Source organism: Humulus lupulus, chromosome 2 (assembly GCF_963169125.1).
Source record: "Humulus lupulus chromosome 2, drHumLupu1.1, whole genome shotgun sequence".
NCBI lineage: Eukaryota > Viridiplantae > Streptophyta > Magnoliopsida > Rosales > Cannabaceae > Humulus > Humulus lupulus.
In genome coordinates, this window is record NC_084794.1 from 16,542,383 (window position 1) to 16,614,471 (window position 72,089).

Below are 72,089 nucleotides of genomic sequence, written 5' to 3' on the forward strand. Positions count from 1 at the left end.
ATATTAAAGTATTTAAATTACTCTATCAATTATGTTTTCAAAACTATAACTGAAAATATTTATGTGTTTAAATTTATTATTTTCTTTCTTTTATTAATTTTTTGTTTAATCATTTAACATATTTTGTTTATCCAAACATCTCTCCTATATAAAAAGTATGTAGATAACGGAAATTCTTGGTTTTAACAATTTTTTATTTTTTCCGTTAACTTTAACAAAATATTATTATATTTAACAGAATATTCTTATATTTAACTGTAGATTGTAAACATGACTTAAACTTAAATAAATAAATAATTAAACAAATTAAAATATGATAATTTGAGATATTTTACAATGATAATTAGTAAAAAAAATCATATATTTAATAACTTAAATAAAATTTAATTAAACTTAAACTTAATATTATATTAAACATATAATATATAATCTTTTATTGTTAATGTCAAATTCAAAAACTAGAACAAACATAAACTTAAACAAAAATTAATTAATTAAAATAAAATATTTTAAAGATATTTTATGATAATTTAAATAATTAAATCATATTTATTTAAAAATAATAAAGACATAAATATCATTTTTTTATCTTATAAATTTGTGTGATAGTTTGTTTTTTATCAAGTGATTGGAGCTATTTTTCCTCACCAAAGGACATTGTGAGATGCATTGGAAACTAAAAATAGTTTATGTATGTATACTACTGTTTACACTATGACTTTTTCTATTTTTATTTTATTTCTATTATTGATTTCTTTTTAAATATTATTATATTTTATATATATATGTCATGTAGCTATGTAAATATATATATATGTCAACGTTGTGTTTAGATGTCATATATGTAGAGATTATTGATATACATATTTTTATATATTATAGAACTATAATTCATTTTATTAAATTTTTTTTTTTTTAAAACAGTGAACCAATTTTTATTAAAATTATAGACAATGTTTACAACTTTAAAACTAAACAAACGTGCAATGCACGTTACTTCTACCTAGTATATATATAGTAGTGAAATAAGATATAAATATACATATTTTCTTATTTTTTACGTTTGTTTTTTTTAATGAGAAATTACCTCTAGCCATTAATTAAATTATATATTTATAAATACCTTTTTGTTGGCTATAAATTTTTTAAAATTAAATAATTAAAATATTTAAATTCATACTTTTAATTTATCATTTTATTAATATTTTATTATATTGAAATTCGTAGGTATTTTTTCTAAAAAAAAATTTTTAAAATTAAAATTAGAATGTACCATATTTTTATATATAAAAAGTATGTATTTAATAGTGTAAAATTATTTATTGGCTAACTTTATTTTAGACAAAATATTTTAAAGTTATTAAGGAAAATCAGTAGCATATCCATATTGATTCTTGATTTAATGATTGAGCTGATTTTCTAGTGTGAAAATATCATTTAAGTGTGAATACATTATTTACCTTATTTATCACATATCAACATTATTTGGTAAAAATATGTATTACAATTATCTTGAGATTATTTTCAGGGATTATGTTTATTCTGAAATAAAGAATGTGTCGAAAATGAACATGGTCAAAAGAAATGACAATGTTCGTTCTGCCAGATAAAACTGATTACGTTGCTGACTCATCAGTTTCCTTTTCTGTCGACATAGAATTCATCTAGATGGCTGATTTCCTAAATCAAAAGAATTTGTAAATTTATTTCAAAGATATTAGAAAATGGTGGCCTTGGACGATTTCCTTGCCTATAAACATCTTGCCAAGGCCTTCGGAATTTTCATCTCTTCCATTTTGAATATTTGTAAACATTATGTTATTTTGAAGAGTGTTTTTATTTGTAGAGATTAAGTTTGTTCACCTTAATCTTTGTGAGAATGCTAAGTGTACTTGTGGATATCTATCTAGTGAATTATAAATAGATAATGTCTATTGTGAACGTGTTCATAAGGATCTTCGGGAGAGGATTCTATCTAAGTCTCACTTCGGGAGGAAGTGTGCACTCGCTATTCTTTGAAGGGAGTTCAAGAGAATCAGCGTTTCATCAAAACCAGATTCGTAGATAAGAGTACAACAAGATTGCGGCAATAGTTTAAGAGGGAGTCTTACATTGTTTAAGTCAATGCTTTTGTACACATTGTTTCTTTACTAATTAGTTTATTCTCTGGGCATGGCCCAATGAATGTAGGTTATCTGAAAAGATTTATGAACCACGTAAAAGTTCTCGTGTGTTGAATTTTTACATGTTTTTCTGTTTCTGTTTAAACAGTTTCATAAGTAATGTGAACAAAACTGAAAATTTTCTAAACAACTTAATCAGTATTCCACATTTAATTAAGTTGCTTATTTTAAATCACTTGGTAATATTAAAATACGGAATTTCAATTGGTATCAGAGCAGGTCACTAAACTCTTAGTGAGATCCTGTATTTTTCCGTTTGTTTTGTGCCTTGTGAAATGTCTTTCTTTGCAGAAGGTGGATCTATAACTCGCCCTCCTTTACTGAATGATTCCAACTATCCTTATTGGAAGGTTAGGATGAGAGCCTTTATTAAATCTCAAGAAGAAAAAGCGTGGAGATCAATCTTAACCGGTCGGACACCTCCATCTGAATCAATTGATGTAACAAAGATAAAATCTGAACTTAACTGGACCGATGCTGAAGATAAATTGTTTAGTTATAACAACAAAGCCTTGCATGCTATCTTTAATGGAGTTGGTGAAGGATACATAAAATTAATATCCTCGTGTGAATCTGCCAAAGAAGCTTGGGAAATCCTTCAAACTCAATTTGAAGGTACTGCTGATGTAAAACGTTCTAGGCTTGTTATGCTAACTACAAGATTTGAAAATCTTAGAATGACAGAAACTGAGTCTCTCACAGATTTCTATGAAAGATTGTTTGATATAGCTAATGAATATTTTTCTTTGGGAGAAAAATTGGAAAATAATGTGTTAGTTCAAAAAATTGTTAGAGTGCTTCCTGACAGGTTTTAAACAAAGCTCATAGCAATTGAGGAGGCAAAAGATCTTGACACCATGAAAGTAGAGGAGTTGATGGGTTCATTGCGAACGTTTGAACTCAATCAGCAAATTCGTCAAAAGGAAAAACCAAGTGCTCCCAAAGAAAAATCAGCTGCTCTCAAATCATCAAAAATGAAAGATTCAGATGAAAATGATGGTGAAGACGAAATGACCTTGTTGACCAAAAAATTTCAAAAATACATGAAAAATATTGGTAACAAAAAATCCACGTTCAAATCTTCCAAAGGTAATCAATTCTCTAAACCTTTTAACAATAACAATAAAAGAGGTGTGCAATGCAGGGAATGTGAAGGATTTGGTCATATTCAATCTGAATGTGCCAATACACTGAAGAAAAATAAAAAGGTAATGGCAACTACTTGGAGTGATCATGACTCTGAAAATAGCGATGAAGAAGATAACTCAAACCTTGCCTTAACCTCTGTTGTTTCTGGATTAACTTTAAATTCGCAGGTTAATAAAAGGGTTGTTTGTCTGAACAACACAGTTCAGGAAGAAAATTCTGAATGTGAATCCAGTGAGTCTGATCTAGATGAGGACTCTTTAAAAGAATCATACAAAGATATGCATGATCAATGGTTAAATGTTTGTTCTGATAATCGCTTAATGGCAAGCAATAACAAATTCTTACAGGAAAAGAATGATGAACTTGAAAACACTGTGAAGAATCTTGAGGATAAAGTTATTGCCAAAGATTGTGAAATTAAGAGATTATCAAATGAAATTAACCACATGGTAAAAGGTGTTAAAATGCTTAATCCAAATTCTAGGTTCTTGGATGATGTTATTGGTGCAAGACAAAAAGCTGGTAATTTTTCTGGATTAGGATCTGATGGTTTTAAAGCGAAAGGCAAAACCATTTTTGTGAAACTTGGCATTCATTCTGGGTCAACCACTAACGTCTCTGCAGGTACATCTCAGACATGTGATGCTATAAAAGTTCAATCTGTTTCCACATCTGTTAAACAGGCCAAGTTTCTCAAAAGAAATAAAACAGATCGGTTCATTCCAATTTGCCATTTTTGTGGAGTGAAATGGCACATCCGGCCTAGATGTTTTACTATGATGTTTTTTTTCAAAAATAATTATTTAAATCATTATAGTAAAACAAAACAGGTTGTGAAAAAACCATCAAAAAGTGTTTGGATTGAAAAAACAAGAACAAATTGTATTGCTGCTTTTACTTGTCATGAATCTCGTGCCTCTAACTCTTGGTATTTTGATAGTGGATGTTCTAGACATATGACAGGTGATGCAAATATACTCACAAATTTCAAATCTTTGAAATGTGGTGCTGTAACTTTTGGTGATGGTATGTCAGGTAATATTGTTGGAAAAGGTACCCTAAGTCTTGATGGATTACCAACATTGAGAAACGTTTTGCTTATTGAAGGCCTTAAGGCTAATTTAATTAGTGCAAGTCAAATTTGTGATCAAGGTTTCAAAGTAAATTTTTCTCGTGATGATTGCAATGTTATTGATCAAAATGGTATGAGTGTATTGAAATGATATAGATCTATTGATAATTGCTATACTTTTTCGCCAACCCTCACATGTCATTCAACTATAAGTAATACCGCTGACTTATGGCATGAAAAACTGGGTCATATAAATTTCAAAAGTTTGAAAAAGATTGCAAGTGCAGAGTTAGTTCATGGGTTACCCAAACTGGGTAAAGAATCTGCAGGTAAATGTGAACCATGTCAGTTGGGGAAACAATTAAAAAAAAACTCCCACACAAGTGTTACAGGAATTAATACTTCAAAAGTTCTTGAACTCTTGCATATGGATCTCATGGGTCCTATTCAAGTTGAAAGTATTAATGGAAAAAGGTATATCTTTGTGTGTGTTGATGATTTTTCTCATTTTACTTGGGTTAACTTTTTAAGGGAAAAATCCGACACGTTTGATGCCTTCAAAAATCTTTGCATTAAATTAAGAGTTGAAAAAGATTGCAATATAGGTAAGATTGTGAGAATCAGAAGTGATCATGGTAAGGAATTTGAGAATACTGTCTATGATGATTTTTGTAAATCTATGGGTATTTCTGTAACGCCCTGGTTACCCTAGAACAAATATGGTGAACCAGAAATTTGACTCGCTGCCCGAGCCCTTTGGTTAAAAATGTGCATCTAAGTGTTATTAACAGGCTAAGGTGGAAAACCAATAAAAAGGAAATGATATATTTTATTTAATACATAAAACTGTTCATGGGCCCATAAAAACTTTTACAAGTTATTTACAACTCAAACTAGTCATTACTGTTTCAAATTTACAAACCCGTCGACCTAAGCGGCAAAATAGGGTAAACCCCCTAGTTCCTCTGAGAACTCCTTGGCCGTGGTGGTCAAGCGGCCGCATATGTACAGATCACCACCTAAGCTCTTCACTCAAGGCTGGGTGAGCTTTTCTTTCCCTTTACCTGCACCACATAGCACCCATGAGCCAAGGCCCATCAAGAAAACACAGTATTGCATATAAACATTATCAATTGATTATCATTATAATCACACAGAGCTTATAGCTCTCAAGCAGATGAGTGAATATCACTTGAGGTTCTGGTAAACCACAATGAGTGACTGACAAGCAAGTCACTAATTTAAACAGATGAGTGATTGCTGGGTAAGTCACTAGCTTAAACAATTGAGTGACTGCTGGGTAAGTCACTAGCTTAACAGATGAGAGACTGATGGGTAAGTCTCTAACTAAACAGATGAGTGACTGATGGGTAAGTCACACAAGCGCTTTTAGTTTTCATCGAACTTAAGGTCGGTCCGGCATTAACGCTCTTCTGAGTCATTTAATGCAGATGTCAATTAGATCTAATCTTTATTGGTTTGCGTTGAATACGCTAAGGCCGCCCTGACTTATAAGTCAGCACTGTGTGACCAGTGCCCAGTACCACTGCCGAACTTGACTAATAAGTCCCAGCTTCACAGTTGATACTGACACATTTGCCAAATCTGACTAATTAGTCAGTACCATGCACAAGTGAGCAAGATTTGCTAAGCATTCAATAATCAATTCATGTCCACATGCCTCAAGAATAACCATGCATGTCACATACACAGGGTGCAATTTTCTTACCTCTGATTCGAGCGAGAATGAACAAAAGAACGACCCTTGAGAAGGATCTGACTTTTAGTTCTTTAGCGGTCACCTAGTCATAACCAAATATGAGACACCATCAATAAAATGAACATCAAAGGTTCCCAAACCAAGATCTAGCTTCCGGGACATCAATCCCCACTAATCCGAGTAGTAGGAACCATCCCGAGGCCTAAAACCAAGTTCTCAGGGCCAAAACACTCAAACGGGCTCAAACCTGTCCAAGGGCTGCGGCCCTAACACCTTGGGTCGTGGCCCCCAGCCACTCCAGGAGCAAGGGCCATGGCGCCCTACACCTAGGGCTGTGGTGCCCAGCAAGGCCAAACTTGCTCCACCTGCTTCTTTGAGCTAGGGTCGTGGCGCCCAAGAACAGGGCCGCGACCCCCAACCTACAGCCATTCCCAAACACGTTCTCCTTCATCCCAAACCATCCAAAAACATACCTAAACACTTCCAAATCATAAAATCAAAGCTTCCAAGCTTCCCAATGATCCAAAACCATCAAATCCCGAGGTTCAATCGAACCAAAAACTCAACGATTCAAAAAAGCCAATTCTAAGCTTAGAAACTCTAAAAGCTCAAAACCTAAAACTTAGATTACCTTTGATTGGGTTGTTTCTCATCAAATCCTTCGGTCAAGAAGCTTCTAATCTTTCCTAGGATCGCTATGTCTCGATCCTCGCTTGATTTCGACTCCTAGAACTCGAGATTCTTCAAAAATGCTTCGAACGGTAAAATGAACTAACGAGAAAGAACGAGAGGTTTTCTAACGTATGGTTCTATCTGACAAGCTACTTCAAGCTTAAGTAACCTCAAATAAAACCTAGTGCTCGGGGTCCCAAAAACACCCCCGGGGACATTATAGTCAAAACTTCCAAAATTTCCTCCTGATCTCAATAACTCTTAATTTATCATCAAATAACATTCTCATAACTCAATATCCCAATAAAAGACCCCCGTTATGACAAAACCGCTAATTCATAATATAAGACCGTCTCATGCCGAATAGCTCGAATATATCTCCATAATAATGGCATCTCATTCATAAATCACAATATGCACCCAAATTCACAAATATGCCCTTAACGGGCCAAATTGTCAAAACATCATAATATTCAAATGTGGACCCACATGCATGCGTATAACATCATATTATAATATAATTCATATAAACATGCATATATTCATTTAATGGCATAATTAAATAGTTATGGCCCTCCCGGCCTACTAATCCACCCATTAAACCACATTAGGGATTTCGGGGCATTACAATTTCCCATGAGTTCTCAGCTCCCAAGACTCCTGAACAAAATGGGGTTGTTGAGAGAAAAAATAGAACCTTGCAGGAGATGGCCAGAGTTATGCTAAACAGTAAGAAACTCTCCAAACGATTATGGGCAGAGGCAATATTCACTGCTTGCTACACAATCAATCGAGTGTTTCTTCGCCCAGGTACCTCGAAAACTCCCTATGAAATCTTGAAAGGTAAAAAACTCAATGTAAGTTATTTTCATGTTTTTGGGTGTATATGCTATATTCTTAGAGATCGTGAGAATATTGGAAAATTTGATTCAAAAAGTGATATAGGAGTATTTCTTGGTTATTCTATGAATAGTAGAGTTTATTGTGTTTACAACATGAGAACTCAAACTGTTATGGAATCATCCAATGTTGTTGTTGATGATTTAAAAGATTTTTCTGAATATTCCAATGAAGAAGAAATTGATAGGTTCATTGTCGAAACCTCTCAGACAGAATCTCCTTCAGTGACAATAGGTGATGTTGTACCTTCTTATACAGAAACAGTTGCAACAGAAGTTGAATCTGTTCCAACATCATCTATATGACCAACAAAGGAAGGGCCAGAAATCATCACTGATTCAATACAGAGAGAACCTTATGCCAGAATTAAAAAGAATCATCCTTCAGATCTTATTCTTAGTGATATTGAAGAAAGTATGGTGACAAGAAAAAGGTATGTGAATTTGGTTCAATTTGTTTGCTTAACATCTAGCTTTGAACCAAAATATGTGAAAGAAGCTTTGAATAATGAGTCTTGGATAAAAGCAATGCAAGAGGAATTAGAACAATTCACAAGAAATAAGGTATGGACTCTTGTTCCTAGACCAAATCATACCAATGTTATTGGTACCAAATGGATCTTCAAAAATAAAACTGATGAATTTGGTACAATAATATGAAATAAAGCTAGGCTAATTGCCCAGGGGTATACTCAAATAGAAGGAGTAGATTTCGATGAAACTTTTTCCCTTGTCGCAAGACTTGAGTCAATAAGATTACTATTGGCTGTTGCTTGTGTTGTTGGTTTCAAATTATTCCAAATGAATGTTAAATCTTCCTTTTTAAATGGAATTTTGAATGAAGAAGCATTTGTTGAACAACCAAAAGGCTTTGAAGATCCACATAATCTTGATCATGTTTTTCAACTTAAAAAGGCTCTATACGGTCTAAAACAGGCTCCTAGAGCTTGGTAAGAAAGATTGACTCAATTTCTTGTTTTCAATGGTTATAAAAGAGGAGGAGTCGATAAAAATCTATTCATAAAAAATGTTGATTCTGATATTGTTATTGTTCAAATATATGTTGATGATATTGTTTTTGGCTCTACTTCTAACATCTTAGTGCAGGAATTTGTCAAACAAATGACAGATGAGTTCGAAATGAGCATGGTAGGTGAGTTAAACTATTTTCTAGGACTGCAAGTCAAACAGTCAGAAGATGGAACCTTCATTTCTCAAAGTAAGTATGCAAAAAATCTGATCAAGAAATTTGGGATGGAGTTTGCTAAACATGCCAAAACACCAATGGGAACCACGGTCAAACTGACCAAGGATGAAAATTGTGTAAAGGTAGATCCAACATTGTATAGAAGCATGATTGGAAGTCTTTTGTATCTCACAGCTAGTCGTCCTGACATTAGCTACAGTGTTGGGGTATGTGCTCGATATCAAGGGGATCCTATGGAATCCCATGTGACAACTATAAAGCGAATCATTCACTATGTGAATGGTACTCATGAATATGGAATTCGGTACTCAAAGGAAACAAACTCTAACCTTGTTTGTTTTAGTGATGCTGATTGGGCAGGCAATGCAGATGACAGAAAAAGTACAAGTGGTGGATGTTTTTATCTGGGAAACAATCTGGTTTCTTGGCATAGCAAGAAACAAAATTCAATTTCCCTGTCAACTGCTGAGGCTAAGTACATAGCTGCAGGAAGTTGTTGTACACAATTATTATGGATGAAACAAATGATGACAGATTATAGGTTTGATCTTAAAACCTTGACTATTTTTTGTGATAACACCAGTGCTATTAATATCTCAAAAAATCCTATTCAACACTCTCGCACTAAACACATTGACATTCGTCATCATTTTATCAGGGAACTCGTTGAAAATAAAACTTTGATCTTAGAATATATTGAGACTGACAAACAGATTGCAGATATTTGTACAAAAGCCCTTGATACAGTCAGGTTTGATTCCCTCAGGAAATCCTTGGGGATATGTCCTAATTAACTTTTTTTTGTGTGTTGTACCATATCCCTGTACTAGAAAGAGTTGTGTAATTTTTTTCTTGTCATTGCTCACCGAAAAAGTCTCAATCATTATGTTAAAATATATTTTTACTTCAGGCTAGAATTTATAATTAATATATATCATGCACATATTTTTAAAAATAAAAAAAATCAAAATAAATAGTCCCTCCAAATAATATTCTTCCAAATCAATCTGTGTTTATAATGTATGAGCATTTGTTCCTTGAAAAGTATTTTCAGGTTCCATCTTAGAATAAAGCTACCTACACTGTTGTGTAAAATGCTATCTTTGAGTAAGTTGGAACTATGTAACTAAAAATTATGTAGAAGATACTCTACCACTGATAAATGCTGCCTGTAGTATAGTGTGAAAGCGTCTAATTTGGGTACTCGTTGAGAAAATGGCTAAAAATTGCCACATAGGGCAATGTCCCTGAAAAAGGCTAAAAATTTTCATACAGGGCAATAATCTCTGCTTTCACAATCACACACAAATGCTTAAAATATACTATTGGAAAATTTTGTAAGTCTCATACACACTCATTGATTTTAATAAAATATTTTTTGGTGACGGGAATAAATATTTTGTGATATTTTATTTAGAAAAATAAAAGCATGATTTATATTAAATATATTTTCTAACCTTATAGTAAAAATTTGTTTTGAATTAATGATTGTTTCTCTCTCCACATACAAGGACACGAAGACTTTGAGCACTAATCAAAAAGGGATATTTTTTGGTACATTTGGTTATATATATAAATGAAAAAATATATATATATTTTCTTTCAAAGGAAAATCGAATCTGAGTGTGTAAAAAAGGGCATGTTGTATCAATTAAGTTTTTGTCTTTATCTCATATTTTTTAAGATCAAAAGTTTCCTATTTTTGCTTGTTTCCCAATTTTGTGTCGTGTACAATTGTTGGCAGTTATTTTTGGGATATTATTGTGTACTTTCCAAAAGTGCATATTCCATTTAATTCTCGAAAATGGAATAAAAGATCAAATCCCTATATATCCTTTTCTTTATATTCAGACATCCTTGGGCCCATTATCTCAACCGTCTCCATCTTTCTTCCTCTTCTTTTTCGGTTTCTCTTTTTTCCTTGTGATAGTTCCCTCTCTTTCTCGTGCAATCATGGTGAAAACTAGACGAAGTGGCTCTCGTTCTATCAAGGATTTGAAGTCTGGCTCGTTGACTGCATCTCCATCTCTCACCAAGAAAAAGGCTTGAAAGAGTACCTTGTCTCTGCCTAGCCTCATTGACGCAACCATCACCATGAGCAAAGCCGTGGTCATTCCGGACCTAGAAGCCCCCAAAGTTCCATCAGGACCTCCTTCATCGGCGGCTCCGCTCGCCTCTATTCCTGGGTCCTCCATAAAGGTCCGAGCATCCCTCTCAGATGATGTCTCTGATCATGACAGTGATTCGGCCAAAACCCATTATGACTCCTCTGAATCCCCTGATGTTCTTGCGCCCAAGAAAAAAAGCAAAGGGTGGTTCCAAGTTTCCTCTTCTTGAAAATCTCCTCGGTCCAAAGGTACTAATTCTTCGGATTCCACTCCAAAGGTATCTTCTCCCGTGGGTTCCACTCCACGTTCCAAGTTTCGGTCGAAGGTGAAGAAGATTCCTCCACCCTGTTCCTCTTTTGAAACTGACCCATCTGAAGCTTTTGTTCCCTCTGATGATGATCCCCTTGAATATGATCCCTCTATTAATGATGATGTTGCATCTGAAGCCGAATCTGACCCATCAGAGGACCCTCCTGTTTCTCCAAAGGGCAAGAAAGTTGTGAAAATTCCTGAGATTCGCACAAAGTCACCAATGGATCATAAGGTCTCTCCAGGTTCAACTTTTAAAGCTCACTCTTTGAATTTTTGTTTCAATGACAATGAGAAAAATATGAAGCATTATGTGCATCGTGATTTTATCTGTGAGAAATTTTTTTCTTTTTCTGCCCATAGAGTGTTTGGAGTCATTAAGAATATTGAGGATCGAGGGTGGTTAGGTTTTTTAACTGGGTTTGATGGTTTTGTTCCTCAGGTTGTTCAAGAATTCTATGCAAATCTTAATGATGATCTGTTTGATAGCAAGTCTTTTATGTTTGGTCAAGTTTATGTTCGGGGACATTGGTATTTGTTTAGTGCTGCTAAAATTGCCAAGTGTAACGCCTCAACTCCAGGGACCGCTACAGTGCACATTGCAAACAGTGCTAAACTCGCTAATCGAGTCGTTTAGCCATAAACGTGTAACTAAGCATGACTAGCGGTTTAGGGGTTAAATACTTTGGTTAAGATATAACGTTTCACTAGAACGTTTAATATATACATTGGGATCCCAAAAATATAATTTCAGAGTTTATTACAAGAAAGTGTTTACAACAGGCCGTTCTCAGCTGCAAAACAGGGTTCAGCCCTAGTTCCACTTTCAAACCTCGCCCAAGTATTGGTCGAGCAGCTGCATATGTACACGTCATCACCTAAGCTCTCCAACTCAAGGATGGTCCAGCTTTCTTTTGCATTTACCTGCACCACAAAGCACCCGTGAGCCGAAGCCCAGCAAGAAAACTCATATGCTCATAAATAGTCATATCATGATATCAAATCATATCTGGCATGCCTAGCAATCATAGCTCTACTCAGCATGCAAATGAATTCAAACAGATGCTGGGGTATCCAGGATAAGAAGTCCTGGCCTTCTGATTGGAGGACTATCAAGTCAATCCTAATCAGATGAGTGTCGCAACACTTGAGGTTCCGATAAACCATGCTGAGTGACCGACAAGCGAGTCACTAATTCAAGTGGAAGGGTGGCTGTTGGGTAAGCCTCTAACCTTCAACAGGTTCTGGTAAACCATACTGAGTGACTGACAAGCAAATCACTAATTCAAATGGAAGGCTGGCTGTTGGGTAAGCCTCTATCCTTCAACAGGTTCTAGTAAACCATGCTGAGTGACCAACAAGCAAGTCACTGGGGCCTCAGTGCCCAAAGCCATGCATATGATGATCAAGATGATCATACAGAGCTCATAGCTCTGATCAGATGAGTGAATATCACTTTGAGGTCCTGGTAAACCATACTGAGTGACTGACAACCAAGTCACTAGGGGCCCAGTGCCCATAGCCATGTAACAACACCGCTACCTAGGCTTTCCTGCAATGGCTCTAAATGACTAGCCCTTGGCTAGATAAATGCTTGTTTATATTCATCGAACTTGAGGTCGGTCCTGCATTAATGCTTTTTGAGTCTTTCAATGCAGAGGGTCGATTAGGTCTAATCGACATAGCTTGCACTAAACACACTAGGGTTGTCATGACTAGTGAGTTAGCACAATGTGACCAGTGCCCAGTACCACTGCCGAACCTGACTAGTGAGTCACAGCTTCGCTGTTGATACTAACACCTTTGCCAATTCTGACTAATGAGTCAGCCCTGTGTGACCAGTGCCCAGTACCACTGCCGAACCTGACTAATGAGTCACAACTTCACAGTTGATACTAGCACCTTTGCCAAACCTGACTAATTAGTCAGTACCATGCACAAGTAAGCAATGCTATCAGTGTGTATCATATGCCAATTATCCAAGAAAAGGGCATTCAGCATGCTTACTAAACAGTTGCTAGCATAATTATGATCATGCACAAACTCAGAGACTCAAGCCCTGACCAATCTCATGTTCATCATTCATGGCATGCCCTAATCACATGTTTCTCGTGCATCACATGCATCACACTTAATCATCCAGCATGCCTCAGTGATAATCATATGCAAATGGGCAAGATTGCCAAGCATTCATTATGCTATCAATGTTTACATTTATACATCCAACATGCATCAATCATAGCCATGCATGTCACACATGGGGTGCAGTTTTCTTACCTTGGGTTCGAGCAAGAATTAGTAAAATAACGACCCTTGAGAACGATCAATCCTTTGGTCCTTTTGCGGTCACCTAGTCATAACCAAATATGGAATCATATCAATAAAATAAATCATAGAAAGGTTTATAATCTAAAACCTCACTCCTGGGATCCATTCCACACTCTCGGGACTCTCAATCCACCCAAACGGGGTAAAGGAACCAACCCCCGAGCCTTAAAAGTCCTCCCGAGCCCTAAAATATGCTTGCTGGAAAGTGCACTAGCGCTGGGGTGCTGCCTAATGGCGCTAGGGCGCTGCCCCAAAGTCAGAGAGCTCCAGAGACAGCTCTGCCTAGCGCTGGGGCGCCATCAGCAGACCAGAAACTTTTCTGGTCTTCTCCCCTGCGATTTCCCTTGAAAAACAAACCTCCAAATCAACCCCAAACATCATTAAAACATCAAACTCAACCCCCAAACCTCATCTACACCACATCCTCATCAAAACCCAAGCAATCTTTCACAAAAACTTCCATGAATTCTCACAACTAACATCTCAAATTCCCAACTGAAAACTAACTTGTAAAACAAGGTAAAGCTTAAGTTCTTGGATGAAACCTTACCTCAAGTTGGATTTGAGTCCTCTTCAATGTTTGAACTAAGTTCCTAAGCTCCCACCTTTGATCTCCTAGCTTGGTTCTTCAAGTTGGCTTCAAAAATTCCAAAGGATGGAAGAGGAGAAATGGTGTACGGGAAGGAGAGAAGGATGAGGATGATGATGCTCTGTTTTTCTTTCTGTTTTCTACAACCATCTAATTGATATATATATATATATATCTTAGGGGTGAAAAGACCATTTTGCCCCTAGGTCAAATTAAAGCTTCTAAACACTCCCAAGGGTAAAACCGTCCTTTCCCGCCTATCTCGTTAATTATAATTAACACCCTCCAATTCCCATTATTATCAAAATTATAAAATACCAATAAATCATATCCCATTACCATTTAATTCCCGGTAATGTTCTAATCATCAAAATGACCCCGAGACTCACCCCGAGCCTCGAACTTAATCCCGTTATGACTAGACCGAAAACTTGCATTCCCATGATCGTCTCATGTCGAATGGCTCGAACCAATCCACATATCATGTGGTATTATTTATAATTCACCCCCATGCATAAAAATACACAACCACGCCCTCAACAGGCCAAATTACCAAAATGCCCTTAAAATTAAACGTGGACCCATATGCATGCATTCACCATCATATAATAATATAATTCACATAAACATGCATATAACCATTAAATACCATAATAAATCAATTATGGCCCTCCCGGCCTCCTAATCAAGGTCCTAAACCTTATTAGGAACTTTGGGGCATTACACCAAGGTTCTCAATTTGCCTCATGCTGTTATCAATGTTGCTGTGAAGTTCAACAAAGACAAGGTTTTATCTGAGTTGGTGGGACAGAATATGGTTTGGGAACAACACTCGGTTCTCAAGGTGACCGATCTTACAAATTACTATGCCGTGCTTCACAAATTTGCCACCAACAACTAGATTCCCACCACTCATACCTCTACCATTACCTTTGACACGACCTTCTTTCTGTTCAAAGTCGGGACTAGTCTTCAAGTTGATCTTGCCACTCTCATTTTTGATCAGATCACTGCCTTAGGAAAAGCCAAAAAAAAGGCCAATATTTGGTGTTTCCTCATTTGATCTACAAGTTGCTTGATTCTTAAAAGTCTCTCCGGTTGGAATATGAAATTGTGACACCTCCCACTGCCAGTGTAGATTACAATCTCAAGAAGGAATCCTCATCAGTCAAGACAACTAAAGGGATTGCTCTCAAAACTGGCGATGCTGATTCTGTCATTACTGAACTCGTTGGTGTCAAGGCCCTCTGGAATCTGTTCAGACAGAAGTTTTCAGTCTCAAGAATTGTCTCTCGACCATGATGTCTCAATTTTCTGCGGGACCTTCCAAATGAGGCCATCTGTTTCTGCTTTGTTTTGATTTTCTCTGTTTTGGTTTAAATAAATTGTAAAAGAACATTGTTTAGTGTCTTTTCATTTTGTTTCTTTTGTTTGTGTTGTTACTCCTTTGGCTTATTGCTAGACAACAAGGGGGAGTAAGAAGGTTTATTTTGAACAGGTTTATTTTGTCTTGGTTTTTTCATATTGGTGATATTTGTTACAATTGAGACGTATTTCTCGCAAGGGGAGTAATTTACTCTTTTTCTCTGACCTGTTTTGTCTTTGCAGGGTCTTTCAAAATAAACTCTTAAAATATTTTTGTCTATCAAGTTGCCAAATGGGGAGATTGTAAAATCATTTATTGGCCAACCTTACTTTAGACAAAATATTTTAAAGTTATTAAGGAAAATCAGTAGCATATCCATATTGATTCTTGATTTAATGATTCAGCTGATTTTCTAGTGTGAAAATATCCTTTAAGTGTGAATACGTTTTTTACCTTATTTATCACATATCAACATTATTTGGTAAAAATATGTATTACAATTATCTTGAGATTATTTTCAGGGATTATGTTTATTCTGGAATAAAGAATGTGTCGAAAATGAACATGGTCAAAAGAAATGACCATGTTCGTTCTGCCAGATAAAACTAATTACGTTGCTGACTCATCAGTTTCCTTTTCTGTCAACACAGAATTCATCTGGATGGCTGATTTCCTAAATCAAAGGAATTTGTAAATTGATTTCAAAGATATTAGAAAATGATGGCCTTGGACGATTTCCTTGCCTATAAACATCTTGCCAAGGCCTTCGGAATTTTCATCTCTTCCATTTTGAATATTTGTAAACATTATGTTATTTTGAAGAGTGTTTTTATTTGTAGAGATTAAATTTGTTCACCTTAATCTTTGTGAGAATGGTGAGTGTACTTGTGGATATCTATCTAGTGAATTATAAACAGATAGTGTCTATTGTGGACGTGTTCATAAGGATCTTCGGGAGAGGATTCTATCTAAGTCTCACTTTGGGAGGAAGTGTGCACTCGCTATTCTTTGAAGGGAGTTCAAGAGAATCAGCGTTTCATCGAAACCAAATTCGTAGAGAATAGTACAACAAGATTGCGGCAATAGTTTAAGAGGGAGTCTTACATTGTTTAAGTCAATGTTTTTGTACACATTGTTTCTTTACTAATTGGTTTATTCTCTGGGCGTGGCTCCGTGGATGTAGGTTATCTGAAAAGATTTCTGAACCACGTAAAAATTATCGTGTATTGAATTTTTACCTGTTTTTCTGTTTCTGTTTAAACAGTTTCAGAAGTAGTGTGAACAAAACTGAAATTTGTCTAAACAACTTAATTAGTATTCCGCATTTAATTAAATTGCTTATTTTAAATCACTTGATAATATTAAAATACGGAATTTCAAATAGATTTTTAGTTTAATATATTTTTTTTAAATATAAAAATTATCTTATTATTTGTTTGTTTATTTATTAAAACTAGAGACAATGTTATGGTTTATTTTTTTAGTATGTTAATGTCATTCCAATCGTGTCTTAAGATGGACCCATTATTTAGGACCGTATTTTGCTCATCTCTATTTTTTATTTTTATTTTTGGAAAGGGAGGGTCGTATTTTGTTCAAATTAAGAAAAAATTTCACAACATTTTCAATATCTCGAATTACAATTAAATATAGTTAAGTTAAATTGATATTGGGAAACTTTGTAATTTATTAGATAGATACGTTATTAAGCAAACAAAGACAATGATATAACACTATCGAAGTATTATACTCTAAATATTCCAAGTTCTAATGTACATTATTAAGTAGCTTAAAAATTACATAAGAGATAAAGAAGAGCATTTCCTTTTCTTTAGGGAAATTTTTTTCTTGGAATCCACCTTTAATTGTTAAGACTCTACAGTGGAATAAAACAAAAATCAAGAGAACATTATTAAATCTTAATATTACAAAATAAAATTGTAATGAATATTAATTTGGTAAATGATTGTCACATTTTTCATTAATCAATTTACAAATATATCCTCATTCTAAGTTAATAAGAAATTTAAACCTAAAGATAATAATATGAAACACAAAAGATAATTAGAAATAAAAATTACATTATTTAATATAATAATATCTCTTGATTTTTTAGATTTTTTTTTTTTATATTGGTAGAGGAGATTTGAATTTGAAACTTCCTATTTGTGAGGAGTAGGAATGTTCGCAGTGTGAGTGATGCGATTTGAGACTATTTTAATGAACTTTATCGAATACATAATTTGTGCAATTTTTTAAACCACACCCTGTAGCGCATATGACATGTACCAGAATATACGGTGTGGTATGGTTTATGCAATTTACAATAAATCATTAAAAATATTTAGTAACATTCCACATCCATGACAATTAAACATAAATAGTTTAACATTAAACTTGAATAATATAACCAAAGTTTCAGATTTTAACCATACAACTAAAATTTAAACAACTTGAGTAAAATTAAATCTCAAATTAAAACTTTGAAATGATAAATTGATATAATTAGAATGATATAATTAGAAAGATGCGGTATGGTATAGGTTAAATTGTAATTACAAAATCTTAAACTACAAACTTTATTATAAGGTTTGGGAAAAATACAACCTATACGCACTACAAATGGTTTGAAACAAGGTGGTTCGTTGATATGGATTCACAGATATTTTAATTTTGTTTATAGTGTTGCTTACGTTGACTTCAACTTTACTAATAATTAAAATAGTTTCGTTGAAGCACATATTGTGATTGGCATTTGCTATTGCGGAATAAACCAATTTTATAATTGGATAACAGACCCCTAAAAAAAACTCAAAATACCGACTCATTCATAATTCTATCAATTATTTGTCTAGGATTATATATTATAATAATGATAATATTTTATTACATTTGAATTTATATTCATATAATCATTAATTATCTAATCTTATATTATATATTACTAGATACAAATAATGTGCAATGGACGTTTGCTTAGTTTTATTTATAGAATTTATTTATTATTTTTATTAAATTTGTATCATTGTCATATAAATTTCAAATAAATAAACAATATTATATATAAAAGAATGACATAAACATATTAAAATAAAAGTTAAACCAAACATTGTTTATAGTTATATATATAATATAATAATCTTTTTAAATATAAATGATAATTTTTTTAATAAAATTTAAGATTATGTATTATATATTATTATAATAATGAAATTTTATAATATTTAAATTTATATTAATATAAGTATTAAATATTATAATAATAATATTTTATAATATTTAAATTTATATTAATATAATTAGTAAAAAATTAGGATTATATATTATTATCATAATAATATTTTATAACATTTGAATTTATATTAATATAATTATTAAATATCTAGTGGTGTATTATATATTATAATAATAATATTTTATAATATTTGAATTTGAATTTATATTAATATAATTATTAAATATCTAGTTTTGTATTAAATATTATAATAATGATATTTTATAATATTTAAATTTACATTAATATAATTAATAAATATATATTTTTAATAATTTTTAAAGGCATATTCCCTTAAAAATTAAAAATATTATGTTAAAATTAAAAAAAAAAAAACTGTTAAAACAAAAAATGTTAGTTATCTACACACTTTTTATATTGAAGAGATTATAATAATGATATTTTATAACATTTGAATTTGAATTTATATTAACATTAATATAATTATTAAATATATGATCTTATATTAAATATTATTATAATAATAATTTTTTTATAATATTTAAATTTAAATTAATATAATTAATAAATATATATTTTTAACTAATTTTAAATAATGATATTTTATAATATTTAAATTTATATTAATATAATTATAATATCTATTTTTAATTAGTTTTAAAATATTTTCAATTAAATATTCAAAATATTTCGTTATAACTGTAAAACCACTTAACTAGCCTATAATATAATATAGCCTATCACTCTTTCCTAGCAAAATTAAATTTATTTTTTGACATACGTGTCATATAAGTTTTTTTTTAGGAAAACGTGTCACATAGGTTGATAGGTTATTGTATCCTCTTATCTAAAGTAAACTTTATTTTAAGTTTCGAATCTGCACATTTATAAAGAATAAATTTTACATATATTATATTTAAAATAACAATTAAAAAATATAACATAATAATCCGTATAAATTTGGAATTTTTTTTATTTTAATATTTTTCTAAAAGGAATATTTACTTTCTTAAATTAAATTGTAGTTTTCTTATTTTTATGGAAAATTAAATTGTAGTTACAGTGGCAGATTCTTCCTTGACAAACGCATATTCTCTGAACTGTTGAAGTTGAGGACCCAAAAAAAAAAGCATTAAAAGGGTAAACTTGGAAAGTCATAAAGGTCCCACATTTATCTTTTTTATTGTTTTTTTATTTTTTGAAGCAGGAGAGAGAGTGAGTGGTCGAAAAATATTAGCCAAAAAAATAAAAATAAAAATAAAAATAAAAATAACTGAAACAAAGTAGTATTCGAGTAGAAGTAGGAGTAGGAGTCGGAGGGTATGTCTATAAATAAAGATCGAAAAACAGAGAGAGAGTCATAAAAATTAAAGCTTTGACAAAATAGTTCTGTTCTGTTCTCTTCTCTTCTCTTCTCTATACTCCGTGATAGAGAGTAATTGCCTCTTCTGTAGTCTTTCTTCTTTCCCGTGCTTTCTCGTGGACCGATCATAAGCAACCCATTACCCCAGAACCTACGCCATTGATTTCTTTGTTTGGTTTTCTCATCTGGGTTTCACAGGAATCTCTTGTCTTCTACTCTTTTTCTTCTTATCAAAAGCCTGGAATCGATTGTTTGAGTTAAGTGAAAAATGAGTAATCGAAACTTGGAGAAGATGGCTTCCATTGATGCCCAACTTAGACTGTTGGCTCCTGGCAAGGTTTCCGAAGATGACAAGCTAATTGAGTATGATGCTCTCTTGTGTGATCGGTTCCTTGATATTCTCCAGGATTTACATGGCGAAGATCTCAGAGAAACGGTAATCTTTTTTTAATTTTTCTTCACAGTTGCTCTTGTGATAAACTAGTAGATCCCCACCACTGCTTTGATTTTTTTTTCCTCTTTTTTTGGGTTAAGTTTTGTAAAACATGTCCTTTACCTTTATCTGAATTTAGTTTGTTGTTATTATTGGTGTTGTGTGTGTCTTCCTAAATTATTAATATTTAGCTTGTGGGAGAGGAGAGACGTTTTTAGAAGGGATATAATGATATATGGCACATGTAATATAATATTTATTATTTTCATTACTTATATATGTTGTATAGTATGGACTGAATCATTGTGTTGATGTGAAATTTCTTTGAAAAGCAGTAGTGCATTGTGAATGTGTAATGGTAATATGAAGTGGGCAGTTATTGCATAAGATTGAAAAATGGCATATGGAAGTTTTTTAAGTTTTTTATTTTTTATGTTGTACATTGACCAGGTTCAAGATTGTTATGAGCTCTCTGCTGAGTATGAAGGGAATCAAGACCCCAAGAAGCTAGAGGAACTTGGGAATGTGTTGACTAGTTTGGACCCTGGGGACTCTATTGTGGTTGCTAAATCATTTTCTCACATGCTTAACTTGGCCAACTTGGCTGAGGAAGTTCAGATAGCTTATAGAAGAAGGATTAAACTTAAGAAGGGAGACTTTGCTGACGAGAATTCGGCTACTACTGAATCTGACATTGAAGAGACCATCAAGAAACTTGTGGGGCAACTGAAGAAGTCCCCACAAGAAGTTTTTGATGCCCTGAAGAACCAGACTGTGGACTTGGTCTTAACTGCTCATCCTACTCAGTCTGTCCGTAGATCTTTGCTTCAGAAGCATGGAAGGTCTACTTTTCACTCTTTATTTATTTCTTTATTTGTTTCTCTTTCTGACTGAACGATATTCAGAAAAATGTATTCCCATAAAGACAAAGAAGAAAAGGAGAACAGAGTATTTTGATTTTAGTCTTAAATGTAAATCATTTAACGTGGTGATTGTAGATTTTTTCTGTTAATGCTGTGCTCTATATTTTGTCTTTCAGGATAAGGAATTGTTTGACTCAATTGTATGCTAAGGATATAACTCCTGATGATAAGCAGGAACTTGATGAAGCTTTACAAAGGGAGGTATGTAGAAACAACCAAATTCGAAAGCTCAATTGTTTTCTGAAAAGTTATAATAACTTGATGACTAATTGTGATGCAATGTAACACTGAATTTGTTATCTTTTAGATTCAAGCTGCCTTTCGTACGGATGAAATTCGAAGGACTGCTCCAACTCCACAAGACGAGATGCGAGCTGGAATGAGCTACTTTCATGAGACAATCTGGAAAGGTGTGCCAAAATTCTTGCGTCGAGTGGACACTGCTCTGAAAAACATAGGAATAGAGGAACGTGTTCCTTACAATGCCCCTCTTATCCAATTTTCTTCCTGGATGGGTGGTGATCGTGATGGTATGTTTCTTTTCTCTAAACTTTTTGACAATCTGATGATGAGTAATGAACTCATATTCCTGCATACATGACTAACTTTCAAGTAATAATGTGAAGAATGAAATTATAACCTGCCAATCCAATCATAAAAAGTGTCTTTTGACTGATTATGATGTTTTTGCTAACTACCTGATGTGGACTCCAGGAAATCCCAGGGTAACTCCAGAAGTTACAAGGGATGTTTGCTTGCTGGCAAGAATGATGGCTGCTAACTTGTACTTTTCCCAGATTGAGGATCTTATGTTTGAGGTATCACTATCAGAATTATAACCTTCTTTCCCCCCCCTTTTTGAGGTGTCATGTGGAGTCTTTTTCATTTTAATTGATGATTTCTTTTTCTTTTCTTTGTTTCCAACAACAGTTATCTATGTGGCGCTGCAATGATGAGCTGCGTGCTCGTGCTGCTGAACTTCACAGGTCCTCAAAGAAAGATGCGAAACATTATATAGGTAAACAATTGTAAAAATGTTTTAATTTATTTATTGGAGATATCTTATTGTTGTTTCAACTTCTTTGTCAAATGTTATACACTAATAATAAAAGAATGCTTTCTGCATTACAGAGTTCTGGAAACAGATTCCTCCAAATGAGCCCTATCGTGTTATCCTTGGTGGTGTAAGGGACAAACTTTATTACACTCGTGAACGTGCTCGCCACCTACTAACCAATGGAGTCTCTGACATTCCTGAGGACACAACCTTTACTAATGTTGAGCAGGTATGTCTTTGCTCTTTAAGTTCATCAATTTATAGCTTTCGAGTCACAAAGTATAGTCCTGGTATGTAGAATGTTATTAAACTTTTTACAAGAATGGTTTTTCTTTTCCCATAAGTTAAATCAAGTTTAATTTAATCCTCTATACTAGTCTGAGAATCACACTAGTTAATAAAAAACTATGATTTCTGATTATATCTTAGAAAAAACTGATCATGGGGTGTGAGTGTGCTTTGTGTAAGAGATATGGGGTTCAAATCCCAGCTGGGCTAATCTAACAAAATTAGTAACTACTAATTGTTTTTTTTTTTTTAAAAAATCATGAATTGTGATCAGTTTCCACCATTATTATTATTATTAATTGTGACAGAACCAATATTATGTTTTAAGTGCACTGATTTTGTTTTTGGAGTATTGTATTTATTAACTTCACTTTTATGTCTCCACTATAGTTCTTGGAGTGTCTTGAACTATGCTACAGATCACTCTGCTCTTGTGGTGATCGTCCTATAGCAGATGGAAGCCTTCTGGATTTCATGCGACAAGTTTCTACATTTGGGCTTTCGCTTGTCAGACTTGACATCAGGCAAGAATCTGACAGGCACACTGATGTCATGGATGCGATCACAAAGCACCTTGATATTGGATCTTACCGTGACTGGCCTGAGGAACGAAGACAAGAATGGCTATTGTCTGAATTAAGTGGAAAGCGCCCACTTTTCGGCCCAGACCTTCCGAAAACTGAAGAAATTGCTGATGTCTTGGACACATTCAATGTCATTGCTGAGCTTCCCTCCGACAGCTTTGGTGCCTACATCATTTCTATGGCAACTTCCCCCTCTGATGTGCTTGCTGTCGAGCTTTTGCAGCGTGAATGCCATGTCAAGGAGCCACTGAGGGTTGTCCCATTGTTTGAAAAGCTTGCTGATCTTGAGGCTGCTCCAGCCGCTGTTGCTCGTCTCTTCTCAATTGATTGGTACAGAAATCGGATCAATGGCAAGCAAGAAGTTATGATTGGCTACTCAGATTCGGGTAAGGATGCAGGACGTCTCTCTGCAGCTTGGCAGCTATACAAGGCTCAAGAAGAGCTCATCAAGGTGGCCAAACAATTCGGGGTTAAGCTTACCATGTTCCATGGGAGAGGTGGGACTGTTGGAAGAGGAGGTGGACCAACTCACCTTGCTATATTGTCTCAACCGCCTGACACCATCCATGGTTCCCTTCGTGTGACTGTTCAAGGTGAAGTCATCGAGCAATCTTTTGGGGAGGAGCACTTGTGCTTTAGAACCCTCCAGCGTTTCACAGCAGCAACACTCGAGCATGGAATGCACCCCCCTATATCACCGAAGCCAGAGTGGCGAGCTCTCATGGATGAGATGGCAGTTATAGCCACAGAAGAGTACCGTTCTGTAGTCTTTCAGGAACCTCGGTTTGTTGAGTACTTCCGCCTCGTAAGTTTGCTGGCCTATCTTTCATAGTTGTTGCTTTTGTGTTCAAAGAAGTTTCATGTTTGATGCTATAAGATATTGTAAATAATGGCATACACTTGATAATGTTTACTTTACAGGCAACTCCAGAGTTGGAGTATGGTCGAATGAACATCGGCAGCCGTCCATCCAAACGAAAGCCGAGTGGAGGCATCGAATCGCTCCGTGCAATCCCATGGATTTTCGCATGGACACAGACGAGGTTTCACTTGCCGGTGTGGCTTGGTTTTGGGGCAGCATTTAGGCACGTGATTGCAAAGGATGTGAAGAACCTTCACATGCTTCAGGAGATGTACAACCAGTGGCCTTTCTTCAGGGTCACCATTGATTTAGTTGAGATGGTGTTCGCCAAAGGAGACCCCAGAATTGCTGCTCTGTATGATAAACTCCTTGTCTCAGACGATCTTTGGTCATTTGGAGAACGATTGAGGGCCATGTATAATGAAACCAAACACCTTCTCCTCCAGGTAACTTAAGCTACTAACTCTTTACATTGTATCAGCAACAATGAGAAACACAGCTGCTGTTTCTTGTGGAAACTGACTGTACATTGTTGTTATTTTTGGTAGGTTGCTGGGCACAAAGAACTTCTAGAAGGAGACCCCTACTTGAGACAAAGACTTCGTCTTCGTGATTCCTACACAACCACTCTGAATGTGTGCCAAGTTTATACTCTCAAGCGAATCCGTGACCCGAATTATAATGTGAAATTGAGGCCACATTTGTCCAAAGAAAGCATGGAGTCGACCAACAAACCAGCAGCGGAGCTTGTGAAGCTCAACCCCACCAGTGAGTATCCGCCTGGTCTTGAAGACACTCTTATTTTGACAATGAAGGGTATTGCCGCCGGTATGCAAAACACCGGTTAGAGAGGGCTTTGTTTTATATCTATATTACTTCTACGTATATTTATATATGTAATCGAACTGAGATATTTTCCTTCTTTTTCCCTTGCGTTTTTCTAAACGCTCTTGAGTTGGTATATGATAATCATAATGTAAGACAATAATTTCCATTCTGTTTTTTTAATCCTTGAAATTTTATATATAAAGCGATTATAATATGGTGAACAGTACTAATGTGTTCAAGAATTATTTCTTGTGTTAGTATCTTAACTAGAATAATATTAATTTGCATTGCATGTGTGAGTGCACAGCCAATAGGGAATAACATGCCAAATTTTGAAATGAAAATTATGTTTTTATTTGAAAAATATATAATAAAAAACCAGCAACTTTTTTGTGTATCGACTATACCTCATTTCAAGATCAAAATTGATGTATTTGTGCATTTTGGATACCATATAAACATTTTGTTCTTCATCATAGTAGTAAATTCAAATTTGTTGTCAAATAAGTATGTTATAACTAATTAAAAATGGTCACTTATATTTAGGAAAAATTACACACAACACTTAAAAATTCTAATAAAAAAATATATTGTTTCAAATTTGTAAACTTTTTTTTTTTAAAAAGCACTCCTTATCTAAGATTATGTCACTGTATTTTTAATTTTTTTTTAAGATTTCATATTTTTAATTTTTTTTAGATCTTAGATTATATTTATTATTATTTACTTATAAAGTGAAAATATTAAAGATAAGCAAAAAAAGCAATTCTAATTCGCTCAATCAGACTCACCAAACCAAATAACAATCAAATTGACTATTGAAATTATGGACCCAAATTGACTCAGAACCTACCAAATAAGTAATTTCTATTTTTTTTTAGTTTATATATGTTTATTTATTTTCAAAAATTAAAATAGTAATACTTGCATTCTTAATTAGTTAAACAAAGATACTTAACGATAAATTTAAAACAAGTGTAAAGCCATAATAATAATAATAATAATAATAATAATAATAATTCTTACAAAAAAATAATAATAAAAATTAGTAGAGCACTATATCGAACTTCTTGTTTGGATGTCCTTATGATAAATTATTGTTAGCCTTCCAATTTTTTGGTTCATTGGGTTGTCCCATACCGATGGCACATTTTTTATATCTATTTTGTGTGACATAAGTTCATGTAATTGGTATATTATTAGGACTTTTTTTCATTATTTATTTACATGTATACAAAAGTTGGGTGGTTCTGTACTGAATGAACATGTACAATTATAATAACAAAAAAAAAATTACAGTATTTTACTTATAACAAATTTTACTAATTAGTTACATATATTAATTAACAAAATCAATTTATTTCATAAATATATTTTATTAATAAAAAAATTAAATAGACAATCCACTCAAATTATTTAAAAACAACATAAAATAGATAAGTTTGGCAATACAAGATAGTTTTTGTGTTTTCCTGTTTACACATATAATTGGTCATATTTGGTTAAGCTTATTTTAAGCTACTTTTAACTTTTAGGATTAAAAAGAGAGAATTTGGATAAAAAATAAAAATATATTTTTCTTTTTAATTTAAAATGTCTTTTTAGAGAAACTAGGATTCCTAGTTTTTTTTTCAAAAACTCTTTTCGAGAAGCTATTATTAGAATAATTTTTTTATTCTTAATTTACCCATAAAATATTATTTGTAATTGATATTAGAACTTTTCATTCAAAAAAGATCTTCTTATAATAGTTACTCGTATAGAAAAAATAAGTAATTTTTTTTACTTATCATGTGCTTTTACACTATGTTGGTAGCAAGAAAAGAATAAAAATATGAGAGGGATAGAAAATTAGAAAGAAAGAAATGAAAATATATTTTCTTCCCAGTTATTTTATTTGGTATGTAAAAAGAAAAAAAATATTGCATATAATAAAATTACTACATTATCCTAAAAAAAATATTAATATTATAAGTTTTTGGAAAAATATTTTAGTTTTTTTACTTTTATTTATTTGTAATATACTTTTATCTCAAGAAAAAAATTTCTGGGTCCCATTTTATTTTTTTTCCCTCACTTTTTTCTCTCCATTTTTTACTTCTTACCAAACAAAATTTTATCTTTTTTTTTTTTTTTTCATTTTTCTCTCTTCTATTTTCTTTCATTCCACGTTTCATCCCTACCAAACATTAGCTATAAGCAAAAGTAAAAATTTTGCCAAACAAACCAATAAACATGTCATTGTCCATCTATCTACTCAACTCTTTTACTATTTAAGTAAATATTTAATTTCATACTTTTTTATTATCATTTTATAGTAAATTAAATTTGAAAGAAAGATTGTTGTTGAACACTTGAACTTTGTATCATGAAAGATTGTTGTTCATATCCATGCTTATATTTACCTTAATCATGTTGGACCATAAATATGTCACGTCTATCCAAATTGACAATTCTTATTTTAATCATGGCAATCCCTTGAATTATATATGGTCCTCAAAACAATAAAACGTATAAATTAAGTCCTTAATCTTGTTTAATAGTAGCAAGCTACACCATAACACTAACGTCTGTCTATTTGTAGACAGAATGGATAATGTGGTGTTGCCATGTGGCAATGAAAAAGGGTAATAATATAACTACATTCTCCCACCAAATTAAGGAGGGAAATTTCTTCTACCCTAACCATCTAATATTCTAATGTGAAGAGGAAAAAGAATACACTAATAAATTTGGGGCTTTTCAGGGTAAAGAAAAAAAAGTAATGGAAGAAGTGAACATAATATTTTAATGTAATCATAGACTAGCTTAATGGTACTAAATCTCTCTTCACAAATAGGAGGTTCCAAGGTAAATATAATAGTAATACCTTGTTTTTTGTCTAATGGTTGCACTACACCATTGGTTTAGGGGAAAAATATAATATTTGTATGACATGGCCTCCTATTTTTGAGTATTCAAGGCAAATTATTCCTAGATTGTTAAGAAAAAATAGAGATGTAAAATAAGTAAAAACATTCTTCTTCAATAAAAAAAAGTAAAAACCAAGTTTTTGGGAAATATTGTTAAGACAACCTAATAGACATTTCAAACAGATTGGCTTTCCAATCTGTAAACCAAATAAGTATACAAAATTATTAGACAACCTCTATAAGCTTAAATGAGAGAACTAACAAATGTCAAAATCATAACACTCTCACTAATATCAACTTACTTAGTACTATTAATGAGATGTTACGTTTATTTCTCATTTCTAATTGGGTTCTTACAGTTTTTGTCATTTTTTTTAAAAACATAAAGTATAATAAAACAACCTCACTGAAATACATATTACATGAGTCTCATGACTTTATTTATCATACATGAGTCTCAAACAAGCATAACCAGTATGTACAAACATAAACTATTATTGATCACCCCCACATGACCTTTATTTATTCATATATACAGCCAAAGTCGACATTAGGATTTAGTTCACTGGTCAATTTACACTTCATTTCCCTGGCCCGCAACACAAGACAACTATGAGCTAAAGCTCAACAAGTAAAGTAATGCATGTTGTGAAAAATGTCTGCTCTACATAATTCTCATATTTTTGTCTGATATTCTCCTTATCTTCTTTGGGCTTTCTTATCTCGTGCACACTATTCGATTAGGTCAAAGCTTGTAGGACTTGCTTATAATTTATAAAATAAAATTTCATGGGTTCTCCGGCTAGCCATCACCACAGAGGGGCTCATTACTAAACATTATTCCATCGTTGCCTCGTCAAGCTCAAGACTATAAGGAGACCACACTCTATGGTGTCATATAACATAATATGAATGAGAAATCTAAAACTTATAATTGGTTCACTCGAATCTAACCCACACTAATGGGTTGCCATATTAAGCCTAACTCTAGGCTTACATATAAACTCACATTCTCAAAACAGTGGTACCTCTTAACATATTATTCTCATCTTGCTAAAAACTTGTATGTATGCATCTACTTAGCTTTACATAATACTTATTAAGGTATATCATAATTTATTCTCATACATGGTCTCATAACATATACTAATCCATCATACAACTCTATATGCCATGCATATGAACTCAATACGATATGTCAATACACTTACTTATCATTCAATAGAAAATAAACATGACAAACTTCACATAATATATAATTCTTGTTTTGCAGTTGAATACTTTATTTACCTCGTCTCCAAGCCCCCTAAGTCTTTGCTAGTGAAATGTTCTTTGCTCACGGTACAAAATTATGCTCCTAATAATTTTACATTAATAACTTGTTTAATTATCAAATAATAAAATACTTAATTATTTGCATTCTAACCTTAAACTTTACATACATATATACAAGCATATGTACTACTACTACTATCTTACTTACAAGTAAGAAAATAATACAGTTTTTGAAACATATATTTATATATTTATGGAAGTGTCTAACCTTTAATAATTCTTATAATATATATAATGATTTTTATAATTTAATATTGAAGTAAATTAAAATCTTTATTATTTTTCATCAAAAGTAGTGAAGTTTCCTATACATATTAAAATCTCAGTATAATACTACAAACTAATAAAACACGAATAAGTAACATATGTTTAATATAAGTATATACATATATCAAGAATCAAGGACCATGGATTAACATACATACATATAAACACACATATATGCCCACAATATTAAATAATAATTATAAGAATATAAAAGCTTACCTCTTTTTCTTTACAAGTGATTTTAAATGTGAGCAGCTTCACGATTTTTTAATAAGAGAATTTTAGAAAGACTAGGAATTGAAAGTTTATATCGATATAATAAAATATATTAGACGATAGTACTAATAACAGTAGCATGCCTATTTTATTGTAGATATATATATATATATATAATTGATTAAGAGTCTCCATTATTGAAGTTTATCTTCACATGTTTCTAGAGAATTTGTTAGATTGATGATAAAAATATATAAATATTTAAATAATATAATATATATATAGATAAAGGTAGTATGATTGTCTTATCTAAAGTTTGACTATTCTTATAATTTAAAACTTACATGTAGGGTTACTAGATAACACATATATAAATATATATATATATATCAATAACTTATTCAAATAACAAGACAAAATGCAATAATAAACTAAAAACAAATTAGCAATAGTGTCAACAATAACATTAGACAAATGATAATATTCACGAAATATTAAATACTTATACAAACACATAGAAAATCTTGTACCAAAGAGCAAACTTTGAGCATTTCACTGCAAAAAGACTTAGAAGATAAAGATTTATAATAATATAATAAAAAAGAAAGTAAGACGGTATTAACCTCAGTAATATAAAATGCATTTCAAAGAACAATGCACAATTTAAATTTACATATAATATCATGCAATCATGTAATTATTGGAACTTGTAACTAGTTAAAAAATTGGATATTACAATTCCCCTAACTTATAAAAATTTCATCATCGAAATTTACTTACCCAAATAAGTCTGGATACTTTGATCTCATTTCTTCTTCTCTTTCCCTTGTTATTTCTTCAATATTTGAACTTCCCCATAACACTTTTACCAAAGAAATCTTCTTATTTCTTAACTCTTTTTCTTTTCTATCTAGAATCTGGATTGACTTTTCTTCATATGTTATGTCTTGCTCAACCTCCAGTGGCTCGTAATTCAACACATGGGAAGGATTTGGAATATACTTTCTTAACAACGAAATATGGAAAACATCGTGCACATTTGACAATGCTGGTGGTAACGCAAGTCTATAGGCTACTTCTCCCACCCTCTCAAGTATTTTAAAGGGTCCAATAACTAACAGACTTAATTTCCCTTTTTTTCCAAACCTCATTGTTCCTTTCATTAAAGCTATTTTCATAAATACCTTGTCTCCAATGGAAAATTCCACATCCCTTTGCTTTTTATCCGCATAACTCTTTTGTCTACTCTAAGAAGCTAACATTCTTTTTCTTATTTTCTCTATTGCTTCTGCAGTCTTTCTAACCAGTTCAGGACCAAGATATTTTCTTTCACCCATTTCATCACAATGGATAGGCGACTTGCATTTTCTACCATACAACATTTCATATGGGGCTACACCAATTGTTGCTTGAAAATTGTTGTTATAAGAAAATTCGATCAGAGGCAAATACTTATCCCATGATCCTTGAAAATCTAAGACACAAGCCTAAAGCATATCCTCAAAAGTTTGAATGGTTCTTTCAGATTGTTCATCAAATTGAGGGTGATATGTCGTAGTAAACTTCAATCTTGTGCCCAAGGCTCTTTGCAAACTTTCCCAAAATAATGACGTGAATCAAGCATCCCGATCTGAGATAATAAATACTGGTACCCCATGCAATCTAACAATCTCTTGAACTTATAGTTCAGCCTATTGATCCATAGTAAAATTCATGCATACTGGAAGAAAGTGTGTTGATTTGGTATATCATTCGACTATAACCCAAATAGCATCCTGCTGTTTAGAAGTCTTTAGCAATCCAACCACAAAATCCATAGTAATTTCTTTCCATTTCTACTTTGGTATCTGTATTGGTTGTAGTAGACTCGCAGGCATCTGATGTTCAGCTTTTACTTGTTGACAAATCATACGCTTGGCTACGAACTTCACCACATCTTTTTTCATGTTAGGCCACCAGTAATATATTTTCAAATCATTATACATCTTCGTCGAACCTGGATGTACTGAATATGGATTATTGTGAGCTTCCGTGAGGATCACTTACTTTATCTCTTCATCATCAGGAACACAAAACCTTTCCTTGAACTTTAACATTCCATCACTTGAAATGTGAAAACCACCGATCTTCCTACTTTCTAATTCACCTTTCTGTTTAACCAAGTAAGAATCTTTGAGTTGACCTTGCTTGATTCTTTCCAACAATGTAGACTGAAGAATCATCACCGATAATTTTCCTGTGACCATCTCACTTCCAACTCTACAAATATCCTCTTGAAGTGGCTTTGATAGTCTCCTCAAAATCGATAAACTACTTGGAGACTTTCTACTAAGCGCATCTGTGACCACATTTGCCTTTCCAAGATGATAGAAAATCTCACAATCATAATCTTTTACTAGTTCCAACTAGCATCTTTGTCTCATGTTTAACTCTTTATGAGTAAAGAAATATTTGAGACTTTTGTGATCTGTATATATTTCACACCTCTCGCTGTACAGATAATGTCTCCAAATCTTTAATGCAAAGACAACTGCTGCTAATTCTAGATCATGAATTGGGTACTTTTGTTCATAATCTTTCAATTGTCGGGAGGCATAAGTTATGACCTTACCATTCTGCATCAACACACACCCCAATCCCTACTTTGAGGCATCACTATAAATCACAAATCTTCTTGATTCAGATGGAATAGTAATTATTGGAGCAGAAATTAATCTTTGTTATAATTCCTGGAAATTCTTCTCACAATCCTGAGTCCATTCGAACTTATGATTCTTCCTTGTCAACTGCGTCAGTGGTGCAGCAATATTTGAAAATCCTTCAACAAATCTCCTGTAATAGCCCGCCAGTCCCAGAAAACTCCATACCTCTGAAACATTCTTTAGTCTATTCCAATTACTAAATGCTTCAATATTTGGTGGATCAACTGAAATACCCTTACTTGAGACTATATGGCCCAAAAATACCACATTCTTTAGCAAAAACTGTAACGCCCTACTACCCTAGAGCTATTACTATGTGGTTTTAAAATGTGTATTTGACTTGCTAATCGAGATGTTAGACCTAAAAGTGTAACTAAATTAAAGCAAAGACTCATTTAATAAAACTTCTTTATAAAATATCTAAACTTTCATTAAGATCATAAAAGAGTTACATTGGGATCCCAAAATATTGTTTAAGACATATTTACAACTCAAAAGTCACTGTACAATCGACCTAGGCAACAAAATCAAACATTTACACTGCGCATCTCAAGAATACCCCAACCGTAGCAGCCAGGAAGGCCAAACATGTATACACCGCTCCATGCCCTCTAACTCATGATTGGTTGGCCTTTTCTTTGCCCTTACCTGCACCATAGAGCATTAGTGAGCCAAGGCCCAGTAAGAAAGCTTCACCAACTTAGCATATAAAATAACTCATTTCAATAAATGCATAATTAATCAAACACAACATACAATCCACATGTTTCCATTAAAATTCACAACAGCAGCCTAAGTCGGTCAAGGTGCGTTACTCGGCACCGAGTTCACGGTCCTAACTGAGCGGGTAAGTACAACACCCTCAGATGGCCCTGTCATGGAGGTCGACATTCAGCATGCCTATTGTCGATCCCAACCCTTGCCACTCAGTCAAAGACACATATATGACACAATAGTTAGAAATATTTACACATAACGCTAAGCACAACACAAGCACAGATAATAGGGCCATACCCTGCTCTACGTGCACAGACAGTTTTCTTACCTCGAGTCCTGAGCAGAAAGTATAAGGCGACCCCGAGCACGATCCCTATCCCTGAGCCTTAGCGGTATAACCTAGTCATAACGCAATAGTGGATAACCATTAAAACCTAAACCAATTAAAAATTTTGAAATAACGTACTAGCCTCCGGGACATCGAATTCTACCAAACCGGGTAGTAGAATTTTTCCCGTGCCTTTAGGTTTGAGTTCCCGAGCTTAAGAACCCTGTTTGGCCAACATTTTCTATTTGAGTCACGGTGCTCCTCACAGGCACTGCAGCCTTCTACAAGTCAGAGAGCATTCCTAGGCATTTCCCTGGACACGTGCCACAATGCAAAATACCCAGAGTTGTAGCGCTAAGGCGGTTCAACGAACCCCCTATGCCTCTGAGTTCATGTGGGCCGTGGCGACCCCACGAACTCAGAATTTCCAGCACTTTCCTGCGTTTTCCCCCGAACCAAAATCATCAAAACTCACCCCAAACATAAACTAAAGCCATAATTGATTCTAAGACTCTTAACAACACAACATGGGCACCATTTATACCCCAAAAACTAACCAAGATCTTACCCCAACTCAAAATTCGCAACAAACTCCAAGACTCAAAGAAAACTAAACTCAAAACTTAAAGCTTAAATTTACCACTGATTAACCCATTCCTAGATGCCTCTTCAAGTTTTGTACTTCCAATTCCCCACTAAGCTTCAATCCCCAACAATCCCTGCTCCCAAATCTCCACAGCTCAAGAACTTCAAATCAAAACTATGAAAGAGAGTGAGAGAGAAAGAGAACTCACGAGAGAGAGAGATAGTAACCGAGCTAAAAGTGTTTTTGGTGTTTCTGGTTACTTCCTGCCAGCTTCCTAAGTTATCCCTTGGCACCAAAATGACCAAAGTGCCCCTAGGTCAATTCTTGCTCTTTAACGCCCCCAAGGGCGTTACTGTCATTTGCCATATTTCCCACTAATTCCTTAAATTGTCTTATAAATTCCCAATTAATCCCGACATACCAAAATAATCACCAAATAACTACCTGTTACCCGGTAACTTCCTGAACAAGCACTAAGTTCCCAAAATACCCCTAGGCTCACTCCGAGCTGGGTATTTGACCCCGTTATGACTAAACCGCTAGCTTGCTCCTGATGATTGCCTCGTGCTGGATAGCCTAAATATATCAACATAATAATGTGGTCTCAATCATAAAACACACATATTCAAATATGCCATCAACTGGCCAAAATCAAGAAAATACCCTTCTAATAAGAAACGGGCCCACATGCATATTTAATACACATAAACATGCATATATAGTCATATTATAGTACAACTCACTTAATAATGAAGTTAAATCAATTATTTCCCTCCTAGCCCCCTAATCAAGGCACTAAGCCTTATTAGGGAAATTGGGATGTTACAAAAACTCACATTTCTTAAATTTGGCATAGAGTTGTTTTTCTTTTAACTTCTGCAACGTTAGTCGCAAATGCTCCTTGTGTTCTTCCTTGGACTTAGAATAAACTAGGATGTCATCAATAAATACTATCATAAACTTATCCAGATAACCCTTAAATACCACGTTCATTAAGCCTATGAATGCAGGTGGAGCATTAGTCAACCCAAATGGCATCACTAAAAACTCATTGTGACCATATCAAGTTCGAAATGCATTATTTGGTACATATTCCTCCCTAATCTTCAGTTGATGGTATCCCGACCTCAAATCAATCTTTGAAAACACTGTCGTTCCTTGTAATTGATCAAAGAGGTCATAAATTCTTAGAATTGGATACTTATTCTTGATTATTAACTTATTCAACTCTCTATAATCAATACACATCCACATCGTTCCATCCTTCTTTTTCATAAATAATATTGGGGCTCCCTATGGCGAGAAACTTGGCCATATAAACTTTTTATCCAGTAGTTCCTGCAATTGTACCTTTAATTCCTTTAACTCAGCCGGTGCCATTCTATAAGGTGCCTTAGATACTGGGGCTATGCCAGGTAGTAATTCAATCACAAACTCAATCTCCCTATCTGGTGGCAATTCTGGTAGGTCTTCTGGAAACACTTCTAAGAAATCTCAAACTATCGGTACATCATCAGGTTTCAACTTTTGTTCCATAGAAATATCTGTCACATTAGCAAGGAACCCAGTACAACCACCTTCTAATAACCTTTTCGTCTTCATTGTCGAGATCAAAGGTATAGTAGTCCTTGATAATGTGCCAACAAACATAAAGGGATCCTCATTATAAGGCTTGAATAGCACAATTTTCCTTCTACAATCAATTGTAGCATTATACTTGGAAAGCCAATCCATACCCAGTATCACATCATAATCATGCATTTCTAACACCACTTGATCAACATATAATTCTCTACCATCAATATAAATTGAAGAGTATAATATCTCCCCGGATGGTAACATTGTGCTAAACCATTCTGACAATTTTTCAGATGATCTCCCTAATCTTTTTGCATATGTCATGGACGCAAATGAATGTGTGGCACCTGAATCTATTAATGCATAAGTGGGAATGCTAACTATAGAAATCTCACTCGATACTACTGGGTTACTAGCCTCCGCATCAGTATGAGAAATTGCAAATATCCTTGCATTGGTCTTCTGTGGTTCCTCATTCTTTGGTTGATTCTTCCACAAAGGGCAATTCTTGATAAAATGATCATCTTTGCCACATTTGTAACAACCTTTAGTTGTTTCCCTACATTCCCCTAGATGATTTTTACCACATTTCTGACATCGTGCCCACTGTTGTTGCCTGAACTGCTTGTTTTGTTGGTCATTCTTAGGCTTTTTATTTTGATATGACTTAGGATGGAAATCTTTACCACTTCGTTTATTACCGTTTGAATCCCTATTAGACTGAGAATCCTTACGATTATTGAATGCTCGAACTCGTGTAATATTTTCTTCTTGTTGTTCAGCTCCCAAAACTCTTTCTACAACCTGGGAGTAAGTCATAGGCCCAATACGCCCCATATCAACATCTCTTGCCAGTTCAGGTTTCAGTCCTTCCATGAAATATACAAATCTGATAGTCTCATTGAAACCATCTCTTGAGCAAATTTGGCTAAACAATCAAATTTTCTAGCATACTCTGACACTGATTTATTACTTTGGTAAAATCTGCTAAACTTATTCATCTTGGAAGTTAGTATAGCACTGTTATAATACTTCTCATTAAAAACTTCCTCGAAATTAGCCCATGTCATCTGTGTTGGGTCTCTAGTCTGTTTGATCGCATCCCACCAAACTCTTGCATCTTTCTTTAACATATGAGTAGCACAAGATACTTTTTCTTGATCATTCAATCGCATGAACTCAAAAACATCTTGTAATGAGCTCTTCCAGTCTTCTACATCTACCTGGTCTGTGTTACCCTCAAACACAGGCGGGTGTTGTATTCGAAAGCACTCATATAATGGTTCCAGAGGTTGTCTTGTTGCTGCAGCTGGTGGAGGAAGAGGTGGTGGCGGATGTTCAACATTTGGTGCTTTCCTTTGTTGTCTTTCTTGTAACAATTTCTCAATCAGATTAGTTTGTCCACATAATGCCTCACGGAGTTCGACTAGCTCTTTTTCAAACTTATCACTACAAGAGCCTTCAGTGGGTCCTCTTACTTGTTCAGGATTCATCAGTATTATAATACATGCTTTGAAATAACAATCTTCATACCTTCTTATTTTAAGTCAGATATTCAATAATATACATGAAACACATGCAATCAACACAACATAAATGCATATATATATATATATAACTTACAAGTGAACTCAACCTTTTTCCTTCCTTAGTGTGTACATATGACCGGTCTACGGTGACGTCTAACCTCGGCTCTGATACCAACTTGTAACACTCTCACTAATATCAACTTTACTTAGTACTATTAATGAGATGTTACATTTATTTTTGATTTCTAATTGGGTTCTTACAGTCTCGGTCATTTTTTTTTAAAACATAAAGTATAATAAAACATCCTTAACTTTATTTATCTTACATATTAGGTGCCTATAATACAGAATACATGAGTCTCATGACTTTATTTATCATACATGAGTCTCAAACAAACATAACCTCACAAGCCAGTATACACAAACATAAACTACTATCGATCACTCCCACGCGACCTTTATTTATTCATATGTACAACCAAAGTCGGCACTAGGCTTTAGTTCATTGGTCCATTTACACATCATTTCCCTAACTTGCAACACAAGACAACTATGAGCTAAAGTTCAGCAAGTAAAGTAATGCATGTTGTGGAAAATGTCTGCTCTACGTATTATGTATAATTCTCATATTTTTCTTTGATATTCTCCTTATCTTCTTTGGGCCCTCTTATCTCGTGCACACTATTCGATTAGGTCAAAGCCAATAGGACTTGCTTATAATTTATAAAATAAAATCTCATGGGTTCTTCTCTGGCTAGCCATCACCACAGAGGAGCTCATTACTAAACTTTATTCCATTGTTGCCCCACTGAGCTCAAGACTATAAGGAGGCCACACTCTATGGTGTCATATGACATATCTAATATGAAGGAGAAATCTAAAACTTATAATTAGTTCACTCAAACCTAATCCACACTAATGGCTTACCATATTGAGCCTAACTCTAGGCTTATATATAAACTCACATTCTCGACACAATGGCACCTCTTAACATATTATTCTCATCTTGCTAAAATCTTTTTTGTATGCATCTGCTTAGCTTTACATAATACTTATTAAGGCATATCATAATTTATTCTCATAATCTGATGCATGGTCTCATATCATATACTAATCCACCATACAACTCTATATGCCATGTATATGAACTGAATACGATATGTCAATGTACACATACTTATCATTCAATAGAAAGTAATCATGACAAACTTCACATAACACATAATTCTTGTGTTACAGTTGAATACTTCCCTTACCTTGTCTCCAAGCTCCTCAAGTCTTTGCTGGTGAAATGCTCTTTGCTTGCAGTACATAATTATGCTCCTAGTAATTTTACATTAATAACTTATTTAATTATCAAGTAATAAAATACTTAATTATTTGCATTCCAACCTTAGACTTTACACACATATATATAGGTATATGTACTACTACTACTATCTTACTTACAAGTAAGAAAATAGTATAGTGGTTGAAATCTATATATATATATATGGAAGTGTCTAACCTTTAATAATACTTATAATATATATAATGATTTCGATAATTTAATATTGAAGTAAATTAAAATCTTAATTCTTTTTCATCAAAAGGGAAGTTTCTTTTTACATATTAAAATCTCAGTATATAATACTACAAACTAATAAAACACACACATTTATATATATGAGGGCACTTTTAATGGTTACTACTCATGGATGATTACTTTAATATTAATCATTGGATTTAGATCAATAATCCATATTTATAATTATTTATTAATATTTCTAAAAATTTTGACTTTTACAAACTTTTGGAAAGGATACCTCATGACACGACGGTCACATATTTATTAATTAAAGAATAAAAAAATATTATTTAATATTCATTCTCCATTCCTTTTTCATTCTTAATTCATTCATTTTATCCATTCCATGAGAAAAAAAAATCATTTTGGAATTAATGGGAATAATTAATGTGATTATTATCTTTCTAACTAATGTTTATTGCCTAACTAATCTGAAAAATTCGAAATTATTGATTTTATATATTTTATTTATTTATTTTCATCATCATTATAATCATTCCTCATCAAAAACTTATTTAGTGATTTATGGTAACCATCCACAGGTAATAACCATTGAAAAGTCCTCCTTATATATATATACATACATATTTTAAGATTATGACAACACATATATATAGATATAAAAATCGAATAAGTAAGATGGGCTTTATATATATATATATATATATATATATATCAAGAATCAAGGACCATGTGTTAACATACATATATGCCCACAATATTAAGGAATAACTATAAGAATATAAAAGCTTATCCTTTTTTCTTTACAAGTGATTTTAAATGTGAGCAGCCTCAAGACTTTATAATAAGAGAAATTTAGAAAAAATAAGAATTGAAAGTTTATATCGATATAATAACATATATCATACAATAGTATTAATAACAGTAGCATGCCTATTTTATTATCGATATATATGTATATATATGAATGATTAAGAGTCTCAATTATTTAAGTATATCTTCTAATAGGAGCTTCATGCCAGAACAGAGGAGAAAAAAAGATTCAATTCAGTTTGTATTGACAATAGCCAGGAATTTAAGAGCCTAACTCCCTAAGGAATATAACTCACACCAAATTCTTCACACCCTACAAATGATCATTCCCTTGGTATTTATTTCCCCATTCAGTAGCACAATAAGTGCCCCAAACCTCTTAGTCAATCCTTACGCAATCCCTGCTCCTAGCCAAGCCTTCTAACTAATTATCCACTATTGGGTATTGCTCTCCTACTGACCTGTCATTCCCATTCCTTTTTCTTGTGTACGCGTAGGTGAGTGGTGGCTAAGCAATACCCTTACCCAAAGTCTCACCTTGTCCTCAAGGTGAAAATGCGAAAATTGGTCCTGAATTGTGTTGAAATCCTCCCATGTTGCTTCAAATGGTGGCAGGTCGTCCACTGAATTAGGGCTTGTGGCTGCACTTTATGTGTCTTTGGTCATATATCTAACTCTCGTTCAGGTTCAGAGACCACTCCATCTTCGTTGTTAACTCAGAAGGCAGATTGGAAGCTTGTTGATGAGGTCCCAAAGAGGCCCGCAGCAATGAAACATGGAATACTGGATGGATGGCTGCATCTTGGGGTAGTTGAAGACAATAAGCTACAGTCCCCACACGAGCTAGAACTAGAAAAGGACCAAAGAACCGATGAGCTAATTTCTCATGTCTGTGTTTAGCCAATGACTTTTGGCAATAGGGTCTAAGCTTCACGTATACGAGATCCCCTACTTCAAAGTGGACATCTCTTATTTTCCTATCTGCCTGGGCCTTCATCTTTTGCTGAGCTCGCTGTAGGTTCATCTTGAACAGCTCTAACACATCATCTCGTGCCTGAAGTTATTGCTCCACTGCTGAAATAGAAGTATTACTATGTTCCAAACGAACTACTGGTGGAGGATCTCTGTAACGCCCTAGTTACCCCATAACAGTTACGGTGAACGATGAACTGGAAATTTGACCCGCTACCCGAGACCTTTGGTTAAAAATGTGTTCTAAGTGTTATTAACAGGCTAAGGTGGAAAATCAATAAAAAGGAAAGGATATATTTTATTAAATACATAAAACTGTTCATGGGCCCATAAAAAAAATTACAAGTTATTTACAACTCAAAGAGGTCATTATAGTTTCAAAATTACAAACTCGCCGACCTAAGCGGCAAAAATAGGGTAAACCCCCTAGTTCCTCTGAGAACTCCTTGGCCGTGGTGGTCAAGCGGCCGCATATGTACACATCACCACTTAAGCTCTCCACTCAAGGCTGGGTGAGCTTTTCTTTTCCTTTACCTGCACCACATAGCACCCATGAGCCAAGGCCCAGGAATAAAACACAATAAAACATGATATAATATCAACAATGATCATAAGAATCATTCAGGACTATCAGTCCAAACAAATAGGTGACAGTCGCAAAAGTCACTAAGTTGGGTACAGCTCCCTTTAGCCTTGTGACGATAGGGCCACCGGGACTTAACAGATAAGTGAACCTTTTATTAGCTTAAACAGGATAGGTGCATGGTGACTAGTCACCAACATAACCCTCCTCATGACCATAGAGTCATAACCATGGAACATCGTTCCCTTGCCATGTGACAAACAATCACCCGGGCCTTAGGCCCTGGCTCTAGTAACTAGTCTTAGACTAGCCAAGCACTTATAAGTTCATCGACCTTAGGGTCGGTCCAGCGTTAATGCCTTAGAGCCATTCAACGCTGATATCGATTAGATCTAATCTTCATTTGGCCCTGCGTTCAGGATGCTTATGCCGTTTCTAACTCTTAGGTCAGTGTCCCTGACTAGTCAGTACCATATACAAGTAAACAACTTTCACTAGCATTTAATATGCAATCTATGTCCACATTTATCAACCAGCATGCCTCAACAACAATCATGCATGTCACATACATAGGGTGCAGTTTTCTTACCTCAGGTTCGAGCGAGAAATATAATAAGAACAACCCCTGAGAACGATCAACCTTTTGGTCCCTTAGCGGTTACCTGGTCATAACCAATTATGGGATTCCATCAATAAAATGAATAACAAAGGGTTCCCAAACCAAAACCTAGCCTCTGAGACATCGAATCCTACTAAACCGGGTAGTAGGATCGATCCCGAGGCCTAAGGCTAGGATCCCCGAGCCAAAAACTCATTTCTGGCCAAAATGCCACTAAGGGCCGCGGCCCTCCCTGGCCATGCCGCGACCCGCCCCTCAAACAGAGGCGGCCTCCTTCAACACCCCTCAAGAGCCGCGGCCCAACCTATAGTTCAGCCAACACTCTGGTTTTTTCCTTCCTTGCGATTTTCCATGGAACCAACCTTTCAAACCAAGCCAAAACACCACCCAAACATCCAATACAACCCCTAAAATTGATCTACATCACACCCTTATCAAAACCCAAGTTAAACCCCAACCAAAACTTCCATTAATTCCAACTATCCACAACAAAATCACAAGCTGAAACTAAAAACCAAAACAGAGCATACCAGGGAACTAGTGGCTAGAAACTTACCTTAAACTCAGGTTGTGATGCTTTTCAATGGTGGATCACTCTCCCAAACTCCCAAGGCTTACTTCCCAAACTTGAATCCTCAACAAGTGCTCAAAAACCACAAAGGAAATGGAGGAGAAGGAAGGTACAGGTAAGCTCCAAAAACTTGCTTTGTTTTCCCTCTTTTTCACAGCCTAACATAGTTTATACTAATCCTAGGGGTGAAAAGACCATTATACCCCTAGGTCAATTAAGGGTTTCTATAGGCTCCCAAGGGCAAAATTGTCATTTCCAACCTATCTCGTTTATCATAATTAACGCTCTCCAATTCCCGCTATTCTCGATAATCCCAAACACCAATAATTTGTATCCCGTTACCCTTTAATTCCCAGTAACGCTCTAATCATTAAAATCACCCCGAGACTCATCCCGATCCCCGAACTTTAACCTGTTATGACTAGACCGCTAATCAATATTCCAAGATCATCTCATGCCGAATAGCTCGAACACACCCACATTATAATGTGGTCTCAACAATATATCACCGACATGCATACAAATACAATTATGCCCTCAACGGGCCAAATTATCATCACACCCCTGTAATTAAAATGTGGACCCACATGCATGCATTTAACATCATATTATAATATAATTTACAAAAACATGCATATACTCATTTAATGGCATAATTAAACAAGTATGGCCCTCCCGGTCAACTATTCCCGCCATTAAAACACATTGGAGAATTCGGGGCATTACAATCTCGATGATACACAACCCAAAAAGAAGTCGTCACGACAACAGTATGGTATGAGGTGTTGTACCAAAACTCGGCCCAAGGTAGCAATTGTGCCCACTATTTGGGCTTCGAACTCATGAAACAATGAAGGTATGTCTCCAGGCAGCGATTGACAACCTCTGTTTGTCTACCAGATTGCGGATGATACGTTTTACTATGTTTCAACATCGTTCCTTGGAGGCGAAACAACTCTTTCCAAAACAAACTCAGAAAGATCTTGTCACAGTTGGATACTATGGAACGCAGAATGCCATGGATTTTGACAATGTCGAGCACAAATACCATAGCCACGGTTACTGCAGAATAAGGATGTCTAAGTGGAGTGAAATGTTCATACTTAAATGATCCACTACCACAAAGATCGAATCAAAACCATTGGAGAGTGGCAGCCCCTCGATGAAATCCATAGAAATATCCTCCCAAATATGCTCAGGTACAGGTAGAGGTTGCAATAGACCTGCGGGTGACTGAGCAAGGTATTTATGTTGCTGACACACCACACACTCAACTATGAACTTCTGAACGTCTTTCCGAATTCCCACCCAAAATAAATTTGTTGCTAATCTTTGGAATGTCTTGAACTCCCCCGAATGACCCCCCCCCCCCCCCCCCACTGAGCTGCCATGATACTCATGTAATAAAAGAGGAATGAAAGGTGAAGAAGCTGGTATAACTAGATAACCCTTGTAATTCAAACATTCGTGAACTAATGAGTAGCCCGACTTGTCTTGACCCTCTGCAACTCCTGAATCAGCTTGGAAAATGTGGGGTCAGCCGTAACATAAGCTTGGAGAACCGGAAGAGAGATAGGGGAAGGAACTCAAATGGTAGCAAGTGAAATATCCTGATACACACGTGAAAGTGCACCAGCTGCCTAGTTCTCCAAGCTGGGTCGATACTGAATCTCAAAATCATAGCCGAGTAACTTAGTGGACAATTTTTGATGCTCTGTGGCCACCAGTCGCTACTCCAACAAATACTTCAGGCTGAGTTGGTCTGTTTTGACCAAAAACTTCCTACACAACAAATAAGGGCACCACTTTTGGATAGCCAAAACAATTGCCATCAACTCTCTTTCATACACTAACTTGGAGCGTGCCCGTGGGGATAAAACCTGATTGAAATAAGCAATGGGGCACTGGTTCTGCATCAACACCGCCCCTAAACCCGACCCCGATGCGTCAACCTCCAACACAACCAATCAGAGAAATCGGGTAATGCTAATACCGGTACCGAACACATAGCTTGTTTAAGGCTGATGAATGCCTATTGAGCTTCGAGGGACCATCCAAAAGCATCTTTTTCCAATTGATATGTAAGTGTCTGAGCAATCTGATCATATCCTTTAACAAACTTCCTATAATATCCTATGAAACCCAAAAATCCTCGGAGTTCCCTCAAGACCTTAGAATGGGCCACTCTTCCATAGCAGCCAACTTAGCCGGGTCGGCTGACACTCCTTCAGCGGATATTATATGTCCCAAGTACTGCAACCGTCCTTGTGCAACCAAGCACTTTTTGCGGTTAGCGTATAGCTGATGCTTTTGTAACCAAGCCAAAACCATCTCCAAGTGGTGCAAATGCACTTCTATTGTGGGACCATAGACCATAATATCATCAAAGAAGACCAACACAAACTTGCGCAAGAAATTGTGAAATACCTCGTTCATCAAGGCTTGGAAAATGGCTAGTGCATTGGTGAGGCCGAAGGGCATCACCAGGAACTCATAATGACCTTCATGTGTCTGAAATGCAGTCTTCTCTACATCCTTAGCACACACTCGGATTTGATGATAACCCTGCTTAAGATCCAACTTAGAAAATACTACTGCCCCATGTAACTCATAAAGTAACTCATCTATCACCAAAATTGAAATTTTTTCAGCCATCGTCTCTCAATTTAAAGCCCTATAATCCATACAAAATCTCCAACTCCTATCTTTCTTCTTGACCAACAAAACGGGGCTAAAGAAAGGGCTAGTACTAGGCTGTACAATACCTGCTTGTAGCATTTTAGCCATCAACTGCTCTATTTCATCCTTTTGAACTTGGGCATAGCAAGAAGGACGAACACTAATAGGGCCAGGCCCTTCCCGCAGACAAATGGCATGCTCCTGAGCCCTATTTGGAGGCAACCCCGCTGGCATATGGAAAATCACGTCATACTTCTGCAGTAAACCCGATACTTGTGTTATCTCAGTCTCATCCTTAGCTTTAACCTCAACAAAAAGGATGCCTAACTCAACCCAAAATCCATGTCCTTCTTGCTGCACTATGTGTATCATTTCCTTGAGCGATATCTGAGATTTGCATAAGCTTAGGTCACCTTGCAAGGTTACCCACTGACCACCTACCTCAAATTTCATGACCATCGTGCACCAATTCACCTGCATATTGCCTAGAGTTTCCAACCACTTAATATCCAATATGGCACTCGTACCACCTAGCTCCAGCGGTAGAATATCAGTGCGACCCTTAGAGCACCCAAATTCAACTCAACTTGGTGGCAAAGCCCTTCCGTGCGCACCTTGCCGCCTATTCCTAATAAGACCCCATAACACGTAGTAGACATAATTGGCATGCCATTAGCTTTAACTATATCTATCGAAATGAAATTGTGGGTCGCTCCGCTGTTGATGAGGACCATTACCAGCTGCTGCCCAATATGTGTAACGTCCCTAAGGTAGGGTACGTTCGCCACATACTCGTAATTCTAGATTTTACGAGTATGTTAGGCACTTGACCAAAAGAATTAAATAAAATGATACGAAGAAATACAGAAAAATTTAACACTTTTATATAAACTTATTAGTAGAAATTATTACACGTATGAATACTTTAAATTTAAGGCAGCCATATGAAAACTCTAAACCATTATTGCATTGCTACTGAGTCCGTGCTCCACAAGTTGCTCAACAGCTAAAGCCACACCTGGAAAAATGTTGGAAAATAACATAATGAGCTAACACTCAGTAAGCAAATCTCATGCATACACATACACATGAATGTCGTGAGTTTGTATTGCACATATACTAATATGCTGACTTATATACTTATGCATTTCATTTATTGCTCATGCACTTTCAAACTTTACTTTTATGCTCTTTCTTTTAGTTTCACATTTTTATGGGCCCAATATCACTTGTGCACACTGTTTGATTCGGCCAATGCCTGCAGGGCTTGTTACACATATCATATAGAATCCCATGGTTTCTCCTCCGGCTAGCCATCATCACAGCTAGGCTTATCATAACACTCATTTCATCGTTGTCATAGCTGCCATACTTATTACACATATGGAGGAGAAAGACGGAAACATGGCAAACATATCTGAATGGTCAACTCTGACCTAGCCCACACTAGTGGGCAGCCACTATAAGTCTTATAGACTTCCATCTTCTTTACTGAACTTACTTGATTGCTTCATCAAAACAGTGGCACCCTTTTTAAACATCTTATTATCACTTTGCTTAAGCCTTGTGTCATTAAAATGTTCACTTCACATAAGACATTTCAAGGCATTTCACAATTTTCCTCATATTTATATGCATGGTCTTATATCACATAACTGTACATGCCATGCATATGCATACATGCTGATGCTGAAATGTCAATGTTCATGTTCATGATTCATGTTTGATGGTATTCAATCAAGGCATTGTATCACATCTCATATAACTCAAAACATCTTTAGTCATAATACATGAAGCTTTGGGTTGGTGGCGTTGTTATACCTTAACGTAGAGCTATGACTCAGGTCTAAGGTTTCCAGCCTAAAAAATTAAACGCTTCATATATCATAACATATAACAAATCATGAACATAAAGTAATCCACATATCCATCAACATAAGAACACATACTTGCACATAATTCATATCATTCTTAACCAAGTAAGACATCTTTCACATATCACGGAATTCATCAATTACATATCACACAACACCCTTATGGTGTTCATATAACCATTCTTCACATACTTATCATATGCATCATCATCATACCATACTTAACTCATCAGATGTACACAATCAATGTAGTCATGCATCTTACACTTAAGCACAAAATGTGAGATTTACTTACCTTAGGTCCTTAGCTTATTTTAAAATTGCTCAGCAAGAGTCAATCAATCAAATCCATACAAATCCTATTCAAGGCACATCATTTATTAAATTCTATCAAAATCGTAAATATACACTATTGATAGTGTATATTAACAATACCATAAACTATATGAATGATAATAATAATTATTATCAACGCAATACAAATAACTCTTCATATAAAACATTGCTCATTTAATAATGTACTCTCATGATAATAATAATTATAATAATAATAATAATAACAACAACAACAATAATAATTATCATCTATAAATAAACTTATTTCAATAATAATAACAAAATACCTCAATAACAATACATATATGAATGTATATATATTCAAATAGTCATTTTATAAAAGAAATCATATTTTTAACATAAAATTGTAATAATCAATATAATGATAATAATATAAATATAAATATTTATATTATTATTAATTAGTCATAATATCAATTCCAGTGATATAATAAATATACTTTCTCCAAAATTTACTGGTCTTACTAATATCAATAACTGTAAGAAACTAATATTTGATATTATTTTAATATTCAAATATTAATATACAATAATAATGGTTAAATAATATGTTTACTATAAATCACACTTTTCATATATATATATATATATATGAATCTGTATTCTTGATTTACTTAACAAAACAATAACAATAATAATTAAAATTAAAATTAATTAATCATAATAATTTCCATATTAATGGAAAATCAATTAAATATGTATTTTTATAATTTATTTAATATTTAATATTTTCTAGAAAATTGGACAGCACAACGGCTATAAAGTGGACAGTTCCAAAATCAAAACATGTATCAAAAATACATATAATCCCAGACAGCCAGTATAATTACAGAAAAATATTCCATATATCAAGAATATATAATTATATACTATAAACACACATAATAACAATTATTCTAATCAATCACAATTAAATCACAATATATAGGTCAAAGAAATTATACCAAAGTGATCGGGTTCCACAACAAGTCAAACGATGATTTTCTGAGACTCAAAATGTACTTCAAAACCTCGAACACTAAGTTTCGACCGTCGGTCTACGGTGGATTGTGGTGGCTCATGGTGGGCCCACCACCCAACTATGGTAGATGTAGGAACCAGTTATTGGGTTTTGAAGCCCACAACACGAGGAACACGATGGTGGTGACGGATCGGCAAACGGATGCCCGAGGTGGCCGAATCGCAACTTTGAAGTCGCGGGGTGGCCGAACTTAAATCGACCAGTTGAGGTGTTTAATCGGCGAGTGAGCTCTAGATTCCCACGTGGTCGATAGTTCGGAGGCCTCTGAATCCAACGGTCCGGTGCGTGGCTATAAACGGTGATCGCCGGTGGACGTTTGGTGGTCGGGCAGACGCACGCACGCGAGAGAGAGAGAGAGAGAGAGATTTTCTGAGGAGAGAGAGAGAGGGGCTCGGGTAAAAAAAGAAAGGCTGAAGCCTTTTCTTTTCTTTTCTTTTTCTTTTTCTTTTTTTTTAAATTTATTTTTAAAATTACACTTGGACCCAAAATACTAAAATTCTTTTCAAATAAGCCCTTTAGAAAAACTTTCTTAATTTTATAAAAATCCCCAATTAAAATTATATGACATTTGGGTCCAATACTTGACTACTCAAGTTTCTCTCTCTTTAATCTCATTAAAAACATAAAATCATATTTTAAACACTAATTTTCCATTACTATTTCTTAAATTTTTAAACTTGTACATTTTATGTATTAAAACTCTGATTTATAATAAATAAATGTATTATGAAAATGTTGGATATTACAATATGCCCCGCTAATTTCATCGTATGTGCTGACGTTATTCTTACCAGCGAGTTACGAGATAAGGTTGCTAGGGTCTCATCAGCCACACTCTCAGTAGAAGAATCTGGTGTAGGTGGTGGAGACTCCATGGAAATAGTCGACTCTCCTTTGTCTATCAGCAACATGACTTGGAGGCTCTTCTGTTCACACTCATGGCCCCAATGGAATTTTTTGTGACACTTGAAACAGAGCCCTTGGGCTTTCTTATCCTGGTACTCTGCTTTAGTAAGTCGTTGAACAGTTGGCGGCCTAGTGGTCTTCGTCGAGGTTTTCGTTGATGCAGCTGGAGAATTCGATGTAGCGATAGGGCTAGTGATATACAATTTCACAGGAACTAGGCTATACATGGTTCGAGGAAGTGCAATAGTGCTGGGTTTGGAATGATGGACCCACTCAATTGGGCCCGTAGTAAACAATTGTTGACCTTCCTCAATCCTTTGTGTAGTCACCATGATTTGGGCTAGGCCCATGGGCTGGAGAATATGGGAGAGGCCCTTTGATCTTTTCCTTCAAGCCATTGATGAAACTCCCTTCCAATATGTGTTCAGGCACATCGGGTACCCGAGAAGCCAAAGTTTCTCAGCACACGCAGTAATCTTTGGCTGTCGAATCCTATTGTATGGACAAGAGCTCTTCAGACATTGATCCAATTGGTACCGCTCGGAATTAGAGAATAAGAAGATGCTTCAACATACCCCACGATGTAATCGGTCGGCGTTGGTTCTCCCATTGGAACCATGTAAGCGCATCCTCCTCTAATCCAATAATGGCAGCCTCTAACATGTGTGCCTCAGTCAACTTGTTCAACAAAAAAAAACCGTTCAGCCCGAAATACCCACCCATCGGGATTGTCCCCAGAAAACAAGGGTAGCTCCATCCGAGGCGATCGATAATCCCTTCCACACGATGGCCACACATTTTAATTGAAATTTTTTAGCTTCAGAACCGATCGATTATCAACTGATAGCGGAGTCGGTGCTGTCGAAGCAGCTCCATCCATTGTTCGCTGCCATAACCGTAGTTGCCGGCCTCTCGGGCCCTTGCAACAGCTGAACAATGAACTTCATTTTCTTCTCAATCTTTGGAAGACGTTGCACATCTGTTTTAAGCAGATCCAACTCTTGCTGAATTTTTGACCTCATCCTTGACAAGTCATGCTAATAATCGAACTTCAACAACTCCACCCTCTCATCCAAAAACTTCAGCTGAGTATCCTTCTTTGGACCCATCACAGGTCACTGGTCTCTGATACCAATTGATAGGAACTTCCTGTCACAAATGGTTAGAACAAGCAGATAGAACAAAGGAGAATGAAAGATTCAATTCAGTTTGTATTGACAATAGCCAGGAATTTGAGAGTCTGGGTCTCCCCCTAAGGAATACAACTCACACCAAATTCTTCACACCATACGAATGACCCTTCCCTTGGTATTTATCTCCTCATTCAGTAGCACAATAAGTGCCCCAAACCTTTTAGTCAATCCTAACACAATCCCTGGTCCTAGCCGAGCCTTCTAACTAATTATCCCCTATTGGGTCTTGCTCTCCTGCTAACCTATCATTCCCATTCCTTTTTCTTGTGTACACGTAGGTGAGTGGTGGCTTATCATCTTCACATATGCTTTACAGAACTCTAGAGGATTTGTTAGATTGACGATAAAATTTAAATAATATATATATATATATATATATAGATAAGGATAGTATGATTGCCTTATCCAAAAGTTTGACTATTTTTATATTTAAATTAGGGTTCATAGATAACACATATGGATAAATATATATATATATATATCAATAACTTATTCAAACAACAAGACAAAATACAATAGTAAACTAAAAACAAATTAACAATAGTGTCAACAATAACATTAGATTAATGATAATATGCACGAAATATTAAATACTTATACCAACACATAGAAAATGTTGAATCAAAGAGCAAACTTTGAGTATTTCTCAGCAAAAAGACTTAGAAGATAAAGATTTCATAAAGAAAGCAAGCATGCATTAACCTCAACATTTTAAAGGACAATGTATAATTTAAATTTACATATAATATCATGCAATCATGTAATTATTGACTCTTGTAACTAATTAAAAAAATTAGATATTACAAAAATTTACACATTTTTGCCATGACAAAACCACAAATATTTATCGTTATCATCACAACACACTTTATCTTCATACCATCATTCTCTGTTAAAACTGTTTGGAGATTATAATTCTAAAACTTCAATATCATACATTCAAAAATTTCTAAACAAATTTAAAAACAACATTATTTTCTACAAAAAAACAAAACTTGGATTCAAAATGGAAATAAAAGAACTTAATTGCTATTGTTCATAAATTATCCTACTAAACTAGGTATAAACTTACTATAGTTCGGGAGGCTTCCATGCTAAAAACTCTTAATTTGAAAAGTCCAAACATGTGCAGATTTATTTTTTTCTAGCAGTTCAATTTGATAATCTATCATAAGGAAATATGATCAAACTTATCAATTGCAATTTTGTTCAAACTTCATACAATCACCGGAGTTTGATGCAGTTCTTTATTACGGATTTGAAGCAAAAGACACGAATTCAATTTATTTGAAAGAAATTGTGTTATGAAGTAATCTAATTGGAACATGAGAGGAAGAGGGTGAAGATATCATATTACTATCTTATAACATTTAACCAATTAATTTGTTGATAAAATTTGAAGATTTGAAGATTAAACTTTCGTATTTTCAAATATTTAATTAGTTCGCATTTCCAAATTGATAAAATAGAGATAATATGGAAGAAATAATAATAATATTATTTTCAATTGTCATAAAATAATTTAGTGAGTCTCACCCATTTCATATCCAATTCTTAAACCATTCATTCCCTGTAATTACATATTGCCAATGTAGTATAAAAACATCAAAAGGTTATCCTATAAATGTTGTATTCATGCCAGTTTGAAATACAAATCATATCATACTTATGAATCATTGTGTAAAAATGGAAACTATGCTCAAATTTATGTACTACTTGTGTCATTCTGAACAACCGTAATTGCCTCTTCTATAGCTTGGACGAAAGTAGCAATCTTGTATGTGAAAAACCCAACCAACATGGGTATCAATTCCAGGTGCATAAAGCCATATTCCGGAACAAGAATCCTACATCACAAAAACAAAATTTTGTTAGGCAACAAAAAAAGTACTAACTTGCTCCATTTTGTTATCACAGCAAAATGTACAGACCAACTGGCCAAGTATTGTTCATAAACCATGAACCAACTGCCAACAAAAAGCATGCAAATCAAAGACACTTTATCAACTAACCCGTTCCACCGGTTGAAGATCATGACCAATACAACTGGAACCAATAGCCTTGGCTGCCCTATTGCTCCCCTGCAATAAAATTCAAACAAGTAAAACCATTGAATTTTTCTTCCTAATACTAAAATAGGCAAAGTTACTTCCAATTATGAAAACGCTATATTTGATGCGATAAATGAGGATATTTACATCAAGAGTCCAAAAACATATTTAAGACTTACCTCTGTCACAAATTACCAGCTGGGCAAACAATACAAGAAAATTTCAAGCCAAAAAAATGATCAAGTTCTTGCAAATTTGTACTAAATATGTTGCTAGTTGATTTGCTTGAAGCTACATTCTACATGAGAAATTTTGCAGCACTGTAATGGTAGTTTGAGCAGAATTTATATAGAGTAGAAGTAACAATATTAAGGAAGCTGTAGTTGTTTACGTACTTGAGTAGACCCCTTGCTCCATCTGCCATGGAATCAATAGTATTTCCCAGCATACGCATATATACCAAAGAACCAATCAAACCAGCACCAAAGCTGAAAGTATAAAGTAGAACATCTTTCTCACATTAGTCCATGACCAGAAACAGTCAAGGAATATTTCAGTTCATCCTCGATCAATTTAAGGGGAAAAAGAAAAGGAAGATGAAAGCTAAAACTACTAGACCTAATAGTGACCAAGTTAACAGAATGTGAATGTCAGCGTAGGACGTGAGCACAACATGCGATATTTTGAAACGAAACCAATTTTTCTGGCAAAGGAAGCAACTCAGCCACTTTACCTCTCAATTAGATAATCTGAATTTTAGATGTTAGGACTTATTTATTTGTTAGGAGTATGAAGCATCATCAACAAAGATGGCACAAATTGTACGTACCTAGCTGTAATTTCAGGAGAATAGGAAACATAAGCTGAGGCTAAACCAACACTACCTATACCTACTGTCAGGAGCTGTAATCTGTTTTTTAACTGCAAAAGCAACAACAAAAAGAAAATCAAAATTATCTTCAACTCTAGAAGCAGAAGAAGGATAAAAATATCAACAAGGCAATATACTTTTATTACCTTAGTATACTGTTCCCTTGATCGAGCAGCCAGGACTGCAGGGTCCCCTTTGGGCTGCCTTAGCTCCCGAAACATTGCTTCCTGCAGGTTAAAATTGTATCAAAACTACAAATGAAGTGACAAATCTTCAGACTAATATTAGTCAAAAGCATACAAGAGAACAAAACTGTTGAGACTAATATAATTTCAATAAGAACTGAAGTGAAAATCACACATCAAAGAGATTTTTCGAAGGAAAAAAAAAGGTAGAACAACAGACTCACAGTGCCTCCAGTTGCAGCCTTCGCTGCTCTATCCCACTTATCTTGCTCTCGCCTTGTTGGTGCTGGTCTCCATTTGGTCACCGGGCTAGCCTTAACCTGACAATCAATATTTTTTCCATACAATGAGATACATTTGAATATCCACAACTGTATCATAAACAAGTTATACAACTCCAACTCATATAGGCATTGTACCTCAGTTTTAGGCTCTACTTGCAGCTCTATTTCACGCTTGGTAGGAGCTGTGAGTTCTTTACTCAGATCAACCTCCATACTGCCCAGAATGTCCAGTATCCATACAAGTTAAGCACACTTACAAAATCAAATGTACAAAGATTTAAGAACATGCATGAATGGTACTTGAAACTACTAGTGAGAACAAACCTGTCAAGAGACATGACTCTGTTTATGCTGAGAAACCCAGAAGGCTTTTCCTGTAATGCATTGAACCCACTTGATGATCACATGACCCCAAACCACCAAAAATCCAATTACAAATGAAAAAACCAAACGCCCCTCTTTTTCAGCAGGAACACTCTATTTGATAATACTAAGCAATAAAATCCACACAAAATCAATTCTTCTTTAATCACTGAACAGTACAAAAAGAGCAATTAAGAATAAGAGTAGCTAATATAGGGAACCTTAACAGGAGCTTGTTGAGGAGGAGAAGCGGAGTCGTCAATCAATTTATTCATGCGACTCATGAAGTCTTTGTTCCAGATAAACTCATCAGAGGTTATAGGGTCTTCTCCTTCACCTCCCCAGTACTTGCGGAGTTTAGTGGTGGTCGGGGGTCCACCATACTCGCCCGGTGCCATCCCAGTGGACCATTTCACGGCCTTCTTCTTGGGCAAAATGACTTTGGTCTGTCGTGGGTCTGGCACTGCTGGGTTTGCAGAGTCCGGAGAGATGGGTGTTGCTGATGAAGTCACTGTAATGCAGTACCTTAGAACTGCCATTGTTGATGAACGAGGAACAATGAAGCTTGAAGATGAGCCTAGATATTTTCCCTTTTATAATATGTAGTAAAAAATAACGAAATTTGGCAAAAGGGCATCTGTGATTGTGTAAAATTCACAATTTTCCACGCTTGCTTGCTTCAATCTTATTCACAGAAAAGGCAAAAAAGAAAAAAAAAAAGCAATCTATGTGTGAGTGGAAAATCTGTCTGTTCTATCTTTTGATTCAACCACGGGTGAGGTTAGACTCAGAATAGAACGGCATTGATGTTGGGATTGGAAATAGTTTCTTATTGAAAAATAAACGACATATCGCTTATACGATACAAAGTTTCATTGTCACCAACCAATAACTGAAGTAATGATTCGTGCACACAAATGTGAATCAAATTTTTTAACAACGTTAAAATATGCTATGTAACAGTGGCTCATATGATTACTTTTTTTTTTTACAAAGACGAATTTCATATAGATAAAAAATCATAATATATTTCTTTTTAGTAAAAATCATAATATATTGATCTCTCATAAAATTTCTTCCAACTAAAGTGATCTTATTATCCATCAAAAGTACATATAAAATAAAATACTAAGAAATATTAAGAAAAATTTTAGTATCCCTAAGACACGAAATTAAAAAAAATTACAACTAAAAGCTTCTACAACTATAGGTGTAAAAATCTCTAACTCCTACTCTTGGAAGAATTGTAGAAAGCAGCCTGTTATTTATTGTTTGTTTTGACTGCACAACAAAAAAATATACATTAGTAAATAAGAATGAAATAATTGAAGGAAAAAATAAACTTTATGGAAGGATAACAATTGTTACAATAAGTGTTAAAAGTATCAATTATAATGAATAACAAAACTTATCTCAAGTGAAACTCTTGCCATTAGTGAATTCTATTTGAAATCTTGTAAGAAAACAATAATTCAAATATTAAGTAACTAATAGCTGCAAAAACTTTTTAATAAAATAACTTTAAATAATAATAATAATAATTTTGTAAAAAAATAATGATAAAAATGATAACAGTAATGACAATGATTTAATAACAAGTATATATTTCATAAGGGTCATTAATTATAATGATTTAATGCCATTGTTAAAAGTATATGTTTAAATATTATTTTTTTTTACAGTTATTTAATAACAATTTATCAATGTTTATATTGGGAAGAAAATCCCAGCCCAGCCCACATTTTGTAAGGGTAATCTCCTTCTCTTTCACTTTCACAGTGTTTTTCCCAAATCAATTTGACAGAGCCTCCAACTTATCTCCTGCGGCATCTCTCATTCGATTACTCCTTGACTCCGCCAGCCTCTCTCTCACTCAGTCCGTTCCTTTGTTGATGATTTGATCTGCTTTTCTTTTGTTGTTCTTAATCATGATTTTGTAAATATGAGTATGCGTAATTTTGTTTTAGTTTTCTTTGTATATGTATTAGTGTTGTTCGTAAAATGAATAAGTTTTTTCATGTTTTGGCTCATATGGGTTATTCATTTGAGTTTAATTTTGGTTTTGGTAGAGTTTTTAAGTGCATTTTTTTGCTTGTTTGTTTCTCTGCTCATATTGATTCCAAATTCTTTGACTGATTATTATAAGTTTTATTAAATTCAAACTGGTTGTTTAGTTGTAGAAGAATTTTATCTTTTAGGTCTTTTACTATTACCAGGGGAATTAAGAATTTTTTTTGTATCTACTTCTAAATATTTCTATTTTTATTTCTTCAATATCGTTTAAGTGTAGTTAAGTTATAAACTCTTACTTATTTCTAAATCTAAATATAATAAACGGTGTTGAGTTAAGCTTTCTGTGTTTATGTAAAAGGACAATTAGTTTTTTCATCTCTGTTTCTTTAAACATATGTAGCTATTTAGTTTTTGTAGGAGTACTAATTTGAATCTTGCTTATGGACTTATTAAATACTAATATGCTATAGGCATATATAAAACAAACATAATTAATCTTTTCAATGTCTTCCAGGGTTGAAATCAGATTGTGTTACTTCAACACTTTAAATCTCAGAATTTTTGTTCAAGTAGTTTCCAGAGTTGAAATCAGGCTATTAGTTTCCAGAGTAGTTTTTCTTATTTGGGGTTTTTTTTAACTGATGAAAGAATTGAGGATGAGATAATTTTTTTGTATTTCGGCTCATATGATTACATGTACTTATGTTTATTTTTTCTTCGGAAAACTTACTAATAGTATATAGTTAGAAATTTAATGATATTATCTTTTATTTAGTTATGTGATCAAATATAATTGAGAACAAACATATGTGAATTGACGATAAGTGTTTCAAATTGAATTGCCATGAAAGTAAAAGTAAAGGCTCCAATATTAGCCAAAATAGAAATTTTCAATTTTTCCATGTCCAAGAAAGAAACAAATAATTAGAGAATTCGTGACAAAAAAAAAACATTAGATTTACGTAATATAGACTGACGAATCAAATGAAAAAATCCACTAATTTCTAAAATATATCAGACTCTCTCTTCCTATTATCAACTATATATATGCACCATCAAAATATGACACTACTACGAATCGACATTGTTGCTTTTGCTTGTATTCAATCTCCGGCGTTTGTTCCCTTCCGATTCTCGTCCACGCTCCGCGGATCGCGGCCTTCCCTGTAATCAACCTTGGTGTATTAGAGAAAACCCATGACCCAAAAAGCTATAATTATCTATTCAAGATCAATAGGAGCGAATTAAAGAAAAAGAGTCTTAAAGTCTTTACCTTGTTATTGTTGCAAGAAACCCACTTTCCCTTGACCCAATCAAGATGAACCCTCAAGCGAGAACGAGAATAAGCAATCTCATCGCCGGTGGTTTCGAAGTAGACAACGTAATTATCGTCGTCTGTTCTCCCATAAACCCTTCCCACCCACCAACCATCGTTGTCGAAGGCATCGACCTGGTCAAGATACCCAAACTCATCATCGTTACTATCAATCTGGGGTGGCACCGGTCGGAGTTCGTTGAGTCGGACAGTCTCCACCAAAGGTTGCATGTTGATAACCCCTTCTACGAGATCCTTGTACTGCACCACGAACAAGTCTTTTCTCAACTGAGATACCACCGTGGCTGCATAGTAAGAGCCCACGAACCCAGTTTCCTTGCTGCACACTTCGATCAAATCCCCTCTGCTAAACATTTTCTTTTTTTTGTTTTTTGCCAAGAGCAGTAGTGAAGATTATGTGACTGTTTGTGAGTGTTGGTATGGTTTTTATAAGGAAACTTTTCCTAATCCTTTCCATGCAAGGAAACGTTTAAATTTAGATATAAATATCTACAGATATTTTAATAAGCATAATACATTTAGTTACTATATTTTTCAAATTTGAAAACTTTGCTTTGTTTATTTGATATGATCTTTTTTTTTTTTGCAGAATAACTTATTTAGTTACTATATTTTTCAAATTAAATAGGAAACTTTGTTTGCGTATTTACTGTGGTCTAAATAAAAAAAACGTGTCCTTTAAAAAAAAAGTGTACATATACAAATTTGCCTAAATTATGAAGAAAAAATCTAATATATTTTTAAAACTGACTTAAAAAAAAATATATATATATATACTTATTAATATAAATTCAAATAATATTTAATATAAAAATACATATATAATAATTATATTAATATAAATTCAAATATTATAAAATATCATTATTATAAAAATATATAATACAAAACTAGATATTTAATAATTATATTAATATAAATTTAAATGTTATAAAATATTACTATGATAATAATATATAATCCTAATTTTTTACTAATTATATTAATATAAATTCAACTATTTAATACGTATATCAATATAAATTTAAATATTATAAAATATTATCATAATAGTATATATAATACATAATCTTAATTTTTATTAAAAAATAATCATTTATGTTTAAAAATATTATCATATTATATATATATATTTTTAAAAAATCATAAACAATGTTGTGATTTAATTTTTCATTTATTATGTTTATGTCATCAACAAAATGCTCAATCCACATCTGGAAACAAATGTCACGGCCAGAGCTAAATTGGTCGGAAATCAGAAAAAAAAAAAGTTCCTAGCGGGAAGGATTAGCTATCTCAAAGCACATGCCCTCTCTTACCAACAATTATTTTATATATAATATTATTTATTTATTTGAAATGAATATGACAATGATACAAATTTAATAAATATAACTAATAAATTATATAAATAAAACTAAAGAAACGGACTATACGTTGTTTGTATCTAGTATATAAATATAGGACAATTCTTCTATAGGTGTTTACTTTAAGTTCTATCGGTGAGACTCTCAGTGTTCTCAACCTTTGAATAATTTTCGGTGCGATTTTTTTTATGACTGTGTATATTGTAGCTATTTAGAGTATCGACGCGATTTTTAGAAAATTCTGAATAGTTTACAGTACCGAAAACTAGGTTCAAACATGTTGTTGCACGCGTGACTAATTTTTTTTATGCGCGTGGAAAGTAACATGTTTAAACTTAGTTTTCGATACTGTAAACTATTCGGAATTTTATGAAAATTTGCATGATACTCTAAACAACTACAATATACACGCTCATAAAAAAAAAATCGCGCCAAAAACTGTTCACGAGTCGAGAACACTGAAGAGCCCCACTAATAGGGCTTAAAGTGAAACACCTATAGAATAATCCTCCTGTAATTATAAAAGCAATATTTTTTTAAATATAATTGAAAAGTCATAATGCTTATTCAAAACAAGAGGAAACTAGTCTACGGTCTCCCAACTCTGTGGTCTTCTCTAGTAGAATGTATTTTATCTTTCTATATAATGGGATTATTTATTTGTTAGATAATCTAACAATTTTGTTTATTATTTTTATTTCATTCTATTTCATATTCTTTAATCATGAAGTTGTTAATAAATTTAAATATGTTTAAAATGAAATATTATGTTTTAAAATTAAGGTATACATTTTTCCTTAAAAAAAGTATGGTATATATTTATTTGTTTGATAGTGTTTGCTTTTATTAAAACATGTTTCAATTAGCCAAATTTTACTATTATTCAAAATGATAAAGTATACTTTCCATTCTAACCGTTTTTATAATTAATATTCTAATAGTTTAGTATAAACAATTAGACTTTTGCTTCAATTTTGTCATTAACCTATTGGTGTTTAATACTCCAGCGCAACTCCAGCGCAAATATTGTGTTATATTTACTCCGATGCGTAATTCTAAAAATTGATGCAAAAAATAATCTTTCATGAATGCTCATTTAATATTTATTGAAAATATACAAAATTTAATAATTTTCATTTATATTTTATATAGTTAAAGATAATAATAAAATAATAAAGGAAAAACTATATAATTTAATGCTAATATATAAAGATAATATTAAAACACTAAAAATGACGTAAAAGTAAATAAAAAAGTAGAGCATTTATGGTAATGCAAAATATGCATCATGCTATATATTGTGTGTCAAATTTGATACAATTTTTAGTATGTGTTAAATTTGGTACAACTTTTTGCACACCATTAGAGCAACTCTTTTGTAAAATAATCTATATTTTAGCAATGCATCACCAATTTGAACCAAGCCAAACCGGTCAGCCTACTGAACAAACTAGGCCAAACCAGACAGCCAAAATAAGATTACATATACATCAGGTAATTAAAAACAAAAGCATCCCTATGAGTAAGCTTTAGCTTAGGATGCCTAGTAAGTCTAGCTTTCACAGAATAACGAATCTGCTGCAAGACAAAATCAACAGACCAAGAATTTAAATCATTAACACATTTATTCCTGTTTCTCCAAATCAAATACACAGCCGCAGCCAAAGAAGCAGCAGAAACTTTTTGCATCAGTCCCTTCGGCTTATCCAACATCCAAGTGTGCCAGTCTTCATACCTTCTCGGCCAAGAGTCCCTACCCAGCCAACTCTCCATTCTGGATTGCACTTGCTGAGAGAACGAACAAGCAAAAAAGAGATGAGAGTGAGACTCCTGAGCTTCTTCACAAACCGGACACAGATCAGATGGAATTAGCAAATGGCACTGCTGAAGTTTGTCGCGAGTAAGAAGGTGACCAAGAGCCGCTTGCCAAAAGATAAACCTATGTTTAGACACAGCTAGGGAACACCAAACCACATTAGCAAAATAAACTTTGCTAATATTCAGCAACCTGTTATAGAGAACTCTCATATTAAGCTTGTTATGTTTGACAGCTTCAACCAGGATTTGAGAAGAAAAAATAACCCTCAAATTAGCTATTTTCTTCCAATACCAACTCGCATCTTGTTGGACTTTATGGTTCCAAAAATCCTGCCCCTTAAGGTAAATGGAGTCAATCCATTTCACCCACAAGATATCTTGCTTAGAAGACACAGCCCAAACAAATTTAGCAAGAAGAACTTTGTTCCAAGAACCCCCTGTTTAAAACCAAGACCCCCCATGCACTTGGGCAAGCAAACTCGATCCCAAGACGTAAAATGCATTTTGCAACGATTGCTATTGCTGTCCTTATGCCCCCACAGAAAGTTCCTACACAACTAGTCTATTTCAAGGAGAACACTCTTGGGCAGAATAAAAATGCTCATCCAGAACATCCTAATGCTAAGAAGAACAGAGTTAATTAGCTGAGCTCTTCCTGCAAAAGATAAGTGCCGACTCGACCAGCTGTGAAGCTTGAGTTGAATCTTTTTACTAATCAACGCACAATCTCCCGCCTTCCATTTGGTGGAGCGAAGAGGCACTCCCAAATATTTGAGAGGAAAGTGCCCTTCATTAAACTGAATTTTCTGAAGAATCAACTTAACCTCACTGTCAGCCAGGCCCCCGAAATACACCTGAGTCTTCTCCTTGTTGGCTGATAAGCCCGAAGTCAGGCTAAACTCGTTGAAGCAATCCTTAATAACCTGCACTGATTTATAAACACCCTTGCAAAAGATAATAAGATCATCCGCGAAACAAAGATTAACAAGCTTCAGATTTTTACACTTTGGGTGAAACCGGAAATTTTTATTAAGGGAAGCTTGTTTGAGAAGTCTAGTGAAGTACTCCATCACAAGGACAAACAATAATGGAGAGATATGGTCTCCTTGTCTCAACCCCTTTTTACCTTTAAAACCCCCTTGAATCCTACCATTCAGTAATATCAAATAAGAAGGGTCCCTTAAGCAAGTCATAACCCAAGTAATGAACTTATGTGGAAAGCAGAAGGCAGAAAGAATGGCTTCTAAAAAGTTCCAATCAAGCATGTCATAAGCTTTACATAGGTCAATTTTCAGAACACATCTAGGAGAGATGTTTTTCCTATTATAACCTTTGATAATATCCTGAAGAATCATAATATTATGCGCCAATAATCTCTTTTGCACAAACGCTCCTTGGTTTTGGTTAATGAGATTAGGAAGGACTGTCGACAATCTACCACAAAGCATTTTGGATATGCATTTATAAATGGTATTACAGCAAGCTATGGGACGAAAATCATTTTCTATTATTTTGCTTCTTCTTCTTTTTATTTTTATTCATTCATCTGTTTTTTTCCGTCATCATTTCTTTTGTTTTGTTTTTTTTCTTCATATTTTTGTAGTTTTCTTTCTTAAGTTTTTTTCCCTTCTTTTTTCTTCAATTTTTCTACTTATTCTTTTTTCATTCCATTTTTTTCCTTTTTTTCATACATTTTTTAACATTACATAATTATTTTACTAATTTATATTTATTATCTTTTATTTTTGTAATTTTTTTATAGTTTTTTTCCACTATATATAAAAAAATTCAAATCAATTTTCTAAGCATTTTTTTAATGTAACCCTTATAGGAATACTAAAATTTTGAAAGAAAACTAATAAAAATATTAAAACGTAAATGAGTAATCAGTTACCATGATGAGAACATTCAAATCTAGAAAAAAATTTATATGAAGAAGATGGGAGAGAAGGGAAAGTGGGTGGATCTAATTTTTTTTTCTATCTTCAGATTTATGGTAACCAGTTACCTTCATGTTCTTTGTGTGTATATTTCTGAGAGTAACTGATTACCTTCATGTTCTGATATGTGTGTATATTTCTGGGTTCTTTATGGTAACTAGTTACCTATGTTACCAAAATCATAGTTAATTCTTCTTCCTGATGTTTCTTTTCATATTTAATATGAGAAACCTGTTACCTTTTTAGGTAACTGGTTACCCCTCTTATGGTAATTGGTTACCCCTTTTATGACAGAAAGTTAATCCTCTAAAAATAACTGGTTATTCCTCCTAATACATGTTATTTAACCTAACTCTAGGATTTTTTTTACATAATTGCCAAATATCAATCAATATATATGAGCCTCTAATTACACATTCAGTTATCAACTATGGATGATATTAATCAACTATGAAATGTCTTCTTGAACTTCATTGATTAGAAAGAACTCAATATAAGTACCTGCAAGAAAAAATTTGTGATGCTTAAGTCAGTATGCAATTTCAAATATAATATAATGAATATTGGATTAATTTTAATGCACTGTTTTTTCACCTAAATTATTTGTAATTAGGGGCCCCATAAATTTATTTTGTCTTACGCAGCCCCATTTCCTCATTACCGGTCCTGTTGACACCATGGATGAAGAATTTTGAATCTGTATTATATGAGTTGAAGATCCATATAACCTAATAAATATTATTTAAGAAAGAAAATATTTTAAGGAAAAAAATATATATATATATTTAACCATATATTTTCATTTTAAATAATCAAATCTCAAATTCCACTACCCAATGACTTGTTGGGAATACCTATTAAGTTTAAATGGGTATTTATTTTTCTTCTATATAAATATATATATATATATATTTAGGAATTCTTCCTAGGGCTTCACTTTAAGCCCTACCAGTAGAGCTCTCAGTGTTTACAACCCGTGAACAGGTTTCAGCGAGATTTTTTTTTATAACCGTGTATATTGTAGCTATTTAGAGCATGCTGCAAATTTTCAGAAAATTCTTAATAGTTTACAGTACCGAAAACTAGGTTCAAACATGTTGTTGCACGCGTAACTAATTTTTTTTATGCGAGTGGAAAACACCATGTTTGAACCTAGTTTTCGGTATAGTAAACTATTCAGAATTTTCTGAAAATTTGCAGGATGCTATAAATAGCTACAATATACACGGTCATAAAAAAAGGTCGCGCCGAAAACTGTTCACGAGTCGAGAAACACTGAAAGCCCTACCGGTAGGGCTTAAAGTGAAGCCCCTATAGAAGAATTGTCCTATATTTAAAATGTGAGTTTAATAGGAATTGTTGGGTTCTATTAAATTTAACATTTTTTTATTGTTTCCTGACACCGTTAGTTTTAAATTCATCTCACTACAACAAAAATGGTCTTTAGGGGCGATATAATAATATTCAAAGTTGACGTTGATAGTCATTAAGGGCGACATGTCGCCGCTAATATTTTGACGCTAATGTTGAATATTAGTGGCGACAAAAAAATTTATCCACAATTATTATTATTAGAGGCTACAGTTTCGCCCCTAATAAATTAAACGTCGCCTCTAATAATCGTGATTCCCTAATCAAATTTTGCTCCTGATAATAAAAAGTCATAAGTAATAATATAATATTAGCGGCAACTTTAATATTATTAGCAGCGACAAAATATTTTTATATAATTAAAAATTATTAAAATAAAATATTTAAATAATATTTTTTAATTCATAATATTAAAATTAAATATGCATAAAAATAATAATATTAAAATTAAATTATACTTAAAATTAATAATTTATTCAAATTATATAACTAATACAATATTATCCAAATTAAGTATGCATACAATAATTGAGAACACACGTATAATTGAGAACACAATAATTTGGATATCTAGTAAGAAAACAATAATTTAAATATCAAGTAACTAATAACTGCAAAATCTTTTTAATAAAATAACTCTAGTAGGTTTTAATAATACTAATGGTAATAATTTTGTAAAAAAATAATGATAACAATAATGAAAATGATTTAATAACATGTATATATTTAATAACAATCATTAATTATAATGATTTAATGCCTTTGTTAAAAGTATATGTTTAAATATTTTTTTTTTTACAGTTATTTAATAACAATTTATCAATGTTTATATTGGGAAGAAAATCCCAGCCCAGCCCACATTTTGTAAGGGTAATCTCCTTCTCTTTCACTTTCACAGTGTTTTTCCCAAATCAATTTGACAGAGCCTCCAACTTATCTCCTGCGGCATCTCTCATTCGATTACTCCTTGACTCCGCCAGCCTCTCTCTCACTCAGTCCGTTCCTTTGTTGATGATTTGATCTGCTTTTCTTTTGTTGTTCTTAATCATGATTTTGTAAATATGAGTATGCGTAATTTTGTTTTAGTTTTCTTTGTATATGTATTAGTGTTGTTCGTAAAATGAATAAGTTTTTTCATGTTTTGGCTCATATGGGTTATTCATTTGAGTTTAATTTTGGTTTTGGTAGAGTTTTTAAGTGCATTTTTTTGCTTGTTTGTTTCTCTGCTCATATTGATTCCAAATTCTTTGACTGATTATTATAAGTTTTATTAAATTCAAACTGGTTGTTTAGTTGTAGAAGAATTTTATCTTTTAGGTCTTTTACTATTACCAGGGGAATTAAGAATTTTTTTTGTATCTACTTCTAAATATTTCTATTTTTATTTCTTCAATATCGTTTAAGTGTAGTTAAGTTATAAACTCTTACTTATTTCTAAATCTAAATATAATAAACGGTGTTGAGTTAAGCTTTCTGTGTTTATGTAAAAGGACAATTAGTTTTTTCATCTCTGTTTCTTTAAACATATGTAGCTATTTAGTTTTTGTAGGAGTACTAATTTGAATCTTGCTTATGGACTTATTAAATACTAATATGCTATAGGCATATATAAAACAAACATAATTAATCTTTTCAATGTCTTCCAGGGTTGAAATCAGATTGTGTTACTTCAACACTTTAAATCTCAGAATTTTTGTTCAAGTAGTTTCCAGAGTTGAAATCAGGCTATTAGTTTCCAGAGTAGTTTTTCTTATTTGGGGTTTTTTTTAACTGATGAAAGAATTGAGGATGAGATAATTTTTTTGTATTTCGGCTCATATGATTACATGTACTTATGTTTATTTTTTCTTCGGAAAACTTACTAATAGTATATAGTTAGAAATTTAATGATATTATCTTTTATTTAGTTATGTGATCAAATATAATTGAGAACAAACATATGTGAATTGACGATAAGTGTTTCAAATTGAATTGCCATGAAAGTAAAAGTAAAGGCTCCAATATTAGCCAAAATAGAAATTTTCAATTTTTCCATGTCCAAGAAAGAAACAAATAATTAGAGAATTCGTGACAAAAAAAAAACATTAGATTTACGTAATATAGACTGACGAATCAAATGAAAAAATCCACTAATTTCTAAAATATATCAGACTCTCTCTTCCTATTATCAACTATATATATGCACCATCAAAATATGACACTACTACGAATCGACATTGTTGCTTTTGCTTGTATTCAATCTCCGGCGTTTGTTCCCTTCCGATTCTCGTCCACGCTCCGCGGATCGCGGCCTTCCCTGTAATCAACCTTGGTGTATTAGAGAAAACCCATGACCCAAAAAGCTATAATTATCTATTCAAGATCAATAGGAGCGAATTAAAGAAAAAGAGTCTTAAAGTCTTTACCTTGTTATTGTTGCAAGAAACCCACTTTCCCTTGACCCAATCAAGATGAACCCTCAAGCGAGAACGAGAATAAGCAATCTCATCGCCGGTGGTTTCGAAGTAGACAACGTAATTATCGTCGTCTGTTCTCCCATAAACCCTTCCCACCCACCAACCATCGTTGTCGAAGGCATCGACCTGGTCAAGATACCCAAACTCATCATCGTTACTATCAATCTGGGGTGGCACCGGTCGGAGTTCGTTGAGTCGGACAGTCTCCACCAAAGGTTGCATGTTGATAACCCCTTCTACGAGATCCTTGTACTGCACCACGAACAAGTCTTTTCTCAACTGAGATACCACCGTGGCTGCATAGTAAGAGCCCACGAACCCAGTTTCCTTGCTGCACACTTCGATCAAATCCCCTCTGCTAAACATTTTCTTTTTTTTGTTTTTTGCCAAGAGCAGTAGTGAAGATTATGTGACTGTTTGTGAGTGTTGGTATGGTTTTTATAAGGAAACTTTTCCTAATCCTTTCCATGCAAGGAAACGTTTAAATTTAGATATAAATATCTACAGATATTTTAATAAGCATAATACATTTAGTTACTATATTTTTCAAATTTGAAAACTTTGCTTTGTTTATTTGATATGATCTTTTTTTTTTTTGCAGAATAACTTATTTAGTTACTATATTTTTCAAATTAAATAGGAAACTTTGTTTGCGTATTTACTGTGGTCTAAATAAAAAAAACGTGTCCTTTAAAAAAAAAGTGTACATATACAAATTTGCCTAAATTATGAAGAAAAAATCTAATATATTTTTAAAACTGACTTAAAAAAAAATATATATATATATACTTATTAATATAAATTCAAATAATATTTAATATAAAAATACATATATAATAATTATATTAATATAAATTCAAATATTATAAAATATCATTATTATAAAAATATATAATACAAAACTAGATATTTAATAATTATATTAATATAAATTTAAATGTTATAAAATATTACTATGATAATAATATATAATCCTAATTTTTTACTAATTATATTAATATAAATTCAACTATTTAATACGTATATCAATATAAATTTAAATATTATAAAATATTATCATAATAGTATATATAATACATAATCTTAATTTTTATTAAAAAATAATCATTTATGTTTAAAAATATTATCATATTATATATATATATTTTTAAAAAATCATAAACAATGTTGTGATTTAATTTTTCATTTATTATGTTTATGTCATCAACAAAATGCTCAATCCACATCTGGAAACAAATGTCACGGCCAGAGCTAAATTGGTCGGAAATCAGAAAAAAAAAAAGTTCCTAGCGGGAAGGATTAGCTATCTCAAAGCACATGCCCTCTCTTACCAACAATTATTTTATATATAATATTATTTATTTATTTGAAATGAATATGACAATGATACAAATTTAATAAATATAACTAATAAATTATATAAATAAAACTAAAGAAACGGACTATACGTTGTTTGTATCTAGTATATAAATATAGGACAATTCTTCTATAGGTGTTTACTTTAAGTTCTATCGGTGAGACTCTCAGTGTTCTCAACCTTTGAATAATTTTCGGTGCGATTTTTTTTATGACTGTGTATATTGTAGCTATTTAGAGTATCGACGCGATTTTTAGAAAATTCTGAATAGTTTACAGTACCGAAAACTAGGTTCAAACATGTTGTTGCACGCGTGACTAATTTTTTTTATGCGCGTGGAAAGTAACATGTTTAAACTTAGTTTTCGATACTGTAAACTATTCGGAATTTTATGAAAATTTGCATGATACTCTAAACAACTACAATATACACGCTCATAAAAAAAAAATCGCGCCAAAAACTGTTCACGAGTCGAGAACACTGAAGAGCCCCACTAATAGGGCTTAAAGTGAAACACCTATAGAATAATCCTCCTGTAATTATAAAAGCAATATTTTTTTAAATATAATTGAAAAGTCATAATGCTTATTCAAAACAAGAGGAAACTAGTCTACGGTCTCCCAACTCTGTGGTCTTCTCTAGTAGAATGTATTTTATCTTTCTATATAATGGGATTATTTATTTGTTAGATAATCTAACAATTTTGTTTATTATTTTTATTTCATTCTATTTCATATTCTTTAATCATGAAGTTGTTAATAAATTTAAATATGTTTAAAATGAAATATTATGTTTTAAAATTAAGGTATACATTTTTCCTTAAAAAAAGTATGGTATATATTTATTTGTTTGATAGTGTTTGCTTTTATTAAAACATGTTTCAATTAGCCAAATTTTACTATTATTCAAAATGATAAAGTATACTTTCCATTCTAACCGTTTTTATAATTAATATTCTAATAGTTTAGTATAAACAATTAGACTTTTGCTTCAATTTTGTCATTAACCTATTGGTGTTTAATACTCCAGCGCAACTCCAGCGCAAATATTGTGTTATATTTACTCCGATGCGTAATTCTAAAAATTGATGCAAAAAATAATCTTTCATGAATGCTCATTTAATATTTATTGAAAATATACAAAATTTAATAATTTTCATTTATATTTTATATAGTTAAAGATAATAATAAAATAATAAAGGAAAAACTATATAATTTAATGCTAATATATAAAGATAATATTAAAACACTAAAAATGACGTAAAAGTAAATAAAAAAGTAGAGCATTTATGGTAATGCAAAATATGCATCATGCTATATATTGTGTGTCAAATTTGATACAATTTTTAGTATGTGTTAAATTTGGTACAACTTTTTGCACACCATTAGAGCAACTCTTTTGTAAAATAATCTATATTTTAGCAATGCATCACCAATTTGAACCAAGCCAAACCGGTCAGCCTACTGAACAAACTAGGCCAAACCAGACAGCCAAAATAAGATTACATATACATCAGGTAATTAAAAACAAAAGCATCCCTATGAGTAAGCTTTAGCTTAGGATGCCTAGTAAGTCTAGCTTTCACAGAATAACGAATCTGCTGCAAGACAAAATCAACAGACCAAGAATTTAAATCATTAACACATTTATTCCTGTTTCTCCAAATCAAATACACAGCCGCAGCCAAAGAAGCAGCAGAAACTTTTTGCATCAGTCCCTTCGGCTTATCCAACATCCAAGTGTGCCAGTCTTCATACCTTCTCGGCCAAGAGTCCCTACCCAGCCAACTCTCCATTCTGGATTGCACTTGCTGAGAGAACGAACAAGCAAAAAAGAGATGAGAGTGAGACTCCTGAGCTTCTTCACAAACCGGACACAGATCAGATGGAATTAGCAAATGGCACTGCTGAAGTTTGTCGCGAGTAAGAAGGTGACCAAGAGCCGCTTGCCAAAAGATAAACCTATGTTTAGACACAGCTAGGGAACACCAAACCACATTAGCAAAATAAACTTTGCTAATATTCAGCAACCTGTTATAGAGAACTCTCATATTAAGCTTGTTATGTTTGACAGCTTCAACCAGGATTTGAGAAGAAAAAATAACCCTCAAATTAGCTATTTTCTTCCAATACCAACTCGCATCTTGTTGGACTTTATGGTTCCAAAAATCCTGCCCCTTAAGGTAAATGGAGTCAATCCATTTCACCCACAAGATATCTTGCTTAGAAGACACAGCCCAAACAAATTTAGCAAGAAGAACTTTGTTCCAAGAACCCCCTGTTTAAAACCAAGACCCCCCATGCACTTGGGCAAGCAAACTCGATCCCAAGACGTAAAATGCATTTTGCAACGATTGCTATTGCTGTCCTTATGCCCCCACAGAAAGTTCCTACACAACTAGTCTATTTCAAGGAGAACACTCTTGGGCAGAATAAAAATGCTCATCCAGAACATCCTAATGCTAAGAAGAACAGAGTTAATTAGCTGAGCTCTTCCTGCAAAAGATAAGTGCCGACTCGACCAGCTGTGAAGCTTGAGTTGAATCTTTTTACTAATCAACGCACAATCTCCCGCCTTCCATTTGGTGGAGCGAAGAGGCACTCCCAAATATTTGAGAGGAAAGTGCCCTTCATTAAACTGAATTTTCTGAAGAATCAACTTAACCTCACTGTCAGCCAGGCCCCCGAAATACACCTGAGTCTTCTCCTTGTTGGCTGATAAGCCCGAAGTCAGGCTAAACTCGTTGAAGCAATCCTTAATAACCTGCACTGATTTATAAACACCCTTGCAAAAGATAATAAGATCATCCGCGAAACAAAGATTAACAAGCTTCAGATTTTTACACTTTGGGTGAAACCGGAAATTTTTATTAAGGGAAGCTTGTTTGAGAAGTCTAGTGAAGTACTCCATCACAAGGACAAACAATAATGGAGAGATATGGTCTCCTTGTCTCAACCCCTTTTTACCTTTAAAACCCCCTTGAATCCTACCATTCAGTAATATCAAATAAGAAGGGTCCCTTAAGCAAGTCATAACCCAAGTAATGAACTTATGTGGAAAGCAGAAGGCAGAAAGAATGGCTTCTAAAAAGTTCCAATCAAGCATGTCATAAGCTTTACATAGGTCAATTTTCAGAACACATCTAGGAGAGATGTTTTTCCTATTATAACCTTTGATAATATCCTGAAGAATCATAATATTATGCGCCAATAATCTCTTTTGCACAAACGCTCCTTGGTTTTGGTTAATGAGATTAGGAAGGACTGTCGACAATCTACCACAAAGCATTTTGGATATGCATTTATAAATGGTATTACAGCAAGCTATGGGACGAAAATCATTTTCTATTATTTTGCTTCTTCTTCTTTTTATTTTTATTCATTCATCTGTTTTTTTCCGTCATCATTTCTTTTGTTTTGTTTTTTTTCTTCATATTTTTGTAGTTTTCTTTCTTAAGTTTTTTTCCCTTCTTTTTTCTTCAATTTTTCTACTTATTCTTTTTTCATTCCATTTTTTTCCTTTTTTTCATACATTTTTTAACATTACATAATTATTTTACTAATTTATATTTATTATCTTTTATTTTTGTAATTTTTTTATAGTTTTTTTCCACTATATATAAAAAAATTCAAATCAATTTTCTAAGCATTTTTTTAATGTAACCCTTATAGGAATACTAAAATTTTGAAAGAAAACTAATAAAAATATTAAAACGTAAATGAGTAATCAGTTACCATGATGAGAACATTCAAATCTAGAAAAAAATTTATATGAAGAAGATGGGAGAGAAGGGAAAGTGGGTGGATCTAATTTTTTTTTCTATCTTCAGATTTATGGTAACCAGTTACCTTCATGTTCTTTGTGTGTATATTTCTGAGAGTAACTGATTACCTTCATGTTCTGATATGTGTGTATATTTCTGGGTTCTTTATGGTAACTAGTTACCTATGTTACCAAAATCATAGTTAATTCTTCTTCCTGATGTTTCTTTTCATATTTAATATGAGAAACCTGTTACCTTTTTAGGTAACTGGTTACCCCTCTTATGGTAATTGGTTACCCCTTTTATGACAGAAAGTTAATCCTCTAAAAATAACTGGTTATTCCTCCTAATACATGTTATTTAACCTAACTCTAGGATTTTTTTTACATAATTGCCAAATATCAATCAATATATATGAGCCTCTAATTACACATTCAGTTATCAACTATGGAT

The 72,089-nt window shown here is 33.5% G+C and overlaps 8 protein-coding genes across 8 annotated transcripts; 1 reads left to right on the forward strand and 7 right to left on the reverse strand.

Annotated features, from left to right (window-relative positions):
* Positions 1–20,179: 20,179 nt before the first annotated feature.
* LOC133817380 (phosphoenolpyruvate carboxylase, housekeeping isozyme-like) lies at positions 20,180–25,398 on the forward strand. Its single transcript, XM_062249883.1, has 10 exons — positions 20,180–20,636; positions 21,084–21,475; positions 21,673–21,757; positions 21,864–22,086; positions 22,271–22,374; positions 22,487–22,574; positions 22,688–22,842; positions 23,292–24,290; positions 24,407–24,793; positions 24,896–25,398. Exons 1-10 carry the CDS (start codon positions 20,469–20,471, stop codon positions 25,193–25,195), a joined length of 2,901 nt encoding a protein of 966 aa, XP_062105867.1. The 5' UTR covers positions 20,180–20,468; the 3' UTR covers positions 25,196–25,398.
* Positions 25,399–30,681: 5,283 nt separating this feature from the next.
* On the reverse strand, positions 30,682–31,056 carry LOC133813965 (uncharacterized). The gene has a single exon (XM_062246990.1). It carries the CDS (start codon positions 31,054–31,056, stop codon positions 30,682–30,684), a length of 375 nt encoding a protein of 124 aa, XP_062102974.1.
* A 4,676-nt stretch (positions 31,057–35,732) lies between these two features.
* On the reverse strand, positions 35,733–36,653 carry LOC133813966 (uncharacterized). The gene has a single exon (XM_062246991.1). It carries the CDS (start codon positions 36,651–36,653, stop codon positions 35,733–35,735), a length of 921 nt encoding a protein of 306 aa, XP_062102975.1.
* A 15,285-nt stretch (positions 36,654–51,938) lies between these two features.
* On the reverse strand, positions 51,939–54,878 carry LOC133817381 (protein CONSERVED ONLY IN THE GREEN LINEAGE 160, chloroplastic). The gene is made up of 9 exons (XM_062249884.1): positions 54,437–54,878; positions 54,177–54,226; positions 53,988–54,066; positions 53,793–53,888; positions 53,530–53,610; positions 53,342–53,433; positions 52,908–53,000; positions 52,474–52,542; positions 51,939–52,308 (listed from the first exon to the last, which is right to left on the reverse strand). Exons 1-9 carry the CDS (start codon positions 54,752–54,754, stop codon positions 52,167–52,169), a joined length of 1,020 nt encoding a protein of 339 aa, XP_062105868.1. The 5' UTR covers positions 54,755–54,878; the 3' UTR covers positions 51,939–52,166.
* Positions 54,879–57,331: 2,453 nt separating this feature from the next.
* On the reverse strand, positions 57,332–57,940 carry LOC133813967 (protein AGENET DOMAIN (AGD)-CONTAINING P1-like). The gene is made up of 2 exons (XM_062246993.1): positions 57,502–57,940; positions 57,332–57,403 (listed from the first exon to the last, which is right to left on the reverse strand). Exons 1-2 carry the CDS (start codon positions 57,916–57,918, stop codon positions 57,332–57,334), a joined length of 489 nt encoding a protein of 162 aa, XP_062102977.1. The 5' UTR covers positions 57,919–57,940.
* A 2,470-nt stretch (positions 57,941–60,410) lies between these two features.
* Positions 60,411–62,197, reverse strand: LOC133813968 (uncharacterized). Its single transcript, XM_062246994.1, has 2 exons — positions 61,474–62,197; positions 60,411–61,186 (listed from the first exon to the last, which is right to left on the reverse strand). Exons 1-2 carry the CDS (start codon positions 62,195–62,197, stop codon positions 60,411–60,413), a joined length of 1,500 nt encoding a protein of 499 aa, XP_062102978.1.
* A 4,098-nt stretch (positions 62,198–66,295) lies between these two features.
* LOC133813969 (protein AGENET DOMAIN (AGD)-CONTAINING P1-like) lies at positions 66,296–66,904 on the reverse strand. Its single transcript, XM_062246995.1, has 2 exons — positions 66,466–66,904; positions 66,296–66,367 (listed from the first exon to the last, which is right to left on the reverse strand). The coding sequence occupies exons 1-2, from the start codon at positions 66,880–66,882 to the stop codon at positions 66,296–66,298; spliced, it is 489 nt and encodes a 162-aa protein (XP_062102979.1). The 5' UTR covers positions 66,883–66,904.
* A 2,470-nt stretch (positions 66,905–69,374) lies between these two features.
* LOC133813970 (uncharacterized) lies at positions 69,375–71,161 on the reverse strand. Its single transcript, XM_062246996.1, has 2 exons — positions 70,438–71,161; positions 69,375–70,150 (listed from the first exon to the last, which is right to left on the reverse strand). Exons 1-2 carry the CDS (start codon positions 71,159–71,161, stop codon positions 69,375–69,377), a joined length of 1,500 nt encoding a protein of 499 aa, XP_062102980.1.
* Between the last annotated feature and the right edge of the window lie 928 nt (positions 71,162–72,089).

Excerpts from the sequence above, each read along its gene's own strand:
- LOC133813969 (XM_062246995.1), bottom strand. The coding sequence starts at position 66,882 with ATGTTTAGCAGAGGGGATTTGATCGAAGTGTGCAGCAAGGAAACTGGG. Across the intron at positions 66,368-66,465 it reads TTTCTTGCAACAATAACAAG|GTTGATTACAGGGAAGGCCG; the intron begins GTAAAGACTTTA and ends TAATACACCAAG.
- LOC133813970 (XM_062246996.1), bottom strand. The coding sequence starts at position 71,161 with ATGCTTTGTGGTAGATTGTCGACAGTCCTTCCTAATCTCATTAACCAA. Across the intron at positions 70,151-70,437 it reads CAAATGGAAGGCGGGAGATT|GGGGTTCTTGGAACAAAGTT; the intron begins GTGCGTTGATTA and ends GGTTTTAAACAG.
- LOC133817380 (XM_062249883.1), top strand. The coding sequence starts at position 20,469 with ATGAGTAATCGAAACTTGGAGAAGATGGCTTCCATTGATGCCCAACTT. Across the intron at positions 21,476-21,672 it reads TTGCTTCAGAAGCATGGAAG|GATAAGGAATTGTTTGACTC; the intron begins GTCTACTTTTCA and ends TTTGTCTTTCAG. Across the intron at positions 22,575-22,687 it reads AGATGCGAAACATTATATAG|AGTTCTGGAAACAGATTCCT; the intron begins GTAAACAATTGT and ends TCTGCATTACAG.
- LOC133813967 (XM_062246993.1), bottom strand. The coding sequence starts at position 57,918 with ATGTTTAGCAGAGGGGATTTGATCGAAGTGTGCAGCAAGGAAACTGGG. Across the intron at positions 57,404-57,501 it reads TTTCTTGCAACAATAACAAG|GTTGATTACAGGGAAGGCCG; the intron begins GTAAAGACTTTA and ends TAATACACCAAG.
- LOC133817381 (XM_062249884.1), bottom strand. The coding sequence starts at position 54,754 with ATGGCAGTTCTAAGGTACTGCATTACAGTGACTTCATCAGCAACACCC. Across the intron at positions 54,227-54,436 it reads CTCAACAAGCTCCTGTTAAG|GAAAAGCCTTCTGGGTTTCT; the intron begins GTTCCCTATATT and ends AATGCATTACAG. Across the intron at positions 53,001-53,341 it reads TCTCCTGAAATTACAGCTAG|CTTTGGTGCTGGTTTGATTG; the intron begins GTACGTACAATT and ends TTATACTTTCAG.
- LOC133813966 (XM_062246991.1), bottom strand. The coding sequence starts at position 36,653 with ATGGGGCGTATTGGGCCTATGACTTACTCCCAGGTTGTAGAAAGAGTT.
- LOC133813968 (XM_062246994.1), bottom strand. The coding sequence starts at position 62,197 with ATGCTTTGTGGTAGATTGTCGACAGTCCTTCCTAATCTCATTAACCAA. Across the intron at positions 61,187-61,473 it reads CAAATGGAAGGCGGGAGATT|GGGGTTCTTGGAACAAAGTT; the intron begins GTGCGTTGATTA and ends GGTTTTAAACAG.
- LOC133813965 (XM_062246990.1), bottom strand. The coding sequence starts at position 31,056 with ATGAGGTTTGGAAAAAAAGGGAAATTAAGTCTGTTAGTTATTGGACCC.